This window comes from Chenopodium quinoa, unplaced genomic scaffold, assembly GCF_001683475.1.
Source record: "Chenopodium quinoa cultivar QQ74 unplaced genomic scaffold, ASM168347v1, whole genome shotgun sequence".
NCBI lineage: Eukaryota > Viridiplantae > Streptophyta > Magnoliopsida > Caryophyllales > Amaranthaceae > Chenopodium > Chenopodium quinoa.
The window spans coordinates 1,827,178-1,883,701 of record NW_018745080.1 but is presented as its reverse complement, the minus strand read 5'-3'; the positions used below and the strand labels follow the sequence as shown (position 1 = coordinate 1,883,701).

The window sequence follows — 56,524 nt, the reverse complement described above, 5'->3', positions numbered from 1 at the left end:
AGTTTCGACCTCATAGTTGTCGGCTGTATCTTGGTCCGAGTGGACCACAGCCTCACCAGCAGATTGGCTACCTTTACCCGGCAGTACAGGTTTTGAAGTCATCTAGAAAGTACTTTCCCCACAGACAGCGCCAGATGTTTAGGGGTTTTTTATGTGTCCTACGGGAGAGTTACAATTTCCTAGTATGCTCCTTCCTTTGCCTGTACCTGCACAAATAACGGAGACTCCGGCTGGGGGGTGGGAGTTCCGCCTCCGAAGATTAAGTTAGAATCTTTCTGAAAAGGAAATAAGAACAATAAACGCTTCTCGATTGGAGAGCGTTTGCACTGGGTTTTGTGTTTTGTTGGATGTTGGAATTTTTTTGTCGATCCCATAAATGAGGTCTGCCCTTACTATTTATAGTAAGGGGAACTGTACCTCAATTAGGGTACAAAGACACGTGTCACAGAGGGATTGGGCCTCTGTTTGCCCAATAAGGGGTGGACACGTGTCATAGGTTGATTAGCCTGTTTACTAACTGTTGATATGTTGACACGTGGAAAATTTTTACTGGGCCACGTGTCTAGGGTAATTTTTACCCTAAACAAGTACCTTGGTGGTTATGGATACTATGATTTGCATTTATACCATAGTTCTGTTGCTTCTATGCATATCTTTCCTCTAACCACTGAAATATTTAAGCTTCTTTGGAGCTACTTCAGCTAACACTTTCTTTAAACAATACTCTGCAATAGGGATTGGGAATAAATATAACTTTTATCCTGTTTCGGTGCAATGTTCATGGAAAATTTTGTCATTTAAATTGGTAAAAAACCGCATTTTTGACCTTATGTAGCTAGCTTTTGGCTATATCTCATCGCACAATTTTCTGTCATAATGTTTGTTCGATTGTTTTATGACGAACTTTCTTAGCTTGTTACTGAGAAATATTAACTATTGTAATTAGGCAAGAGAAAATTTATAATGATTACATTGTTAGAGGATGGTGGTTTTACATTGTACAAAGGAAACTGGAAAATCATGTGATATTTAAGTTTGGTATTTTAGAAGAAAATAGAAAATAGATTAAAGCAAAAGCAAAACTATGGGTGAAGGTGGTGCCTGTGGAAAACTTCTTGCTCTTGGAGTTGTAAAGACCATTTCGTTCAAAACAGGAATAAAGATTGTGAACCAGTTGTCAGTAAGAAGTGCAAAGCATTTAGATTGTTTAGTTTGCATTGTTCAGTTTTTGCTCCGAACTTTCTTTGACTAGTATTAGTCTAACTCTGGTCTTATCCAGTTATCTAAGCTGTATTACAGTTGAGACGAGCCATTGGTGCTCTATCAAGTCACATTTTCTGTTATCAACTGGGAGTTTGGGAAGTAAATTTGTTTAATGCTTTCTATAAAGTATGTTTGTACGCATATGAAATGATGGTAGAAAGACCAAGGATTGCACTTTATAGGCAGCAAGTCAGGAAGCAGTTTTCGAGCAGTTTGTGCAGCTACATTTTACAACTTTCAATAGATTGCAAATAGATTTGCTTCATACTAATGCTGTGTTTCAGGATGATGCAAAGGAAAAAGGGAAAATGACTCATTATGTTAAGCCCATATGGTCTCCACCAAGCCCGATGCCTGTTGGATTGAAGCCTGTAAAGCAAGCGCAGGAGCGGTTCTAAGGAATGAGAATGGAACGTGTCACAGGAGCTTCTTCAATGTAGAAAATAACCAAATTAAATTTTGGTAGTTGTTAATTTATGACTTTAGGTAGTTGTTAATTTATTGTACAAAAACTCCCTCTATAAGTATTGTTGTAAACCTGTTAATAAAACATACTGAAAAAACCCCAAAAATCGGTTTTATACTTTAATTTGGTATTAGAGCCAGGTTCACTTTCCGGCGACCGGGAAAACCTCGGCAACATCATATACCATGGAAAACCAACCCATTGTCCAAAAACCAGTCACTATGGAGGAGGTATTGCAACTGATTACACAGTTAAACTCCAATAAACCCTCCATTGAAAACACAAACCAACCTCTGTTTATCTCAGAAAAATTGAACCATGGAAACTTTACGAAGTGGTCCAAATTGATGCAACTCGATCTGGGAGGGCGAGGAAGGCTCAACCATATCACTGCCTCCTCACCATCACCAGATGATCCCGAGTACACCAAATGGGCTTAACGAGATTCCATAGTTATTTCATGGATAATCGAAAACATTGACCCAGATTTACAAAACCAGTTTTTGGACTACCCAACTGCTGAAGATCTCTGGAAAGGGATTGAGACGATGTACAACAGCGGGAGAGATGGCTTACAGATTTTTGACCTAACGGTTAAGGCGAACAAATTAATGCAAGGTTCAGATCAAATTGAGGTCTATTACAGCAAATTGACCTCGATCTGGAAGGAGATTGACAGAAGGTCTCCAAACCCCATGATTACCCCGAAGATAAAATGATTTATAATCATTTGATACAGCAAAACCGACTGTATTATTTTATAGCGGGACTCGATGATTCTCTGGACAAAGATCGTAGAGATCTTTTAAACATGGACCCTCTGCCCACCGTCGAAGAAGCATATGCAACAATCCGGCTAGAGCTATCAAGACGTGGAATCATGAAATCCTGTGATAAGCCCTTATCAGAAGATTCGTCGAGCATCGGAAGTGGTTTCGCCACCAAAGGGAGAACTGAAAACCCCCAATTCCGGTGAGAGGACGATAGAGCCCACCTAAAATGCACTCATTGCGGCGGAACTCGTCACACAAGAGAAGGGTGTTTTAAATTGATCGGATACCCTGGCTGGTGGTCCGAGAGGAAAAAGAAGGGGGACACGAAAAACAGAGGCATAGCCTCTCTCACTACAGGCGGTGGAAATCAGACACAGGATGAGAAGAGAGAAGGACAGAGCAGTGCCCTAGCCGCAACAACAACTTCAGGTTCGAATGAAAATTCTGAAGTGGGAAGTAATAAAACTCTAGCCCATAACTTTCATTCTCACCATTCTTGTTTGTACAACACCGAGCCACATGAGCAGCCCAACAACATTGTTAGATATTTAGAATGTTGATGGTTGCATTCGCGACCATGAAGAAGCGCTCGCGCTTTGGAGGCGCGACCGCGTAGTAGGCGCGCCTAAACCGCGTACCCTACTTGAAAATTCTGACAGTTCAAGGTGGAGCGCCCGCTTTTTTAGATGGCGCGCCCGCACCATCGTTAGGCGCGCCCGCGCTCCAATCCGCGCTAAAACCGCGACCCTTGCTGGAAAAATTTGGAATTTTGGAAGTACGAGGAGGAGCGCCTGCACGAGCAAGTGGCGCGCCCGCGCCCCATGGAGGCGCGCCCGCGCATCTGTGGTGGCGCGCCCACGCCTCTTCGCTCGCGCCCGCGCCTCCTCGCTCGTCTTCGGTTTTTACGGTTATTCCCTTTATATTGTATTTGGGGTCTTTGTTTTTAAAAAATACAGAAAAGTTCTTCCTCTCTGAAAATTTTCTTTCTCTACACCATTATTGAAGAACTTTGCAACCTCTTCATTAATTCTCTATCATCTAAGTTTATTGGTTGAGAATTTAACCATCTTATCACACATCTTTGTGCTAAGTGTGTGGTGTTGTCTATTGTATCTCAAAGTGAGTTTCCGGTCACAACCCAAGCACCGTGGTGGGGGAAATTATCACTTTAGGAAAGTGTATACACGCCTTAGACAAGTATCCGGTAAAGAAGACTCACGTGGTCATTGAATTTCTCATGTTCTTGGTGGTGTTCGGCTTGGAGTGAGGCAAGTTTAAGAAACTTTCACATTAGTGTTATTCTGTTGTAATTTCTGGATTACTTTGTTAATTTAGTGCTTGGTTTGTAATACTACTTGAAGTATTTGGTGTTGTATATTTCACTGAAATTTATACACATTCTAGGGTTTGTTCCACCAATTTTATTTGATTCTTGTTGTGTAGAATCATTGTAAACCCTAACAAACATAACACCCCTTGCTACAAAATATGACCCAAAACCCTCAACCACTTTAAATCAGTCTGTTGGACTGAAATGTAACTCAACAAAAGAAACAAAATGGGTTTTCGACTGTGGGGAGACGGATACGATGACATTTGATAAATGCGACTTTGGGAAAATAGATGAACCCACAAAAAGCCACATTCAAACCGCTAATGGGGAACAGATTAAAATTGAAGTTTCCGGGTCAATTAATATCTCAAATGAAATTAAATTACCCAACTGTCTTTTTATTCCCCAATTATCTCATAAGCTCCTCTCTATTAGCCAACTAACCAAAGAATTAAATTGTACCGTACTGATGGATTCTAATGGTTGTGTTGTACAGGATTCTCAAATAGGGAAGATCATTGGGCATGGTACTGAAGAAGATGGGTTGTACTATGTTAACCAGATGTCCCAACACGGCTGCGCAGCGCTTGTTCATGGATCGGTTGAGCAACAACTCTGGACATGGCACCGACGTTTAGGTCATCCGTAATTAGGGTATTTGAAAAAACTTTTTCCTTCTTTAGCAAGTTCAAAAATAAAGTTTGATTGTGAGGCTTGTATTTTAGAAAAAAGTCATAAACATTTTTATCCCCGAAGTAATAACCCAACTAAAGCTCCCTTTATCCTTATTCATTCTGATGTCTAGGGTCCTGCCCCTGAATTTGATTATCATGGCTTTCAATATTATGTTACTTTTATTGATGATTGCCCTAGAATGAGTTGGATATATTTTTTGAAAAAACAAATCTAATGTGCGTGATACCTTTATTTCGTTCTACAAAATGGCCCAAACACAGTTCCAGACCCAAGTCCGAATACTTCGATCTGATAATGGGGGGGAGTACATAAACCTTGACCTCAAATCCTTCACCAACTCCAATGGCCTTATCCACCAAACCACCTGTTCCAACACTCCACAACAAAAAGGCGTTGCCGAAAGAAAAAATCGAACCTTACTTGAAATGACTAGGGCTATGATGATTGAATCAAATGTTCCGGCCCACTTCTAGCCCGAAGCTATTACGACGGCCAATTACCTTACCAACCATCTCCCAACTAAAAGCCTTGACTTTGCCACACCCCTAGACACCCTTAAAACCCATACTACTGTCCCTATTGCACATTCCTTAGCCCCCCGAGTCTTCGGACGTATTGTATATGTGCATCTCCCTAAACGCAGTAGGAATAAATTAGCCCCCAAAGCTGTTAAATGTGTCTTTGTAGGGTATGGGGTCAACAAAAAGGGGTATCGGTGTTTTGACCTTGTCACAACCCGACTTTACACTACTATGGACTATGACTTTGTCGAAACCCAATACTACTACCACCACCTTAGATCTCAGGGGGAGAGTTCGGTAGAGGATCTAAGTTGGTTGACTTATCCCGAGGTGGATGTTCCTGATCAAATAGAACAAGTAGACAAAGCCACGGGGACGACTGACAACGTAGTACAATCTAACACTCAAAGTACTCAGCCTGATGAATCTACTACCACCTTGTTTGAGGATCCACCAAGTTATGAGGTATATGTACCCCTAGGTTATGCCATTTTCCTGAAATAGAGCCTACTAATGTGCCTTCTGAGGAAAAATCTGCAGAAACAGGTACCCCTCCACCTTCAGTGTCAGTCCCTTAAACTGACAAATATGAGCTACCACCGAGAAGCACAAGAGGGGTCCCTCCAAAGAGATATGATCCAGATTTTGAATCAAAGAGGTCAAAATATCCTGTTAGCAAACCAGGTGAAGGGAACTTAACCCAAGAGGCCAAGGCATATAATACTGCAATAGACTCCGAACAAATCCCTACTACAACAGAAGAAGCCCTCAGAAGCAAGCACTGGAAACAAGCCATGGAAGATGAAATTAGTGCTCTTGTTCGAAATAACACATGGGAAAAATGTGTTTTATCTAGTGGAAAAAGACCAGTAGGATGCAAATGGGTGTTCACTATGAAGTACAAAGCTGATGGGAGTATTGAGCGGTACAAAGCCCGCCTTGTAGCTAAGGGTTACACACAAACATATGGCATTGACTATGATGAAACATTCTCGCCAGTGGCAAAGTTTAACACGATCAGAGTACTGTTTTCTATAGCAGCAAACAAAGACTGGCCCCTTCACCAATTTGATGTAAAAAATGCCTTCCTTCACGGAGATCTCACTGAGGAAGTTTACATGGAAGCTCCTCCCAAATTCTCTCAAAACTTTGCGCCCGGAGAAGGATGCAGGTTAAAGAAGGCTTTATATGGCCTAAAACAGTCCCCAAGAGCATGGTTTGGGAGATTTACCTCAGCAATGAAAAAGTTTGGGTACAAGCAGAGTAATTCAGATCATACTTTCTAAAAAAAAGGGGAGCTAACTACCTGTCTCATCATATACGTCGATGATATGATTATCACGGGAGATGATACAAAAGAGATAGACCAACTAAGAAGGAAGCTATTCTAAGAATTTGAAATGAAGGATCTTGGAAATCTCAAATACTTTCTAGGAATAGAGGTACTCAGGTCTAAAAAGGGTATCTTTATTTCACAAAGGAAGTATGTTCTTGACCTTCTGACCGAAACTGGAATGCTAAACTACAAGCCCGCAGACACTCCAATGGTAATGAACCATGGGCTTCAAATAATTGAAGGGAAAAAAATGGTGGATCAAACACGGTACCAGAGACTTGTTGGAAAAATATTGTATCTGTCTCACACCAGGCCAGATTTAGCCTATGCAGCAGGAGTTGTAAGCCGATTCATGCATAAACCTCAAGAGCAACATCTTGAAGTTGTATACAAAATTCTGAGATATTTGAAAGGGTCTCCTAGAAAAGGAGTTATATTCAGAAACCATGGCCACCTGAATCTTCATGCCTTCACTGATGCTGATTGGGGAGGAGATCGAGATAGTAGAAAATCCACATCTGGATATTTCACCCTGGTTGGAGGGAACTTGGTTACCTGGAAAAACAAAAGGCAGAAGGTTGTCTCGATGTCAAGTGCCGAAGCAGAATTCAGGGGCATAGCTAAAGGGGTTACTGAAGTTCTTTGGCTAAGAAAATTACTCTCTGAACTTGGGTACACACCCAAGAAGAGCTGCAAACTCTATTGCGATAATATGGCATCAATTTGGATTTCTGAAAACCCAGTCCAGCATGATCGAACAAAGCATGTTGAAATTGATAGACATTTCATCAAGGATAATCTGGAAGAAAAGGTGATAAGTCTTCCGTTTGTAAGATCCGAAGACCAACTGGCAGATATATTGACCAAAGCTGTTACAACACATGCCTTTGAAGGAGCATTGTCCAAGTTGGGTGTTGGAGATCCTACGACCCAACTTGATGGGGAGTGTAGAAAATAACCAAATTAAATTTTGGTAGTTGTTAATTTATGACTTTAGGTAGTTGTTAATTTATTGTACAAAAACTCCCTCTATAAGTATTGTTGTAAACCTGTTAATAAAACATACTGAAAAAAACCCCAAAAATCGATTTTATACTTTAATTTTCAAAACTAACAGCAAGAACCTCTGCTGAAGCAGAGGTTTTGGCGATCAGGGAGGGTCTTCTCCTTGCTCTGAAATACACTCCCCCCAAACTTGAAATAGAAACTGAGGCCGATGCAGTGCGGGAATTACTGATGAATGTTGAAGATAACTTGTCTCATGAATTCGGAGTGGTCATTGTCGATGTAGCCAACCTCATTGACTGCCCCTGGATTTGTGAATTGAAGCATGCTGGTAGAAAGGCCAACAAAGTTGCTCATGGGCAAAATTGGGTATGCAAATGACTGATAATCTGCAATTTATTCCAACAAGACCCAGAAGGACTTGGCTGCGATTGCAATGCAGGCTTAGTGTAGCTCGTCTGTACTTTTCGTATGATCTAAGTAGTATTTACATCCTAGAAATGTCCTTCCACTGTTTTGCCTTTTAAAATACAATATAGGAAATTCTAAGATATTATATTACTGCTAGGGGTGAGCATGGGTCGGGTATCCATTCTGTTAACACTATCAGTTCGGGTACTCGATAACCAATAACACTAAATATGATATTCATTAACCGAACCGATAAGTTCGGGTACCCGAATTTTCGGATTGGTTATCGGGTACCCATTATGCTATCCAATAATGAAAATTTAGACTTTATAATCTAGTTATTATGATATCATTTAACACTAATTAACAATAATACCACATGATCATGACCAAATTACTAATAATATTACTAACCATTTAAATTATGAAGTGATTCTGAAGTAAAGTAAGAGTTTAGATTTTGGATAAATAGATTTAAGTAGGAAAAAAAATGAAAAAATTGCTTATCGGATCGGATCGGGTAACCATTACTTTTAAAATGATACCCAATAATCGAATCGTACCCGATAACAAATCATTGGATCGGGTACCCGAACCGTTATGGTTATCGTAACGTGTACCCTAATGTTTGGTTCGGTTACGGTTCGGGTTTTCGATTTTTCGAATAATTTTACTCAGCCTAATTATTGCTACCGTGATAACGGCTAAGGCATTTATCAAAGACACACAGCGGAAGACTCTTCTCAAAAACTATTTAAAATAAATCTAAGTTTAATAGTCAAACCAAACGAAAGTCAACCAATAACTTGGAACCATTGTATGCCTTTTCAAAAACCCAAACATACTTCAAACCAATATTTAAAACAATGCGTTAGTTCCAACAAGTAAATAAATAATGTTCAAAACAATTAAAGCAAATCATATTCTTAATTATAAGGACTAAATAAGATTCGCTTTTCGCTCAATTCCCCACACATGGATATGTTGCATAACCTGGATATGCTGCATCACTTGAAATGCTTCTCTTTATTTTGTCCCTACTACTCGCCATAAGAAATGGGTCATCGTAGGGCCAAGACAGAGATAAGGCCAAACAAACACACAAACACAACAATTAGGAATGCTGAGTACATAAGCGTAAACAAAACACACAAACATGCTTATAACCTAGCATCACACATCATATCTTTTCGCCCTGTATTCAAGCACACAACAAATAACTCATACAATAGACAACTCAATTGTTTATTTATTTGATTACGCGTCGAACGGATTTCCAACAAAATCCCTGCCCCAAAGAAATGGGGTAAACTACTCCGGGAGCTAATTGGGTAGGCATCAATGTCACTTATGAGTGACGCACGTCCCTGCGCATAACAAGAATAACAATAATAAGAATAACAATAACAAGAATAAAAACAATAACAATAATAACTATAATAATAACAATAATAATAACAAAATAAAAATAATAATAATAACAATAATAATAACAATAATAATAATAATAATAATAATAATAATAATAATAATAATAATAACAACAACAACAACAATAACAATAACAATAACAATAACAATAACAATTAGAATAACAATAATAATAATAATAATAATAATAATAATAATAATAATGATAAGAATAAGAATAAGAATAAGAATAAGAATAAGAATAAGAATAAGAATAAGAATAAGAATAAGAATAAGAATAAGAATAAGAATAAGAATAAGAATAAGAATAATAATAATAATAATAATAATAATAATAATAATTAATAATGATAATAATAACAACAACAACAACAACAACAACAACAACAACAACAACAACAATAATAATAATAATAATAACAATAACAATAACAAGAATAATAATAAGAATAATAACAATAACAATAACAAGAATAACAATAATAATAATAATAATAATAATAATAATAATAATAATAAAGTACATCGTCCTATACCCCTAGTAGAAGATATGATTAAATATAAAACCCCATAACTCCCCCCATATGCTCATACTCGAGGTATATACATTCCAAGAGTTTTGATGCGTAATCTCTTTCACTTTACGTTGTTTACACATTTTAGACTTGGTGACGACTCTCAATCAATACAACAATCAATCAACATGAATCATTCTAGCAATCAAACATTCCAATTCAATTCTTGAATAATTAGTACACTACTAGAATACAGTCAATCAACGACGGAAAAAATCCCTCGAAAAACCCTGAAATTCCGTCGGAAATGCCCATTTCCGACAGAATTCCGTCGGAAGGCACCGTCGCATTACACTTTGTAGGGATTTCGCGATATTCCGAGGGAAATTCCGTCAGAAAGGTCCATTCCGACGGAATTTCCGACGGAATTTCCGACGGATTTTGTTCTGTCGGAGTCAAGTTTGACTTAATTGGGAAGTCCGTCGCAACATTCCGACGGACTGAATTCCGTCGCAACATTCTGACGGACTGAATTCCGTCGCAACATTCCGACGAACTGAATTCCGTCGTTGTTATACTCTTCCGACAGAATATTCCGTCGAAAACAACTAATTTTCCGACGGAATTTCCGTCGGAAAATTTAATAAATAAAAAATAAAACGCCTCCACCAGCCCCCCTACCACCTTAACCCATCTTCCTACCTTAACCCACCTCACCAGACCCACCCACCTGACCGAAACCCACCTCCCCACCTCACCAGACCCACCCACCCACCTCACCGAAACCCACCTCCTTACCTACCACCTTAATCCACCTCCCCACCTCCTCACCTCACCGAAACCACCCAAAACAACACCGAAACCCACCTCACCGAAACCTACCTCACCGCAACCCACCTCACCACCGAAACCCACCTCACCACCCAAAACAACCACCGAAACCACCCAAAAAAACATAAAAAAAAATCCATAATTCACCAACACCATATATTTCAAAAAAATCAGAAAAATCAACAAGTTAATTAAATCAAAATTAAGAACAAAAAAAAGAGACACATACCTTAATTTGAAAAAAAAAACGTCGAAATTGGGATTATATGGTTAAATTCGAACATAAAAACTCCAGATCTGGAATTTTTATGGTCGAATTTAACCATAAACACCATAATTATTTGTTTGTTGACGACCACCAGCCCACACATAATCCATTCTTGTCGAAAATTCAAGGAAAAAAAATGAAAAAGAAAAGGAGAACGAAGGAGAAACCGGAAACAGAGAAGGAAAAGAGGAAAGAGTAAAAGGGAAGGAAAAGAGGAACGAAGGAAAAGAAAAATGAAAGAGGAACAGGAAAGAGAGGGAGAACGAAAGAGAAAGAACAGGAAAGAGAAGGAGAAAAGAGGAAGAGGAGAGAGAAAGAGAAGGAGAAGAGGAGAGACAAAGAGAAGAAGAATAAGAAAAAAGAAAGAGGCGGAAAAGGTTTGGGTAAGGGGGTATCCGTTTTATGGGCTAGGGTTTGGTGAAAAAAAATATTATTTTTTAATTAATTTCCGACGGAAATTCCGTAAGAAGTTTAATGTTCCGACGGAAAATTCCGTCAGAAGCTTCCAACGGATTTTATTTCCGTTGGAAGATTAATGTTCCGACGGAATATTCCGTCGAAAAGCTTATATTTTCCTACGGATTTATTTTTCGTCGGAATTTCTGTTTTTTCCGACGGAAATACATGTCCGTCGGAAGATGTCCGTCGGAATTCGGCCTATTTCTAGTAGTGGTAACCACGTTTAATTAAATGTTAAACCATTTTTTAAAACTACGTCGGTGTAGAAACACCTTAAGCGCATAAAGCACCGCAAATCTTATCCCTTGCTGTATAAACACCTTAAGTCTACGTAGGCATTGCAATATAATATATCCCTATGTACTAAGACACTTAAATAGCTCATTTCCCATGCTTTAAGCATCAATAAAAATTATATGACCATAATGAAATTCTCTTTAATATTCCAACCTCAATTAAACATTTAGTTTACTTAAACATGCTCTTAATCATGCTGATAATAAAGTGTAGTCCATATTCAACATTCCACATCATAAATTTCAACAATAATTCATTTCAAATAAATCATGCCTCATAAACCAATCATCAATTTCAATCTAATTTCATACAACCAATCCAATTCAACAATTCCAACCAATTCCTAGCATGATACTAACTTGGAATCAACCAAAATAAATTATAGCATGATTCTACACGCATTATAAATATCAAGTACGCCTACGTACCTCTATCACAAAATCGCCACAGCTACACAAAATCACTCACTTGGAAGTCTCCTACAACCCACAAATACCAAGAGACATTAATACTTGTTCTAAATAAATTCCAACAATATAAACACACTTTAAAACACTTTTAAACCTCTTAAAACATGCTGAAAATTATTTATAATCACTTGGTTTTATTCCCAATCAGTGGGTAATTAAATTCCTTAAAGAAACGCATACTTTAGCCTCTACATTAAAATTACAACAATATAAAACTATTAAAACTTTGCTGTAAATTGCTTTTAAAACATTGATTTCAATCATATAAACCAATAACTATCAATTCCCATCAATAATCATCAATTTAAAATCTATGGTTTCATTAATTTAGGGCTTTTTCATATGAAACATAATCTGAAAATTACTTGTATAAAACACCATTAGAATCATCATAATTTCATCACACAATACTCAAAATCAATAATTAATCAAGGCCTAATTAAAATCAAAGCAAAATTTTTTTTTTTTTACAAAATCTCACACTACTACTGCTACTGCCGGCGGTTGGTTGTGGTGGTGGTGGGCAATTGGCCACCGGTGCATAGGTGGTGCATGTGGTATGAGTGGGGAGGGGGGAAAATAAAGAAAGGAAAATAAGAGAGGAGAGTGTGTGTGTGTGTGTTTACCTTTTAGGTATTTTTTACCTTGGGCAAAATCTGATTTTTGCTCTTGGGTGAATATTTATACCTCTCTCTAGAACCCTCCTTTCTATTGACTTTCCTTATTTACCCTTAATGAATCCTACTCCCACTCAAAATGGCTATTAACTTTATTTTAAATCCTTTTGACTTTAAATTCCTATATAATTTACATAATGCCCAAAAGTTTTAAATATAGAAATAAAATATTTTCAAAACCATATTAATAAATTAATTGATGGGTTTTTTTATTTAAATAAACCTTTAAAATATTCAAAATGAAATACATAATTCATTTCAAATCAATAAAATACGTTTATAAAATAATAATTTAATTTATAAACCGTATAAAAATATGGCATATTACAGATGTACCTGGCCATTAACACTAGGTCAGACATTGAATTCTTGGTGAACTTGTTAGCAAGGTATAGCTCTGAATCTACAAGCGGACACTAGAATGGAGTGAAACACCTACTCCGCTATATACATAGACAATCAATTTAGGGCTCTTCTATCTGAGAAATGGAAATCCTACTCTCGTGTGATATGCTGATGCAGGCTACCTATCAGATCTAGTAAAATCAAAATCACAAACAGGTTATCTTTTCAGTTATGGCAATACAACGATCTCTTGGAAGTCAACCAAGCAGACACTAACATACATCGACTTCATCAAACCAAGCTGAATTGATTGCTCTTGATGAGCTGGTAAGGAATGCATATGGTTGCGATCGTCAACCCAACATATACTCAAAGAGAGCGGGATCAAAAACAACCAAAGAAAGCCCAACTACAATTTTTTAAGACAACATTACTTGCAATATACAAATTAAAGGAGGCTATATCAAAAGGTGATAGAACGAAACACATTGACCCCAAGTTCTTTTGTACTCATGATTTGGAAAAGCAAGGAAAGACCGATGTCAAGCAGATCTAGTCATGTAACAACTTAGCTGATGTGTTCACAAAGGCTTTACCACCTAGCTTTATTTCAAGAACTCGTGCATATGAATGGCATGCGTCGCCTTTGTGATATGTGTTAAATTGAGGGGGAGCCCTATATATATACTGTACTCTTTTTCCTTCGTCCAAGTTTTTATCCAACATGGTTTTTCTTGGTAAGGTTTTAATGAGGCAGATAAACATATAGGTGCAATAGCGGTAAGATTTGATTTTATCTAATGTAATTTTTTTTTTACAATTCGGCATATTCTCGATTCGTTGTATCATACAACTTTTGGGTGATCCGACACTTCGAGGAAGAAATTTCTTGTGATGATTTTGTAATCTGCATGAATTCGAGAAATAATCAATCGTAGCCTCGTAAAACTGGAGACCCTATCAAATGCAAATAACACCTTGTCTTTCAAAGGAGTTCGAAAAATCTTTTCTTTCGAAGGAGATTGAAAAAACCTTGTCTTTCGAAGGAGATAAACCCTTTCTTTCGAGAGAGATATTATTATAACCTAAGAATTTTAAAAGCTTAAAAGAAACAAAGATTGGAGCTTTCCACCGGTGAAATCCGACGGAAGCCCCTTCAAAATTTACGATGGAAGCTAAAGTTTAGGAGAGATGAGAGAGAAAGGAGGCTAGGGTTTTTTTTACCATCCCTCTATTCTAAAATACTCCATATTAGAGATTTTTTTAGGGTAATCACATCTAACGTAAAGTTATGAGTCATCCTATAGAAATTCGTTAAAGGGGGAGTGTTGTAATACGCATCGTGTGCGTAATATGAACGGATTAAAAACACCGTCAAATATCACCGCTAAGTTTCCATGCAAGAATAAATATTGTCGTTCAGAAACCTCATGCTCGATTAGACATTTCACTGCATCTTTAACATATCGAGCAAATACTATTCATATAGCCATATAGGGATACTATAAATCCCCGCATAATCTATACGCAACAATTATACTTCCTCCGTTTTTTTAATATTGAACCACTTGCCTTTTAAGAAAGTATCACAAATATTGCATCATATCTATTTTAGGAAAAGAAATATTGTGTTCACACTACAAATACCTAATATACTCTTGCTTTTCAACACTTACTTTTTATTTTGCGTATACAATCACATGGACAATTTGTATTTCTACCTTTCTCTCTCCTCCTTTTTTCCACTGCCAAAAAATTTGTTCCAAACCCCAGTAATGCAATAATAAAAGAACGGATGAAGTAGTATTTAAAAGCTTTCTTTTGATCTATTTGAAATTCTTTATTGTAAAACAAAAATACGGAGTAACAAATTGGATTACAAGGATATTGAGCTTCTCACGTGCGTCTCTTTCCTCCGTTGAAGTGGCTACTCTGAATTCTCCATTAAAGCATTGAAGCGTAGGTAATGTATTTTTCTTAATAAACCTAATATTAGTTTCACAATCTACCTGTTAATTGTTGATTCAACTCAATTCAGGGTTCTTCTAAGGTGGATTTATTATTGAACTATTATCGCTTATAATTATATTAATGAATTGAGAAGAATTTTGTTTGATAATTGAGTCAAATTTGGTTGTTATTATGTAGCAAAACCCTTGATTGTTATCCTGTTAGCTATAAATAATTAGCATGGCTTGTATAGTTAGCAGTATTTATGGTATTCAGCATATCAATAGAGAATTTCAAATTAATTACCTAAAGTTTTGATTTTGAATGTAATTTCCTTGTTAATTTGGTTAAATTATATAGTGTGTATTGATAATTATGTGATTATCTTTGTTGTACAGGTTTAAATACTCAATCTAACAGGTACCCTTCTTTTTTCTCTCACTAATTTCTATTCTTCTCACAAATCCCATGGATATATTTGATTCTTGTATCGATCCCCCACAAACTGAACCTCCAAAACCCGAAATTCGGAGCAATGAAAACCTAAATGATGATGATATTTTTGGTTCCTCTATAAACTTGGAAGAATCTCACATTGAAGAAGGCTACAAAGATGGGTATAGGGATGGTCTTACCTTGGGAAAACAAGAGGGCTATGAAGTGGGTCTAAAACATGGGTTTGAGTCTGGTGAAGAGCTCGGGTTTTACCGTGGTCTTGTCGATGTTTGGACTTCTGTGATTCGAGTTGAACCCAACTTCTTCTCTGCTCGGGTACAGAAGAGTATCCATCAAATTCAGGAGTTGCTTGAGAAGTACCCATTTATGGATCATGAAGATGAGAGCAAAGATGACATTTTAAGAGAGCTTAGGTTGAAGTTTAAGGCTACTTGTGCTTCTTTAGGAGTTAAATTGGAATACGAGGGGTACCCTAAAATGTCTGACTCTCATGACTATTGAGTTTTGGGCATGAGCAAGGTATTCTTGGTTAACAGTTATAGTAGATGCAGTATGATGTTAGGATTTGCTTCTCAATATTGTTTATAATGTCTGTCTTACTGTTACCCTGGTAGTGTTAGGGCCATGACTATGTTATTTTAAGGAAATTAATTATTTTTTTGCATTGCTTTGCAATTGTATAAGGTGCTTATCTTAAGTTGATTCTTATTTAGAAGCACGTGGAGCAGTATACTTTGTGTGGTTTAATACTAATAAAAGTGTAAGAAAGTTCAATACAATGAAGGACTATACATAATAACTTTTGTATTCAAAATTCATCTCTCATTATATTCACCATCCTCTATTGGTATTTAGATTGGGAAATTCAAAGCTTGTCATGTTAGTTGTTTTTTTAATTTTTGAATTTTCTTATAATTTTTTTTTTTTAATTGAATTTTAACTGCTAGTGGTGAAGATGAGCTCAAATCCTTCCCGGGATTTGAAATTTAACCTCTGGGTGGTCAATTGAATAAGATAGTTACAGCAGGGCAATCAGCAATGTCATTTCTATGAGTCATAGGATGCGGAGTCACTTTTTTCTTGCTTATGCTTGATCATTTAGCTTGATGCAGGATATGTATGTTTGCACTGGACATATCTTTAAACAACATTTTATCATCTTGGCTCATCTATTCACAACTATTTTTGGTCATTGACTGCACATGTTGTTATCTTATTGCCTTTCTTTTGCTTGGGATAGCAGAGGTGTCCTGAATATTTGATACCTCATACTACTATGCTAGAGTTGCAATGCTAGTGTAAAAATTGTGTGGATATCATCTATTTGATCGATTTATAACATTTCAAAGACTTGCTACTTTGATTTAGCAGAGAAACTTAGTTGTCGATGCTGTTATTTTTAAGCCAGAGGCTGCATGAAATGAAATATGTTGATGAAGACATTATGTATCCTGAGTTTGTGGTCCTTTCTAGAATTTGATCAGGATCTTTATATAGTAGTTACAAAGCTAACATTGGTATATATATTTGTATCTTTCCTGTAGATTGGGAAGATTAGTGGGAAAGAAGTAAATGAAAAATATGATACTGGCTTGTTGCAAACTATACATATCTGAAAGCCGCAACAAAGCTGCCCTCGAGTCTATTGAACGAGTAGCCAAGCTTGTGCATGATACTAAAGTTGTCAATAAATTTGAAGATGAAGCTTATAACAGAGTTGGCTACACTCTTGTCTCTAAGCTACCTCCAAAGTTGTCATCGGATCTTTGCGCTCTAAAAGATACTGCTTTTGCAATGGTTAGCACTGCTTTGAAAGCAATTGACTTTAATATGCACAGTGGAAGCCATCCTCGTCTGGGAGTTGTTGATCACATCTGTTTTCACCCGTTGGCCAATACTTCTTCGGAGCAGACAGCTAATATTGCAAGGTCATTGGCCAAAGATGTTGGTACCAAGCTTGAAGGTTTGTTTACTTCATCTAGCTTTATAACCTAGAAGTAAAATTTGGAGGATTCACTTTAATGATTTGAGTAGGAAACAGAACCAATTGTGAGTTTTGATGTTAAGAATGTCATAATTTTCATGTTATCATATCGTATAGGCGGTATAGCAGTTGTTTTTGTTGTCATCCTACTGATAAGCAGCTTAAAGAGATTTCATGATGGGGCCTCACTATTGTTAAGTTATGCCTTTTTGTTTCTAGAAAGTTGGGGGTCTAAGGTACCTTTCAGATATTTGTTCTATTTTCATGCCTCATAAGCTGTGTATGCTATCATCATCCTTGCTCCTAATTTTTTGTCCAGCACTGAAGTACTATGAATTTCTCAAAGAAACATTTGGGAAGGGATGATGGTGTTGGTGGGAAAAGTGGACAATTTAGGGCATCTCAAAGTGGAAATTGAAGCTATGGATAGGTGACAGAGAAAGTATTATTGTTTTAAGCGAGATTCATCTGTCAGTGAAAGTAACTGTATCTTTCTAGAGAACATAATCATGGATCATATATTTTTTGGGTGATCTCTTAAGAGATGGGTGCCACTTCTTTTAGTATAGTCGTGATGATTTTCAAGCACCTTGTACATGCCGATTCATCCTAGATGTAAATCATCCTGAATGGAAGTGGACTGAATTTAAGCATGTTCTCTGCATATAAAAAGAGATTCCTATGACTTTAGTGTTGCTCTGTTATTTGTGCGACTGACACTGACTAATAACTATCAAACTAATGCTTAAGGCTGTCTTTTGTGTCAAAACTGGCAATTGCCAAGATTTTGCAATCGTCAGTTTTAGCTATTAGATTGAACACACAGCTAGCAGTTTCTTCCCACAACAAGTAGAGGACTATTATTTGGTTAAAGCTTATCTGGGCAATTATATCTTTCTCATGCAATTTATATGTGAAAGCTGCAGTTCCTACCTTTTTATATGGAGCAGCACATGAAAAAGGACGAACTCTTGATTCAGTAAGAAGAGAGCTTGGCTACTTTAGGCCTAACACTAATGGAAATATCTGGGCGGGAGGGCTGAGCTCAGAGACTTTACCTTTGCATCCAGATGAAGGACCAAATCAAGCTGACCTATCTAAGGGCGTTGTTGTAATAGGGAGTACAAGATGGGTTGATAACTACAACGTCCCAATCTTTTCCACCAATCTTTCAGCTGTTCGTAGAATTGCCAAACTCGTTAGTGAAAGAGGAGGTGGACTTCCATCAGTTCAAGCTATGGCACTTTCTCATGGAGAGGAAGTTATTGAGGTTGCTTGCAATTTACTGGAACCGAATAAGGTTGGAGGAGATCAAGTTCAAATTGAAGTTGAGCGCCTTGCACAGGAAGAAGGTATGGTTGCCAGAAAGGGTTACTTTACTGACTTTTCACAAGAACAAATCATCAATGCTTTCTTGGATTCTGGAGATACATCTGATTGACCATTACTAACTTGTAAGTAGAATTATCTCTATAAAGGTGCCAGATTTATTTGATGCATCATACTCTCGAGATAAATAACTTCCAATTATAATACAACATATTACAGTAGCAGTCAAATCTCTCCTTCATTTTTGTTGTGATTTGAGTTCGCTACTTGTGTTACATGTGCTACGTAACTAACTTGGGTGAAAATTGCTGTTAATCAATGGAGTATTTATTTGTTAGTTAATGATGGCTATGACATTTCGTCTCCTGCTAAATGCCTGACTAGCTATGTAAATAGACATTTTCTTGTGGTTTGGACTCAATTTTGGTGTCCTTAATCTTCAGACTGTTCCGGGTGGTTGTATATCATAATTAGTGTTCCGAGTTTTTACATCCTTGTGTCTTTGGCGTGCAAAACACATGCTCTTTGGATTGCATTATATCATGAGTTTTTCACATCCTCTTTTTCCTTGGGCATTTAAATCAAAGGTGTCAAGGATCATTTCTCTTTTAACTAGTAGAAAAGTTGCTCAAGGGCAGTGGACTGAGTGGAGGAAATGCACCTGTTTTACAAAATTCAAAGCCAAAAATAGGTTTTTGTTTTTACTACCTTAAAAAAAATCATTTTATTTTATTTTAAGACCATCTCCAATGGTGAGACTTGAGGGAGTTTTTTTTAGGACGGAGTGTTTTTTTTACAAAATATACCAATAAGTTGGTATCTTTTTTTACAAAGAATACCAATAAGTTGGTATTTAAACTTTAGCAATTCCAAAAGAAAGTTGTTAAGTTTAGATACTCAACTTTGAGTCTCATTTGACAAAAAGTGTGGGCCCTTTATTAATATTATAATATATTTTGTAATTTATTTAAGTTTTATTTTATTATTTTTTTGAAAAACTTACAATATGGATTTGATGGGCCATAAATTGAAATTGATATTAGTATACTTTAGAGAGTCTCACCATTGAGAAATTACATTTCACATAAGTTGCTAAATTGAGAAATGGGTTAGATATCACCATTGCAGAACAACTCATTGTGTATTTTAATACTCAAAGTTGAGTCTCACTAATGGAGATGGTGTAATACTTTAACAAACATTTGATTTTACTACCCACACATGATTTTTTTCTCTTTATTTTTTATTTTTTTTTATTTGATTTGCATGCTGAAAAAAATTATTTGGCTAAGGTTGGGGTCGTTTTGGTCCTTAAGACATTAGTTTGCGGTCATAATTATAAATTTTTTTAGGCTTGATTCAAGTGTCATTTAAAAAAAGAAAAAAGAAAAGAAAAGAAGAAAGTGTCATTACTTTCAAGTCGAAAATATTGCATGGTTAATTAAGGTTTATGAGGTCATATAGGCTCTTAACGGTAGTTTAAATTAGTGAAAGTATTACGAGAAATGTCTTTTTTTTTTTTGAAAAAAGAGAAATGTCTTGTTTTGCGTTTTATGAAATGACTTATTTTTGCTAAATTGAACTTAACTTATTTTTATTGAATTATTTCTTTTACCAAAATGTTGCCTTAGGGTTAGTTTTTTTTACCAAAATGTCGTAGGAGGTTTTTAATTTTTTTTTGTAAAATTTAATTTTTTTTTACCAAAATTGTCATTAAAAGTCAGATTTTAAATTTTTATTTTTATTTATTAATTTTTTTTTACCAATCTATTTAATTGGCCGTTACTCTCTCTGTTTCAAAAAAAAAACACCCCAAATTGATTGGTATATTTGCCAACATGTAATTTTGACCAATAATATTAGATTATCATAATATAAATTATAAAAAGTTAATAATTGAAAATTATACGTCGAAGAGATTCTAACAATTATACATACATGTGACAAAATTTTATTTAATACCTCGAATATGAGTATAAAGATCTAATAGAGGTCAAAATGGTGTATGCAATTATGCAAATAGTGCAAAAGTTTAAAAAAATACGGAGTATTTATTTTGAAACGGAGGAAGTAAGATGAGAACAAAATATCTCTATTATATAAAAGAAAGGGATAGGCTATGGTGTCCACCTAAAATGACCACAAAACCCCCTCTTCTTTTGGAAAAGATAATTAAAAAAAAAAAGGAAACATAAAAAGAGGAAAGATGAATCAGTAGGGGTGTAAATGAGCCGAACTAAGTCGAGTACTACCTTGTTAATGCTTAAGTTCATTTAACATAGGCGACTCTAACCACGATCTTGAGCTTACAAGCGAGTTCAAAAATTTGTTCAAGCTCGTCTCATTTAGTACACTGTATGTTTCGCGAATGCTTCGTGTGCGGCTCATTTATTGAACGAGTTTATAAACGAGCATTTCTTGAACGAGCTTCTCTAATAAACAAGCTTTGTACTTTTGACATTTAAAAATCTCAAATCGTAATTGTTTCGGGGTTTTTTTGTGTGTCCTGCGGGAGAGTTACAACACCAAGACTGACCTCCGGCTGCTTGTACCTGCAAAACAACGGAGACTCCCGGGATGGGAGTTCCGCCTCCGACGATCAAGTTAGAACGTGTATGAGGAGTAAAGTGCGGAATGTAAATGTGATCAGGCTCCTCTTAGGAGAGGAGTAATCTTCCGGCTGTCTGAGACAGCCTCAATATCTGAGTGTTTTACTCTCTGATTTGTGTGGATTGAATGTGTATTCAATATATATCCCCTGTTTAACTAATGTAAATGATCAGTATTTATAGAGTCTTGGGGGTAAGTGCCTCTTAGGTTATTTTACCTAAGTTGATGGGCCTCTTCCCGCTTTGCGGTTTCTAGGGCTGTGGACTTAAAGCCCGCTTTTCCCTTTGGATGACACGTGTCATGCCCTAATTGGCTCATTGAGCGCTGAGCGTAAGGACACGTGTCGCATCAGCATAGGTCCATTTGCCAGGGGTATTTTTACCCCAAACATTAGCCCCTCAGAAGGAGTAATCTCTCGTTTAAGGGAGATTGTTCCTTTCGAAAGTAAGACACTTTTTCACTATTCACACACCTCTTTTGAATTTCTTTTGTGATTTATTCGTTAGAATATCATATTTTTAAATATCATATTTTTAAATAGTTATATGTAATAATTTATTGCATTTGCCCCATAATTTCGTGATTAATCAATTTATTACATGGTTATGACACACACAAAATGTGCATAATTACACTTCTACATTGGAATCCTTCTTTAACTCGACTCATTCTATGAAAGAGTATTAAATATTTAAATTTACTTACTTGTCCCTATCTATAAATATGAGTGAGAAATCAATAATAATCATGTTTCATAAATAATAAATGTAGCTTTTTCTTATAAAATAGAATTAAGGTTACATTAATTTTTTCTTGTTACTTATGATTATATAATTATAATTATATGATTCAGTTCACTTTTAATAATTGTATCATCTCATAATTAAATTATCACTTCTTATCATGCTTGTAAACAAGTCATTAAATAGAATTTATCAAACAATCCAAGAATCATAATCTTCTTATAATGATGTCACTTCAATTTTCAAAGTATTTAAAATATCTAATAAGATACTATGTGAATATTAAAAAATTCATACATGCATACATACCAAATAAAATTATGGTGAACAGCCACAACCACTAAAAATCATCTCACTCGATTCTCCTATATCGTAAAAATAATTATTGTCAAATGCATAATTAAAATATTTTAAGCCTAAAACAAGAAAAAACATTTTCATGTGAGAAATAAAAACTTGTAGGAAAACTTCTGAAACGACTACTATCATTAGTAACACATACACATCTAAATCCCTTCCAATTCAAAGTGGAATCTCGATTTTGATAACTTTGATATAAATTATTACTATAAAAAAATAACATTCATTAAGATATCTTTATTTAACTACAACTATAATAAATCATTTTATAATAAATTGAGACATTTAATGCAAGAAAAATAATCCCTCCATTTTTTAAAGTACGCATCACTTTAATCGGCATAATTTTTTAGGAGACTGACTTGAATTCTATAAATAATATGCACAAAAAAAATAATACATTGTATAAAATTTCATAGTATCAACTAATTATAATAAATATACGATCAAAATTATTAAAGGTAAAATAATGTTATGTATCAACAAAATGTATATTAAAGTATTTCAATTACTTTAGGATATATATATATTTTTTTTTTTACAAAAACTTTAGGATGATAAATTTTGGAGGGTATCCCTCCGTTTCTTTTTATTGGTTATTATCAGATTTTAAATATTATTCCTAATACTTCATCTGTTTTTTTAATGGGTTATGTATAGATTTTAAACACTATTCATAATACTCCCTCCGTCCCAAAATATATGAGACGTTGGACTTTTTTCACTATTCATGTATTAGTTTTGATCATAATTTTTTACTAACATAATTAAAAACATATTTTATCATAAAATATGTTTTTAAATAGGTATATATATAAAGTTTCAAAATATAATTTTAAAATAATTTTCATAATATTTAATTATATACAAATAAATTCAAAGTAGTGCATTGACATGTGTGCAATGTTGATTGTGTCATGTATTCTGGGATAGAGGGAGTATTAGATAATCTTCAAATTTACTCACAAAAATAAAAGAGTTGTGTGAGATCATGTTTGATTCGTCTCAACGAATGCTCTATTAATATTCAATCGTTATAATTTTAAAAGTATGTAATGAATAATAATCAAATAGGTGTATTGACAAACGTGTAAAAGTCAAAACTTATCCAATAAAAAGTGAAGAATGGAGTATTATACTTTAGATATAGGGTAATTTTGTGAAAATTTAAGAAAATTTTACTAACAATCACCATTATAATGACTACTTTGAGAACAACTAACTACCATTTATTTATTTTATTTTTTTGTGTAAAAAAACTCTATGAAAATCTACCACAAAAACCTTGAGTAACACAATTACATTTAATTTCTTGGCAATGACCTCCAATTGAGGAAGCTAAAAAATCGGTCGTTTCAACGACAAGGGAAGGGTGGAGGGGCGGTTTTATTGACCTGAGAAGGGATGGGCTATTTGGGGGATGGGGGTGGTTTCGATAGTATAGGTGGGTCGCCGAGTGTTTTTAGGGGTAGGGAAGGGCCGACCGACTGTTATCGGTTGCTAGGGGAGGCAGGCGGTCAAATTTCGGTCAGGCTGGGGGTTGGGGCTGAGGGGAGGAAGGATGGTAGCTGGCTGGGAAGGGTTTTTAATTTTTTTTTTCTTTTTTTTTACAAAAAAAATTTGGACCAATTATGTTGTGACACATCACACATGGCTTTTACAAAATAAAAGTCACCCTTTCTTTAAGTCAATGGTAAATCGACCCAGTGGAAGAAAATCAACCCAAAAGTTCATAGTGCTCCCTAATTAATGTAAGTTGGGATTATTGAGAGTAAATTGCTGAAAGTTCGGATTAATAAATTAAAGTGATTTTTTCTAAAAATTAAAACTTAAATTTTGGAAGCACCCAATATAATAGATCGAAAAGCGAAGAAAAGTCGAATTCAGGGTAAATTGGAGGATGAAATGGAGTCGTTTGACTCTTGGAATTACCCTTTTTAATCTCTTTAGTTTTAATAAAAATGTATTCATTTAATGGAAGTGGTGTTACTTATATTTGTTAGGAGATGTAGCAAAATTTCAATTTCAGATTTACATAAACCCGTAGTAGGTGTTGTTAAACCCATTTGTATGTGATATCGGTAAAAGTCATTACAACATCATGACCTTGTATGAGAATATATACTCCTTCTGTCTCACAATATAGATTTTGTTTTCCTATTTTAGAGACCCAAATGTTGTTCTTGTTTCTATTTTTGAATAGTATGTAAAGACCATTATACCCTTATTTTTTACTTTATTCATTGAACTTCTTAATTTACCCTTAACTTATTCACTTGCATTGTACTTTTTCACTTTCTCTCTCTAACTATTGTCTATAATTGAACTTTTCACTTTTTTCCCCTTAAATTATCCACTTGCCTTATACTTTTGTCTAGTTCTTTTCCACTTCTCCTCCCATTTCTTAAATACTGTGAAAAAAACACAATAGGAACTATATTATGGGACGGAGGGAGTATAAGATATGATTTTGTCAGATCACAAAGAAATGTGATTGACATGTATGAAGCATAGATCTCAAGAGGATTTTATCCATTTGAATTACTGGGGTCCCTTAGGGTAAGACATACTGATTTTGGGTTGTCTCCGTCATTTCAGCAATATTCATAGACTTTTAATTGTATGTTAGAAAATACCTTGCACAATACGAAACATCATCACCAATTTCCCTCGTTCTATCAATAGTCTCATCGCATGTTTAAATGTATATTGGTAAGCCTTATATGCGTTGTCCTCAATCGTTGTAATAGCTAAAAGGTAAATATCGTTAATGACCTTAATTGATATTGTGTAAGGACTTCTTATGCCAATAGTAACTTATGGTACTTACTATCCTTTTGTTTGTTGTAAACTCAGTTCAATTAATGTAATTTCAACTTGTTTTTAAAAAAAAATCTTTAAAACTTACAAAGAATTGATACAAGTTTTGGTGTATGAAAATATTTAAAAAATGTTTACATAAAACCTTTATAAAGCCCACCTGTCTCATAATTAGACAATCATATAAAGACCCGTCCCATTTATTTATTAGACGGATCTAACCCACATTATAACTATGGCGGGTCATGGCTTTTAAAGGCCTCCATTCCTATTTCCTACCTCTCTGAGTTATTTCATTGAAGCGCACTCAACGTTCTCCATTGAAGCGTTCTCCGTTGAATCTAATTCTTGTATCCCCCATTGAAGCAGCTTCTAAGGTAAGTTGTTTGTTGTTGTTATCATCACATCAATTTCACAATCTAGGGTTTATATTTGATCTAATTTAATTTAATTATCAGTGCTTTAAGTTTAGGGTTCGCAAATTCTTAGATTATGAAACATCATAGCCAAAAGAAAAGAAAATTATGAACGTAATTTGATTATTGAATCAAGTATCCCTAAAATTATGTATTTTTCGAGATAATTCAATATGAAATCAAATCTCTTTTCCCCGGGCCTGGGGCGGCCGCCCCTCCTGCCCTGCCTCAGGGACGGGCCTGCTGGCCTGGGCCAATGGCGGCTGCCTCTCGTGCCCCGGCTCAGGGATGGGCCTGTATCGCTTGATTAAACTCAGTTAGTCACTCAGGAAAATAATCAAACACTTGGTGGGTCTCATTTGCCAGGTAATTTTCGATTGTCGGAGACTCTGGCAATGGCTCAACCGCAGAGTGCTCAAGCTGCACAAGTTCCAGGGAAGTCTAATGCCCGTGTTGTGAACCTAGGGACTAATAGTAGTAATGCTGGTGTCTCTTCGTCTGTGGGTGTTGCTGCTACTGGTTCTGCGAATACCAAGAAGAGTCATAATAAAAATTCTAGTAAGCCTCAAAGTTCTTCTGGGACTGGTGGTGGTACTCCGTTTAAGACAATGGAGCTTGCTCCGGCTGCTCGTAGGAAGAAAAGGAAGGTTCCGGAGAATAAATTACCTGAGAAAGTGGCAGCCCTTTTGCCAGAAAGTGCTATTTACACCCAATTATTGGAAATGGAAGCCAAGGTTGATGCTGCCCTTGCTAGAAAGAAAACAGATATTCAGGAAACTGTAAAAAGGCCTCCCTGTGTTCAGAAAACACTTCGTATATATGTGTTCAACACTTATGCCAATCAGCCACTTGAAAATGGTGAAAATAAGAGTTCCGAAACTCCTACTTGGACGCTTAAGATAATTGGGAATATATTGGAAAATGGGGGTGATTCCAGCTCCGGGACTATGGATAATAGGTCCACTCCTTTCCCAAAATTTTCTTCTTTCTTCAAAAAAATAACCATATGCTTAGATCAGACCCTTTATCCTGACAACCATGTAATAGTATGGGAGAATTCTCGTTCTCGTTTGCTTCATGAAGGATTTGAGGTTAAAAGGAAGGGAGATAAGGAATTTACCGCAATTATAAGGCTTGAAATGATTTATGATCCAGAGAAGTTTAAACTATCAGCTGCTCTTACTCAAGCTCTTGGACTTGAGGCAGAAACTCGCCCAAGAATCATGGCTGCATTGTGGCACTATGTGAAGATTAAGAAGTTGCAAGACTCGAATGATCCAGCATTCTTTATTTGCGACCCACCTCTACGAGAAGTGTTTGGTGAAGAGATGGTTAAGTTTGCTGTGGCTTCACAGATTCTCACTCAACATTTAACTCCTCTACAACCCATACATTTGGAGCATAAGATTAAGCTTTCTGGAAACAATCCCAGCGGAAGTATGTGTTATGATGTGCTTGTTGATGTTCCTTTTCCTTTAGAGAAGGATATGTCTGCAGTCCTGGAAAAGATGGAGAAATGCAAAGAAATAGATGATTATGACAAATCCATTGCTGCTGCTATAAAGAAGATCAATGAGCATCGGCAAAGACAAGCTTTTTTCCTTGGCTTTAGTCATTCACCTGCAGAGTTTGTTAACACATTAATTGCTTCTCAGGATAAAGATTTGAAGGTTGTTGCTGGTGACGCAGTTCAGAATGCTGAGAAAGAGCATCGAAGTGACTTTTTCAACCAACCTTGGTAAGGAACATTACTATTTCTCACTGGTCATTAAATATATTAGGCACCATTATAGCATAATATATGCTTGGCGTTACCTTAATTAATTTTCTGTAATATATAATCAGAGATTGAGCATATAACGGGTAAAGAATGCACTTCCATTAAACTCCCCTCTCAATTTATAAGGTATTATAAGATATATTTTTAGTCCAATTCTTAAGGGGCTTAGGTATATTAACTGTGAATCTCACACACCTCTCATGGAGATTCAATGAAGACGGAATAAATTTTCCTTGTAAATGTAGTTGGATTTTGATCTTATAGTGAAACTTGAGAATTTTTTCTTGTTGTTTATTTGTCCATATGGAATGCAATTTTGGACATTGATTACTTGATTATTTATTGTGAAGTGAGATGGATTAACTAAACATATTATGTAGCCTGTGTAGGATGGACAGTTGCCTAAATAAAATACTTTGCTTCTAATGCAGTGCTATTGCCATCATTATTTGTTTTCTTGGAGATTAGAGAGTATTATACGGAGAGAAAATTAAAAACTTTTTATGATATGAAAAAATGAATTTGATTATATATTTCAGTATATTGGCTATTCCTAGATTTTCATGCCTCAGTTTAGATTTCAGGTTGCTTCTTCTTAAAGTACATTCCTAAACTGTATATTGTATGTTCTTGTACATGTGTTAAAAAGTCTCATTTCTCAACACACCAAATTTGTTGTAACCTGTAATTTGAGCTTTAAAACTTAATCTTGTCGATAGCTCCCACATTTTAAACATGTCCTAATCAATTTAATCCAGTACCTCTAAACCTAAGAGGTTAAAGATGGTAATAAAAGTATGGGTAAAGAGAGAAAAATAAAGGACAGCATAAGTATTGTGATAGAGGGAGGAAAGAAGTTTGGTGTATGGGAAAGAGAAGAATTGTATTAAATTACGAATATCTCTTTGGGAATGCCTTATTAGGATGGTGTGGAAAGCAAAAGTATTACTCTACATGCTGATCCCCTTTATTCAATAATTTTCAATTTTGCCATGTCTACTTGTTGGGGGTTCTTGTTTCCCAAACAAGTATTGTTATAGTTTGGTAAAAAGACATAGCAGCCTTTGATCGACACAACTGGGGTGTCTGTCAGATTATGTGAAGTTTAATCACCCTTTGGTATACAAAGGAAGTTAGTATCTATCTACAATAACTATAATATATAATAAATGCAAAATCTAAATATTTTTGGCAATCCTCTTAGAAATTTTTTTCTTACAATTTAATATTTTCCTTTCCATCTGGCTATCAATCCTATCATATTTCTTCCATGTACAACTAATTAAAATAATATTTTATATCTTCAATATATTATATTCGGGTCCTCTACGGCAAAAATAGTGGTAACGGGTAGTTTTTAGATGTCGAATAGGAGTAGCTAGTAGTTTTATTAGTAGTTTTATTAGCTAGTAGTTTTGTTAGATATCAATGTAGCGGTTGATATTAGAGTGTTTGGCAAAAATAGCGGTTGAGATATTAGACTACAAGCAAAGCCATACATATTATATAAAAAGTAACCAAAAATTTTAAATGCTAACATTTTTTATGTTTAAGAAAAGTTACCAAAACGCTACCTCGACCACTATTACATGAAGCGCTACCTTACCAAACACTTATTTTTTTCTTACTAGAGTTTTGACTTGTCCAAATGCTAACCACTACCTAAAATGCTTCCGTCAAACATTTTCAAAAACTCAAAAAAATGATGAACTTAGATGAAGCAATGCGTTAAAATAAAATTTTATTAAAGCAAAAATTCATTTTATTATGTTAATTCAAAACCGATGTAAATTTCTCTTTTAATTATGTAGAAAATTATTGCTTTATCATGTCACAAGAATTACTTTATACAACAACAAAGCCTTAGTCCCAAAATGATTTGGGGTCGGCTAACATGAATTGTCATAAGGAATCGTACGATATACAGAAACAGACATAACAAAACCATTATTTAAAAGATTTTGAAAAAAGGTGAGTAAAGTGAGTAAATGAAAGAGCATTCAAGAAAAAATAAGGGAGTTTTAAAAGAGAATCAAGAATAAAATTCAAGAAAGTTTTAAAAGAGTGGTTAAAACATTCAAGTTGAACGCATAAGGTTTGAGAAAACTTTAGCAAAGGAAAACAATACTTTATACGTAGTACTCAAAGAGTAAAGACACCATGAAGTTTGTCCTACAACTTTTTATATAATTCTTTTTGTTAGATATCGTAGAAGGCTAGAATATTTCCTTTTTTTTATTTTTATTTTTAAATAGAGCGTATATTAATTTAAGGATGATACTCTCTCACTCACTTTCCGTTTTCATCCATTTTCTCAAGTTCTATTCACTTTTACTTTATTCCTTTTATAATTATCTTTTATTTATTTTTTTTATCAACTACAACCTCACTTTGTGGAGCCAACTATGTTAAATACATCCCTTACTCACCACCCCTCTCTTTTCTTTAAAGCAAAAGTAGTCGCATGCATGGTTTTGAAAACGGAAGGAGTATAATATATATGAGCATAAATTTTTAGAGTTAATTTTTTTTTTAAATTTTAAAATACATATCAACTATGACATGGGTCAAAATGTGCAAAGTTTTCCCACCATATTCTTTTCAATTTAAAAAATAAAAAATTTAGAAGTATTTCTTTCTATTTTTAACTACTATATACAACTCTATATGAGTTATTGGATCTTGCCTCTCTGATATACATAATATACTTTTATACTGAATCCATTAATAACATATCAATAAATAAGGAGTTGTAAATATATACAAGTAAATTTACAACTACCCAGGTTGATAATCACTTTGCATATTTTGAAAAGTAGTATGTAGTGTGTATAGTATATAGTAAGTAATCTTAACAATAAAATAAAATAAAATGTAATATACTCCTGTTCTTTTTTTATTTTTCTACTTTCCGTTTTGATATGTTTTATTTTTTATTTTTTTATCTTTATTCCTTTTTTGTTAAGGAAAATTTCCACTTTTATCACTTTTTACCCAACTACATGATCCACATAAAACAATATAATAATAGCAATGTTTTTAAACAATTTTCTTTCTTCTACTTAAAAAGTAATAAAAAAAAGGACCTACTTTCCACTTACTATGAACCGTAAGTAGGAAGATAAAAAAAAGAACGGAGGGAGTGTATATATAAGGAAAAAACTACTACATATAATTTATAATATTGTTAGAAACAAATTTCATAATTTTTATTATTAAGTTCATATATCGCACAAACACACGAGTTCTAACCTAAATTTTTGATTTTAAAATAAAATTTTGAAATGATATGGGCACCTTATCATACATTTCATAAAGGTAATGAATATTTTTAGATATTTTTACATTGACTAATAGACTGGAAGGTGACTTTGTTCTTGTTAAATTAAAAAGATTTTCCCATATTCCCTACAATTTTGTTTTCATATTTTCAAAATAATATCTAAAAGTATCAATAGCCTTAATGTCTCTTATACAACCCTAATATTTTTCTATAGGTGTAGGTTGAAAACGATATTATATGACAAAAATTCTAGTTATGAGTATTTATTTGATGTAAAGATATACAATGGTATTTTGGTATAGTTATTGTTAAACTAAAAAATCATTGCATTTCATTATCTCTTGTGCATGGTACTAAATCTAGGCCGCACAACTGTCAACCACATTGTAAAGGAATTTAAGCTTACTGATATATTAGGCCGTCATAGCCGCATTCCACCCGCATTGCCCGCAAAAGTGTTTATATGGCCATCATCGCGATCAAGATCACATCCAAGATTTAAAATCATGTCCCTTGATTTTTTTATTTTTTCAAAAAAATAAATAAATTATCTTCGTACTTTTTGTTTAGATATGTTCTTTTTTATACTTTTGCTTTATTTCTATTTTTGTAAAGGAAATTTTCACTTTTACCCTACCTTGCCCCAATTCAGATTGACATTATACTATTAAATAATACCAATGTTTCAACACAACTTTCCTTTTCCTACCCAAAAAGTTTTATGTGAAATACTTGAAGGCTTATACTCGAAGACACTAGGTTGTAGGGCCTCCCTTTAAGAATTCCTAGAAACATTGGAAAAATTACAATGAATCCTTTTCTAGCATACAGTAGACAATTTCATTAAAATCTCGTGAGTATCATAAAGCATTTAACCTTACTAGTTGAGGTGAATAAGTGATAATCAAGACGTATGAGGTACTTGCATTTATAACTTACTAGGCTTTTAGATCAATATTAGAGCTAATTCTCTATTTTAGTGTTGTTCCATGCATTTCTTAGATAACCCTTAGCCAGCGAATCAAAAATTACCTTCACATAGCTAGAGTTTCTTTTTCATTCTTTATTTTTTGAAATCATTTTACATTGGAACAGACTATGCATTAAAATAGCTTTATCATCTTACCATTTTCCTCCATGCATTCTAGTTCTTATTTTGTGCATCTATTTTTTCATAATTCTTATGGTTAATAATTATGGAATAATATAGTTTCTTATGCTTGAAGTATTTCTAGGTTGCGTATTATTTTGTATTAGTTTGATAATAGTATTGTCCCTTCATTTTTTTTTACTGTCACCGACAGTCACAAGTACTAATAATGTCACCAGTTTAGGTATGCGTTCGATCTTGTACATGGGACGTATGCTGGCTTGTGAAACATAACTTACACAAATCATTTAGAAGACAATTTTAATTGCTCTATGAGATAATAATGTTGACTTTTCCTGGTTTTTTGAATAGGGTTGGTTAGGTCGGAAAGTAAAATAATTTCAGTTTTGGACTTGGTGATTTTTTAGGCGGGCTGTTTTTGGTTTCAGACTGCAAAGTTATGATCATAACTAACTCTAATTTTTTCTGGTGGTGTTGAATTCAGTAGTTGGATTTGGCTATCGGGTTGACTTTTAGTCCTGTCTTAATTTCTTCATGCCTGTTAAATACTTTTTCCTGGCTTTTGGAATTTTGCTACTCTAATGTTGTAATTTTCTATTTATTTGATAGGGTCCTAGATCAACTTTCGTTTTGAAATCATGTCATCAACTCTTATCCTGAACTTTGATAACGTATGTTGTAGGTGTTTATTTCTATTCACCCAGACTGTTATGCCATTTGTTGGTAGAATGAGGGGACACTAGCTGTATCTGGACAGTGGATGTGGTTGAATTTTGTGATTGAGAGTGAAGTTTTGTACAAGGAGTATCAATCTAAAGATTACTAGAACATAAAGATGGTGAGATACATGGGCCCTAGGAGCTTTTGAGAACTGGAAGAAAGTATAAATTTAATTTCAATTTCAAAAGCTTGGACTCTAAAACACTATATTTATATTTTGTTAAGCTTTTGTGTGTTCAATAGCTAAAGTCTTTTCTCCCAGTAAATCAATAGAGTTAATCAACTAAGAGATTCATTTTTTCTTATGAAAAATCAAATTTTCAAATACACAACTCTCAGGTTAGTACACAAAGCATTAGCACACCCATACTAAGCTACCCATTAAGTACACATATGCAAGGTGTCCAAGAGGGGATTGAGGGATACATCACCAAGACTTTGTTAGAGGAGTGTGACAGCATTTGTCTTGAAGAGGAAGATGAAGGGTGTATCATCAAATGACCTTAGAGTTGGTTAGCTTTGGGAATGGAGTCAATGATGAGAGTAGTATACTAGATAAGTACCCTAGCATTGGTGAAGTGATGACTCTTCTATCGTAGGGTACTAGGGTACCCTAGCATTGGTGAAGTGATGACTCTTCTATCGTGAGCTCAATACTAGGTAGGGCTTCTTGGTGGCCAATGAAGAAAGAGGGGAGATAAAAGAGTATTGCTAGCAAAACTTGGAAGCAGAAGAAGACAGAAAGATGACTGTTGGCTCGAGAGAGAGAGAGAAGAAAGAGAGGCAGTTGGTTTGGGACCCTTGTTCAGTTTTTCAGGCAGCCACTTAAGTAGCAAGGTTTTGATTATTGATTAATCACCTTTGGCTGGGAGATTGCCTGGCTGATGATCAGTTCTCAGCCATATAGCTGACTACTTAGAAGAAAAAAAAAACCCATATAACTCTGTTGGTATTGAAATCTTTGTCTCATTTGGACTCTTTGGGTCTGAGCAATGTGCTTTTTGCTATGATTTCAGCTGATTAATCAAAAAGCGAATTGCCCTAATTTTGGGTAAGATATGTGCTAGTAGCAAAGAGTATCTGATTAAGCTTTAAAGGTGCTAAGAGCTGGAGGGATTACTATGTAGTTGCGGTTGCAAAGAAAGATTTATCTACTCTCAGGTTATTGTAAGATTTTGCTTTGGGTTGACTTCATTGTGAAACAATTTCGGTAGGCTGGTTGTTGTGGAAAAGAACATGTTTGGGGTCAAGGAAGTTGCAATGCTTGTTTCTTCGTTCTTCTAATGGTCTGGTTGCTTGATTATTGTTCTAATAATTTTTGTTTGTTCATTCTAGGGTTGAAGATGCTGTTATGCGTTACGTGAATCGCAAAACTGCCAGTGGAGGTGATGCTGCAGGAGCTACATGATTTGTGATATCTAATTAGGTACAAGGTTATTGCATGTTGAATACTGATGATTGGACCTCTATTTTTGGCGTCACAAAACATAATGTGAGATGCTTTTTTGTTCAAAAGATACTAGCACCCTAGAGTAGATAGCATGTCAATATTATCACAGAGATGAAGTGAGGACTTCAACTGCCTTGTATCTCATAAGGAAATATTAGTATTTCTAGCAGTATTCTGAGCATGCGTATTCTTATTCTCTTGTTACTAGCTCTAGTTTGGAATGAGATTAAAATGTCAGCTAGTAACCTCCTTTTAATGTCCTATTTCTTCGTTAAATAACTAGTTCATTTTTTGTAGTTTCACATCATGAGTAATGTAATAGCTAGGATTGTAGAAATTGTGATAATTTTTAGCCATCAACAGAAGAGGTGTGACCATGTGAGTGCTTTGTTTCACATTCGCATTTGTTGAATTGATTCTTGTACGTATCTCTTCAATTGAAAAGTAATCTTTATCATGGTTGCTACCGTGTAACTCCATAAAGATGTAAAATGCTATGGTTGGTTTGGTCTGAGGTTCAACCTGTTCCGTGTACAGAAGAAGGAAAAATGAAGTTCGGTTCAAAAACTTCAGGAAGGTTTATACAGGGTAAATGAATAAGGTTAGGTTTCTAGTATTTGCCACGACTGGGATCTAGTAGATCTAGGAGCGAAATCAACACAAGATCAGGTTGAATCTGCTTGATCATCTTTTAGATATCGGAGCGAAAGCATAACAAAAACAGGTTGAATTTCTCCAGTCTTCTAGTAGATGTGGGAGCAAAAGCAACACAAGAACAGGTTGAATCTTCTCCGATCTTAGAATGTTAAATATACAAAATAGAATAGGAAAATACATTAATTGAGTAGATAAGATTTGTTTTCTTGCTTTAGCTTTTACATAATATTCTACAAAGAATGTAGAATATTGAATATGTATGTATATTTGTTAAAAATAATAGTCCGACAAACAAGCAAAATCATGTATAAATGGTTTAACCGTATAGAATTTGCAGTTTCAGATTATATTGATAAGTAATAGTTACTCCGTACTAAACTAGATTAAGGCTCTGTTTGTTTCAAGGGAAAAGCCTTTCCCTGAAAATAGTTTTCCTATTTTCTATTGTTTGTTTTGGACCGGCCTATAAAATGAAAAATAAGTCTAGAAAATACTTTTCCATTGAGGCCCAAATATTTTCCCTAAAAAATCAAGGTATTCCTGTCTTCCATCGTTTCTCCTGCTCGCTGCTCTCTCTCTCTCATCCTCAAGCTCGCTGCTTCAAGATCTGCTCTCACAAGGTAATTTCCTACTTATTCTGTTTCCTTTCTTTGATTGTTTGCTTCTTTATTGGATTCAACTGGTTTATTTGATTCAACTGCTCTCGAAATTCTAGGTTAGGTTTGTGATTAATTAGGGTTTGTTAATATTCTTCTGTATTAAAGAACAAGTGAAGTAATAATGAAGAATTCTGGAATTTGGTTGAATTTTTGCTATTGATTTGGGAATTAGGGTTTGCACGTAAAATCAATTGCTGGACTTCTGTACTTTGGCTGCTTCCAGTGTAATGTGATGAAGCTTCTGTGTATGAATGTGACTGATATCGATAATATGCTTATTTATGATGTTGGCTGTAAATTTCCATTAGCGGCAAAAATTCAGCTCTAGTTATACAAGAATTGGAGCTGTGATCATCTATGTTAGTTGATAACTGTCGATATATATAGTATGTAGTAGAATAATAAGGCTAGCTGATGTTCAGAAGTGTCTGCTATAGTATAATCTTAGGCTATCCTAGTTGATAACTTTCTATAGTAATATTTGTAGTAGAATAAACCTGCTTAGCATTCTTACTGTTGTTGCTGGATTATTGATGTTTAATCAATATCTTGAATTCATGTTATAAAAGTATGTAGTATTATTAGTATATAGTTTCTGTTATTAACTGGTTTTTTGCTGAAGTATAATGTTGCATTGCATTGCTTTGCTGTACCTAATATAATGAATGGTATACCACTTTGCTTTCTTCTAGTGTAGTTTGAGCAAAATTGCTTTGCTGTTTGTAGTCTAGTGTTTTCAGCACCTCCTCTGCCCACACTATCCCTGTCTCTGATAGGGATACATGTTCTAAAATAACTAACCTTTGTCTTATGGGGAAACTTTTTGGTGAAAATCTCTATAAGCATGTTATTGAGGGTAAGCTTAGAGTTGTTTTGTTAATTGTTGTTGTAAGTGTGTTGTTGCCGTTGAGTTAGATTGATCACTTTGATAATACCATCAATCATCATAATTTTCTTTTTTCTGATTAGTATTAGTTATGGAACCGGAGCGTGGATTGTCTACCCAAAAATCATCTAAGGTATAACTTTGCCCAAAAACCACTATCGAATTAATATACATATAAGTATGCTTAACCTTTTGTTTTTTTGATGGAATTGATGTAGATGACTAATGATACTAAAGGCATTGTTATTGGTGTTGTGGCTGCTGTTATTGCTTGTTCTCTTGCTTTTCTTAACGAGCGTAGGTCTAAAACAAGAAGGCTAAAAATAATTAGGCAACCTTATATTAATAGAGATAGTCTGAGGTCGGAGATTGTTAATAGTGTTTTGTATTGTGGTGATACTCATTGTTTGGGTCAGATTCGTATAAGGCCTCAAGCATTTTTCAATTTGTGTAATATTCTAGTTGAAAGAGGACTTTTGAAAGAAAATATTCGAATAGGTGTTAAAGAACAAGTAATGATATTTTTATACATTTTAGGGCATAATGTAAGATTTAGGGCAGCAGGGGGAAGATTTTTCCGATCAATTTGGACCATACATCATTACTTTCATGTTGTTCTTAAAGCCATCCTTAAATTGTACCCAGATTTTGTCAAATCACAAGCCTCTCCTCTTCCATCTGAAATTCAAAACAACCCTAGGTTTTTTCCTTGGTTTGAGGATTTCATAGGAGCTATAGATGGGACACATATACGTGCATCTGTCCCAATTGAAATGCAAGGTCGATTTCGTGGTAGAAAGGGTGGGACAACCCAAAATATGCTAGGTGCTGTTGATTTTGATATGAAATTTACATATGTGCAAGCAGCACATATGTAAATTTCATAGGTGCTGGTAGAAAGGTCTTGCAAGATGCGCTCAAAAAGGGATTTAAGGTTCGTAAAGGTACTTTAAGATTATTTTTTTGTCCGGTTTCTTTTATGTATTGGTTATAAGTTAGTAACTATGACAAATTTCTTTAAATTGTAGGATAGTATTACCTTGCTGATGTGGGGTATGGTGACCGTAAAGGATTCATGCCTCCATATAGGCGTACTCGCTACCACTTGAAAGAGACAATCCACCAATTATTTAATCTTCGGCACTCCTCACTAAGAATGGTTGTAGAAAGGGCATTTGGAGTATTAAAGAAGCGATTTCGTGTCTTGGATGCTAAGCCATTTTGGGCGTATGAAACCCAAGTAGATGTAGTTCTAGCATGTTGTGTGTTACATAACTACCTTAGAGGTGTTGACCCAAATGACCCAATTACAAGAAAAGTTGAAGTAGAGATGACATCACAAGATTTACAACACATGGGCGAAGCACGTACTCGAGGGAAACAATGAGAAGAAAACCAACAAATTGAAAGGAAGAGAATGGCCATTGCAACGGCGATGTGGACTGTATACAAGAAGGCTCGAATTTGATGGGCTTGGCATATGCATCTTTAGATAATTAGTTCATTAATTATGTATTTTATATTCTATAACAGTTTATCTTTTTAAAGATAACATTTTCAGTGATTATGTATTTTCAGTGATCAGTAGTGATGCTGTAATATTATGTTTTTTTTTCTTTCAGATTCTAATGCTACAGTGATTGTTCCAGGTTATAAAAGAAGAGAAAAAGGTCAACTTTCGTTGGTCAAAGGACATGTCAAAGGAATTTCTCGATTTTTTAGCTGAAGAACTTAAAAAGGGAAACCGGCCTAATAATACTTTTCGAACAAGTTCTTTTGTGGCTGCTGCGAAGATTATCTCTGAGAAGTTTCAAACCAATTGCACCTCAGAACATGTGGAGAATCATATGAAAACTGTGAGGAATGCATGGGTGGCTATATCAACAGTCCGAAACAACTCCGGGTTTGGATGGTACGATAACTTGAAGATGGTGACAGCATCTCCCACAGCATATGCTACTTATGTTAAGGTAGTGTTGTTTTATACACCTTTTCTAAACATGTTAATTTGTTTAATAGAGATTAATGGGATAATGTTTGTGATGGTGGTGCGCTGCTTCTTGCTTGTGTGTGTGTGCTGTGGTGAGTGCAGTGTGGTGTTCTGGTGAGTGCAGTGTAGGTGTTCTGGTGAGTGCATTGTGGGTGTTCTGGTGAGTGCAGTGTAGGTGTTCTGGTGCACTTGGAACAATAAAGCCACCTGTCTTTGATAGTCTCCAATACTGTGATACTAGCTTCCCCTCCGTATATGGGTAGGACCGTAGTAGTTCACTGGTTCCCTTTTGAGACTAGTACAACCATGGAGATAAATCCCTAGAGTTTTTTGTTTCTGAGATTTCTGCACTATTATCTGAGTTGTCTTAATCCTGAATTAAACTCATCAGTCTGAAGATAGAATGCATTTGGTTATTGAGAACTTGATGTTTGTGTATTGCTTGGCTAGATTTTGTCTTGTATTTGCCTCTCTGGCTCTTTAGTTTGGTTTTAAGCACTTTATAGTAGAGATCTTCCTGAAACTAAGTGAATTATGAATGTAACGACATTGTACAAATCTGGAACTAGTTTACTCAGCCAACTAGCATCATCCTAAATGGTAAATATTCCAACCCCCCCCCCCCCCTTCCCCCAAACAAAATATAACAAAAAATAAAAAATATTGCATAGTTTACTGTGAATAATGTATAGATCTGAGAACTGGTATACTCAGCCAATGCTCCTCTAATTCAATGACCTATAACAAGAGATTACATTCACTGAACCACCAGCATATATTGATTTTAGCCTTCAGTTTGCGTGCATATGACACACTAACATGAGTACTTCTGGCCAGTAGCTTAAGCTTTGCTAGTGTGGATTAGACGACCCTAATAACGTTTTATTTTTGCAGGAATATCCAAAATATGAAAAGTTTTTGAATCGAAAAATTGATATGTATGAGGAGATGGCTACAGTAGTGGGTAAAGATTTAGCACGGGGGAACTTCTCCAAGACATTTGCCGACATCGATGTTGATGCTTCAATGGAAAGTGGACAACCAAGTATGACTATTGATAGCGTGCCTTCCAAGGCTGAGAGTAAGGCTGAGAGTGGTACCTCGTCGGGCTCAAGGCCACATCGAAAGAGGTCTCGAATTGACGAAGGATCGGAAATGGAACACATTTCAGCACAACTTCAAGAAGTGGTTAGTGCTCTCAAAATTTTTTCAAACAATCAACTTGATGTGGAGAAGCTTTATGACGAAATTATAAAGATGGAGGACATTGAAGAAGGGGTGCATGTTGCGGCTTTTGATCACTTGGTGGAGCGCGAAATGCTTGCAAAAGCATTTTTGACAAAAAGCTTGCCACTACGCAAACTTTGGATCGAAAAGTTTGTCAAAGACCATAAACATTAAAGTCTGCTTGCTGGTAGTTTGCTCTTGCTGTCTTCTGCTTTGCCTTTTGTTTCCTGCTTCCTGTTGCTGTTTTGCTATAACTGCTATGCTGCAGCTTAAGGCTGCTGGAAGCTGCTTCTCCTGCTTCCTGGTTTGCTGTTGGCTGCTATATACAGCCGTTTTTCTTTTCTTATTTTTTTGCTGTTTGTTTGGCTTGGGTATTTGTATTCTTGGGTATTAGCAGAAATTTTTTATTATTAGTTTGAAGTGGTTAACATTTGTAGATCAAATATGAAGAACTATAGAATTTTAGCTCGTAAATCATTTACAAGGATGTTTTTGATGTTTTCTTATTACTAGTTTGGGTTTTGGAAAATAAATTTCCAAACAAACAAATAAAAATGGGATTCATAGAAAATGAATTTCCAAACAAACAAAGGAAAATGGGATACTTGGAAAATGAATTTCCTTACAAACAAAGGAAAACTAAACCAAATTTGAGTTTTCCTCCGGAAAATGGATTTTCATGGAAATTCATTTTCCATTAGATTTGTTTTCCGTCAAAACAAACGAAGCCTAATTAGCAAGATAGATATCTTACGTCTTCCTACATACATAAACTGATAGGATAAAATTCATATGATGTCGTAAAATTACCACTATTAAACATTTTAAAATGAAAATATTGATATAATGTGCACATCTTGGCGGATTCGTATGCCGTCTCATTTTAATGTGCCATATCTTGTTCGTCCCAATTTGCGATTACAAGATTTGTGATTTTAAAGAAATATTACAAGGTTCATTTGCCCTATAGGTCATAATTTCTTTTATCATTGTATTGGTTTACAATTAACGTACTCTCTTGATCTCTTCATTCACAATTTATTTATATATATATATATATATATATATATATATATATATATATATATATATATATTTATTTATTTTTTTTGGCAGCGTGTGATTAAGGGGTTTATTTTTAGGCTTAATTAAGCAGCTAAGCTATTAGAGACTTTTTTATATCCCTCTTGTTTGTTAAACCGAAGAAAAACTCTTTAATCACTCTTTGTGCACTTTGATTATCTTCTATATTATTTTTTTATCCACTATAGTTCAACGCAAATCAAATACAACACTTCACACTTTATAACAGACAAAATACTTTCATGAAATCAAAGGTGTATTAGAGCATTCACAATGAATAGATGCTTCCCTTGTAGCTTTGGGTTGCCACATCATTACTCCCAAACTACATTAATTAATAGTTAGAACCTCCACAATGACAAACTATTATTTCCATTGCTACTGTTTTGGTCGATTAAAAGTCCGAGTTTCCAGCCGTCGACTTTTGCTCCATTTTCATTGTTAATTTTGCTTCTATTTCTTCACTTTGTTTTACCGTCTGACAAATTCAAAGAAAACCCTATGAAAAATATAGGAATTAAGGGAATGGTTAATCCTAGAGGGCTAGATGTTTGTCGTGGAGAAAGAGAGAAAAATAGAAACGTGATGAACGACTTCAAATGGAAGGGTTTACTCCATTACTAAACTGATAGGTCATTTACAATCTAAAATTTTCTTTGTGGAGGTGTGGTACATCCGGGTTTTTGATAAAAGGCGGAATGAACATATAGTTGTTTTGTAAAGAACATATAGTTGTTTTTAAAAAAAAACATATAGCTGTTTTACAAATAACATCCAACTTTATGTTCTTTTTGTATATCTAATGAACATTCATAATATTATGTAATGAATATTATTTATATTCACCCACCATAATCTAAAGTCAAAATTTAAAGAACATTTCACAGTAAACAATGAATATTATGTCACAAATAAAAATACATTACACTGACAATCAAATAACACGAAGATAAAGAATATTATTTAACATTGTGTTCTTTATAAAATAGTGTCATGTTCATTGTTATTAATAGCTTTATGTTCTTTTTTTATATCTTATGTTTTTTTATCACGTTCATTACATTTTAAAAATATGTTCTTCTCACTTTATATATGTTCTTTACAACTCTATACCATGTTCTTTTCACTTTAACTAAATGTTCTTTACATTTCTATACAATGTTCTTTCCGCTTTTTTATTTTTTTTTTGAACGGATGTACCATGCGCATGGTATATCCACCTCTATGAACCACTGATTATTTACAATCAAGGTTATAAACTTGTATTTTCTCAATAAATTGCCCTTTTGGATGACCTTGCTTTTTATCTATGAAATTCATAATCATTTGAACTTAATTTTTTTTCTGTACTTAAAAGATACATAGTGCATGTAGTATTTATATTTGAGTGTATAGATGATCTCCATTGGTGAAACTTAACTTTGACTATTGAAATACAAAATGAGTTGTTTTTTTACCTCTAATGGTGATACCCAACCAACTTCTCAATTTAGCAACTCATGCGAAGTCTAATTTTCCAATGGTGAGACTCTCTAAAGCATACTATGTCACTTTAATTTATGCCCCACCAAATCCATGTAATTTTTTTTTAAAAAAAAAAAAAAAAAAAAAAAAAAACTAAAATAATTTACAAAAAAAATATTATAATATTGATAAAGGGACCCACATTTTTTTTCAAATGAGACTCAAAGTTGAGTATCTAAACTTAGCAACTCCAAAAGAAAATTGCTATTTACGTAAAAAATAACCTCTCTTCTAAAAAAAACTCCCTCAAGTCTCACCTTGGAGATGATCTAAGTGCATATGTACATAACCACAAATGCTAGCTTCAGTTTAAATGATTTGATAGAAAAAAGTAACATTTCATTCATTAATATGAACAGAAGTTTACTAAATTCAGAATGCGATTAACTGAAGTAATTGACATCTTTATTCAAACATAAAATCACACCCACTAAATACTTTTCTGTTTAAAAGACTGAAATTAGAAGATTGCTAGTGTTAGTACTAGTACTACTTATATTAAGCAGCTTCAAAACAGTTGAAAGAAAAACTCAACCCACCCTTAGAGCTGTCCACCCTCATACTTGAAACCCTGAGGCATTACACCCGGATTGGTTAGAGCTCCTTTCGGATCCTCCATCATTGGCGCTTGATAATACTGATTCATCACGGTGAAGTTAAAAACCCCCATCCTCTGAGACAGATTAGAAAAATGGGCAACATCTCGACCACTTTCCAAATCAACTTCATTCATCATATGAACCTCATTCATGAACCTGAACTTGTAGCTCTGGGAAACATCCACATTCGCAACCTTATCATCCCCTGATATGAGATGGCTGCTATCGCTCATCATACCTAGCACAGGATTTTCAAAATCGCGAACATTGTCCCAGAAATCCGTGTTCCCAATGGTACTAGAGCCCGAAGAATTGCAACCTACATCATTGCTCAAATTTTGATTAGTGTCTAACTGATCAATAACAACATTACCTGCTTGACAGGACGAATACATCAAAGAGTTCTCTGTTAGCTCCTCAGCTTTCTCAGCAACATTCTTCCTAAGTTCCATAAGACACGCCTTGAACTGTTCGAGTTCATACAATCCCATTTCATTTACCGCAGCTACCTCCCACCAATTTCCACACCCTTCATTTGTACCACTCGACTGACAGTTCTTCTCATCATCCACAGGCTCACCCACCTTTTTTTTCTCCACAACATTACGATTCGTAGCCCTTTTTTTCTCATCAGTCTTTCTCTTGATCTCATCGCGCTGTCTGTTCTGTTCTTCCACCATCAAACCAATCCCAGCAGGCTCATCATAGAAGGACCCAAGATTCAGGTAACGACGAATGATATTGTCAGAGTTTGGATGACCAAAGCAGAATAGCTTGCCCCTCTCAGAGAAAGTCAAGACTGCCATTTCCACCCCACATAGTGCACATAACTCGCTTGCTTTCTTGAACAACCCTAGACGTCGTTTCGAGAACGTAACATGTTTTCTAGTTTGGTCTGCTATTCTCTCAATAGGGATCTTCCTCCTTCCATTGCTTCTCGTCCTGAATACTTCCTTCTTACCATCCTCTGTCTCCTTATTGTTGGCCATTAATAATGATGAAAATTTGTTATTATTACTTAGGACTAGCTTAATTATTAATCTTACAATGTCATTTTATATTAACACTTTAGAAGATCTTTTCAAAGAGAATAAGGAGCTTCAGTAATGACTAATGAGATCCTGTTATTAATTACATAATATTTTCCATATAATTCATTCAAGATTTTATAGGATTTTTATTTTTTGAAAAAGATTTGATTACTGCATAATTTTTTACAGTATCTTGTTTAAAAATAAAGTTGCTAAAAATGTTATGATTTGAATCATTTGGTGAATAGATAAATGGATGGTTATTATACTCATATATTGGGTGATTATATATGTTTCCTTTTTGTCTTCAAATTTCCGCTGAATAATCCTATTTTCCCTGTGAAGATCAGCAATAAAAGATGTATGTGGACTTTTCATTTAAATGTGTAAGAGCCACTAGTGAGATTAATTTTACAGTATGGTTTTTAAACGCCCAAATATGGATGGTATCATGGTAGTTTAATCTAAACGACAGTAAAAGTCAAACCATGGAAAAACAAAAGTGATAAAAGTCAATAGGAGTGTTTGCCAAGGTAGCATTTAATAGTAGATGTAGAATTGACAAATATTTAGTATTTACTTCTTATCACATATAAATTATAACGTTTGTTCAGTGAATTTTTTGTAAAGTATGGTAACATAATTAAGTACTCTGTACTTTTTTGCTGTTAAAATATTGATGAACAGGTATATATCTTAATGAAGATTACACAGTCAATGGGGTATAATTAAGAGCTACGTATTGAGCATTTTAAGTGGACATAGTTCGTTTTACTACTTTCAATCGATTACTGAAGTTCAAACTTTGACCTGAAATGCTTCAAAATAGTAATAAAAACATACTTCGTCCCAAAGTGTCTCAATATTTATTTTCAAAATATTAATTAACTTTTTATAATTATTAAGATATAAAACTTAAAATATTCTTAGTCTTCATCCCAAAAATAAATAAATAAATATTCATTTTTAAAAAATAATTGCAATTATTTAGTGACAGAGAAAGTATTGAGTTGGTGTTGTAAATTTAAAATTCAAAATAAAAGGAAAGGATATATATATCAAGTAAAGGGTATACAAGGCAAGATTAATGAAGTAAAATAAAGGGCAAGATTGTTAAAATAAAAATAAAATAAAATAAAATAAATAAAACCTCAGATTTTTAAACAAACGGTTGACAAAATCTTCCAATAAAATTTCCTCAAATAAAAAAATAAAAATAAAAATAAAAAAAATCTTCCAATAAAATCATTTTAATTTCCATCAAATCACATAGAGGACAAGGTTTAATTTGATCTTACTCCCAAGGTTTGCTCTTGCATTGCATTAGTGTTGCCGGATAGGGTGGCAGTATTTCACCTATGCTGCAAGAACACATTAGTAGCACTCCAACAACTCTCACTTCCTAATCAAGAAAATACAGGGAAATTAAATCTACTTCGAGCGCTACTTTGTATCTTCATTTTTCGAGTTGATCTACAATCTGCGCTTCACCTAACAAATTTCATATGTTATGTTCCAAGTGTGGTTGGATGATCAGAACTTCAGAAGTTAAGAACAGAGGAGGATAATAATGAAAGATAATAGACACAACCATCAACTGATATGGTACGCTAGACAGTCTTTAATCTCATATTCGAGCACTGGAAGAAGTCATATTTGTAAGTTAAGCACCCTGGATTTAAGCCATAGCAGTAAATAGCTGTTTCAAGCCATCCAGCTGCGCGTACTTTCCAGTACAGGTGCATGAACTTTATTATCACTACTTCACAGTTTACAGTAACCAGTTTGGCTCTCTAGACTTTTGACACGCTTTCAGTGCCTCTCAGTCTCTCCACCACCGCCAGCGACACTGTCACTATTGAATGGATTAAGGCACCTGAGGCATATGTTTAAGACAGACCTCCTAACCCCCCCCCCCCCACCACACACACACATACACGCACAAAGTTGGAAAGTTCTCACGAGGAGGGCTTAGGCTACCAGAGAATGCCGAGGAGGGATAGTAGAGTACTCACAGTGACAGTGCATGAGAATGAAGAGAATATGCCTGAGGATAAATCCATTGACATCACTCTCAAAACACTTTTATTGGAAATCATTGAATTACGGACTACTGATGCTACTCGTGTAGGGGTGATAATAAAATCAAGAAAAAGTAGTTCCGTAAAGTTTTTTTTAAAAAAAAAAAAAAAAAAAAAAAAAAAAACAAAACTATATTTTGATTTAAGCCACGCTTGATTTGTATCTCATCTCAACATATGAAGCAGATCAACCAGCAACTATATGGACCTGTCTCTTGGTATGCCTCTTCAAAGCACAACTTTTATAAAAACCAGATAAAAGCAGAAAATGCATTATGAGGGTCCAAATGAAACATAGTTTCATGTGCGATACTTGAATCCATGTAACAAGTTGACGGCAGTATCTTCAAACAAGAAACGAAACAATTAACACAACCTATTAACCACATTCACCAGCGCTTTACATCCTCTATGATTCGTCCAATTGGTCCTGCATATATATGAAACATGGTTAGACAAACTAGGATATCCAATTCTATTAGTCGCAGATTATTTAGCAATATACACGATTGCCGAAGATAAATATTCACTAATATACTTCGTATACTCGTAACCAATAATGAAGCATGTGAATGTAGAGTTTAGCATAGCTGTACAGACCTGGTCTGATGTCCAGAGGGTGAGGTTGTCCCTCAGAAGTTGCATGATAAGAGTGCTGTCCTTGTAAGATTCTTCACCCAAAGTATCCAGCTCTGCTATGGCTTCTTCAAATGCCTGTCAATATTTATAAAATGTAGCGAATTATTATTAGATACCCTACCACATGGAAATGTCAAATTGAAAGTATCAATATATAATCAATGTAAGGCAACATTTAGGAATAAAACTGATTAATATAAACAGGCATCCACAAGCTAAGCTAATATACTGAAAATACATTCAAGGTTCTCAATACAAATATCAAATCATTACATATGCAATTGGCTCCCATTTGGTGACCGCAACTCACAACAAAATTAATTTCATAGAGATATTTACATTCAAAGATCTCAATTCATCAAGTCGAAAACCCTGCAAATGCATTCCACATAACCATTCGTAGACATATAAACCAAACTTAAGCCATTTTTCAGGTCATGAAAGCTATGGCATGTTCCTCCATGGCTCCATAGTATCAAATGCAATATGCATCTATACAACTTTCATACAAATAGACAAAAACCAGCTAACAGAGAGCACGATACCATCTTAACATCAGAAAATCAGAAACTACACCCAATGATGCAATTAACAGTTAGAAAGGTAGGAGTGGGAGAGAAGCATCTTCGTCATATAATGTTCTGTTTATCAGGCACTTCAGGACGATTGACGAAATAATTCTAGCAACCAGATAATTCTCCCAAAAACAACAAATATTTGAGTTAGATACATAGGGAATAGCTGAATTACCTGTTTGGCCATGCTACAAGCTTTATCAGCAGAATTGAGTATCTCATAGTAAAACACTGAGAAGTTGAGAGCAAGACCCAATCTGATGGGATGAGTTGGTGGCAAATCTGTAAGAGCAATTTCCTGGAAGACGAAAAAAAAAAAAAAAAAAAACTATGTCAGATAATAAGCCCAATACCATACTTGCTGCTTAAAATATATGTCTAAGCCAAAACCACAATGGTGAAGAAATATCTTCCGAATTTCAGACAACGATCAGATTGATATAGAGAATAGCCAAAGGAAAGCTAGAATGGATAGTTCATATTTTTATCTTAAGCAATCCCTACAATTAGACAACATACAATCTCTCAGATCCAAACAGCATAAACCCATCACCAAATATAAACCACACATCACATCTCCACAAATCCCTTTATTTTATACCACCACAGAGGTTAATTAGACATGTGCAAGACAGATCTGTCAAGCTTTGCCAGAGAAAAGTAAGTATCTCATATTGGTTATCTTTTCTTGTCACAGTTTTCAAGTTAATATGCAAAGACATTGATGACCCAATACACACTCCTAGACAAATCTTATTTGTAAAGAGTCAATGACTAAAAGCTATAATCCTGGTAGCAAGGATCAACGGTAACATCACAAACCCACCATATCTGCTTTCTGCTGATCCTAACATTCCTAAGACGCCAATTCAGCTAAGGTTACAGAAATTTCAAACTGAAAGAAGCCTTCAAGATAGACTCTAATAAAATTATGCCAAGCATTCCAGAAAAGCAATCATCGAATCCATTCCTCAATACTGCCTCACTCTATCCTTGCACTCTACTTCCAAGACGAAACGAGCGTGAGCTAGTGTACTACCAGTATGTTGGTAACTAGTACTGAAACAAGTCCTTAAAATAAACTTCATACAATTCCAGAGAATCAACAATCCAGTTAAAATAATACCTCGCTTCAATCTAGCATTCAAGCCATTAAATCAAAATATTCTTCTCACCAACACTCTCATCCTTATTCTTCATTCAACTACAAAATTCCGCAGACACATATCGTATCCTATCCACAACACATCAATATTCCTATTAAACTGCAGGAATGTTCTCAAATATCCAAAATAAATCCAAATATCCCTATTAAAACTGCAGAAATTTTCTCAAATATCCAAAATACATCCAAACGACCAAAACCCTATTAAACTGCAAGAATTTTCTCAAATATCCTAAATACATCCTATAAAACTGCAGGAATTTTCGCAATTACTTAAAATACATCCAATATATGCATATTCATGTATCAAATCTCAGTCATTCGACCAAGATACTATGTTCAGTAGCTATACAGACAGCATTAATCACTCATTCAGTCATTGTTAGCTCGAATCTCAGTTATTCTTCCATACCTCAGCATATAAAGCAGCAAAATCGAAGCATAAATTCAAAGATTCTATCAAAGAATAATGTAGTATTACACATAAAATAACAAATACAAATCGAGTTAAAACTTTTAGGTCAAATCAATTCAGACAGATCTCCGCAAAATCGAACATCTAAACCCTAAAAAAACGGCACAAAATCAAAAAACTAAAAGAAAACACACAAACCTGAGCAGCTTTGTAAGCATTCATAGTATCTTCAGCAGCAGTTTTCCTTTCATCACCAGATTTAAACTCAGCCATATAACGATGATAATCTCCCTTCATCTTCAAGTAGAAGACTCTAGATTCACTAACAGAAGCAGTAGGAGTGAGATGAGAATCAAGAAGCTTGAGAATACAAGCACAGATATCAGAAAGCTCAGATTCAACTTTCCCACGGTAATCTCTAACAAGAGCGACATGGTCGTCGTTCTTGCGACCTTCTTCTTTCTGCTCAATGGAGGAGACGATGCGCCAAGCAGCACGAAGAGAACCGATGACGTTTTTGTAGGCGACGGAGAGGAGGTTGCGCTCTTCGACGGTGAGTTCGCTTCCGGAAGAGGTGGTGGTGACGACGAGTTTGTCCATGTATTTCGCCATTTCTTCGTAGCGTTCAGCTTGTTCGGCGAGTTTCGCCATGTAAACGTACTGTTCTCTGGTTAGGTTGTCAGGAATCGCCATTGTTGAGAGGTTGAAGAAGGAGAGAGAAAATGGTGGTTTTTAGGGGGGAAAAGGGGGGCGAGGAAGAAGAGGAGGTTTTGGTTTTAAGAGAAGGGTGAGAAGAAGAATCTTGGAATGTGGGCCGTTTTTTAGTATGAGGTGGAAATTGAAATATTAAAGGGGAAATAAAATATTGTCAAAATTGATGAAATTGTTAAGCAAGTTGTGTTGCATATAGAAATTAAATATCACAAAGGGGTGGTGAAATTGATGATTGAGGGATGTGAAAATGTGTAGGTGGATAATATAAACAATTTTTTATGATTTTTTATTGTTGTTTTTGAATAGGTGTATGGACTATATGGGTTAGTTGGTGTAGTTATACGGGTTAACGTTTGAAAATCGGAGAAAAGATTAGAGGATTTCCACTCCAAAGCAAAAGGAGTATGATGTTCGAAGACCATTTTTTAGATGCTAACCATTTGAGTTGATCAAGACTTGCTTGGCCGACTGGCTTGACCCAGAAAATTCTCAAGTTAGGGTAGAATTTTTGGGCCAGCCTAGCCCTATCTTTTCCAGTTTTTTAATTAAGTGATCACAGATTATCATTAGATGTTGTAATGGTACTCTGTGTAGTATATACTTTCTCGGTTTTTTTAGTTAATAAACTTTGACCTTTGGGCTATTCACGATTTATATGATTTAGTCAATTTCTATAGGTTTGTGTTGGCAAAACAATGACTTTGATACCCTTAACCGTATTTAACTCCTTTAAATTTACCAAATTAAAAACCACAATCAATCAATTATCAATTATGAAACATTAAAACCCATTCCTTCTTCCTTCCACCCATATATGCCGACAAGATTTGGTCATGTAGATTGTAGAAGGCCTTACATAAACAGAGAGGATGATTTATGACTAGTTTACTACCCTAGTAACTCTACCAAATCTTTATTACAGCTCTTTAGGATTAACATGAATCTGACGGATATTAAGCATATATTATAAGTTAGTGTATAGAACCCTTTTTTTTTTAAAAAAAAAAAAAACCAGCTAAACTTCTCATTAAATTAAGTCCATTTCCGCAAGTCTTGTGATACTTTCTGGAAACGGATCAAAACATACATGTTCCATAGAGTCAGACAAGCTTGACCGAGCGAGTAAGTGGGTTACAGTATTTCCCCCACGTTTAACATGACTACAAATAAAAAATGAAAACGAAGAACTCAATTGATTAATACAGTCTGTAATCATGTGAAGATAGTTAAAGCCTCGTCTCTTCTCCTTCACCCGTTGCACAATCCCAAGAGCATCACTCTCTAACCACACTTTCTCATATCCCAGTCGGATAGCAAGCTCAACACCATATTGCATTGCGGTGATTTTTTTTTTAAAATGGAGGACCTTTATGATGCATGAATTATTATTATTTTTTTTTTTAAAGACACATTTAAAAATTAACTTGTTAAGAAAAAATTAAAACAATCCTAATCCATTATTAATGAGTCATGTTAACATAACAAAAATATATCCTATCCTAACAAGTCAAGAATCGGCTTAAGCTTATGTCAAAAAAAAAAAAAGAAAATAAAAGAAAATAAAAAAACAAGTCAAGAATCACAATCAATCAAGTTTATAAAAATGCCTCATTTTATGAGGATAGGTTAAGGTGTTTATTCGTTCGCAAAAATAAAAAAAATAAAGGTTAAGGTGTTTATTCGGATTCGGAATACAACAATTTTTTTTGTCCTATTACAAAGGATATACACCAATAAATTAATTTTTTATTTTTATTTTTAATCAAACCAATGAATTAAAATCTAAGGCTATCCTTATATTAGGAATACCAAGTGCAATAAAAAAAACAAACAACAACTTTTTGGTGCAACAGGGGTTATCCGAGTTTTTTTGTCAGGGATTATCCGAGTTTTTTAGTCAGGGTTTACTCGAGTTACTCGGTCAGAGTTTACTTGAGGGGTTTGGACAGGGGTTACTCGAGGGGTTCACTCGTCAAAGGTTATTCGAAGGGGAACTCGGTCAGGATTACTCGAGTTATTCAATCAAGGGTTACTCGAGTTACTTGGTTAGGGGTTACTCGGTCATGGGTTACTCGACTTACTCGGTCATGGGTTACTCGAGTTACTCGGTCAGGGGTTATTTAAGGAATTCAGTCAGGGGTTACTCGAGTAATTCGGTCAGGTGTTACTTAAGGAGTTCGGTCAGGGGTTACTTGAGGGTTCAATCAGGGGTTACTTGATCAGGGTTACTCGAGGGGTTTGGTCATGGATTACTCGAGGGGTTACTCGGTCAGGATTAACTCAAGTAACCCCTGACCGAGTAACTTGAGCAACCCCGACAACTCGAGTAACCTCTAACCGAGAAACTCGAGTAACCCCTAACCAAGAAACTTGAGTCCTGATCGAGAAACTCGAGTATGTAACTCCTGACCGAGAAACTTGAGTAATCCCGACAACTCGAACCAAAAAACTCGAGTAACCCCTGCCGCACGGTTCAGCAGGCTGCATACAAAAAATTGTGAAAAACAAAAACTTCTAAAAATCCTAATTACAAGAGTTTCCTAATATATATGAATACCACACAGTGACACAATACAGAATCGGCCAACATCAAACTAATTAGGAGAAATCCCCTTTATATTGCAAAATTAGCAACTGTACAATTAGTAGAGCAAGAAACTAAATGTAGACTCTGTAGAAATATTTAGGTGTAGTTGGCAGGTTAATTAACATTTAGATGTAACTATGTATGTAATAACTAATAATCAAGATAAGCACCAATCTTTTAACTTGTAATATAAGTAAATCGTGTTGTTGATCATATTCATACAGGAAGCCTTAGGACCTGTTCTGCTCAGCTTAATTTCAGTTCACTTCAGTTCTTTTGCTAATTTTTTTTTGTTTTATATGATTTAGCTAATGATATTATAAATGACAATTTATTTTAGGTGGGCCGATCTATTTAAGTTCATTTTTATGTCTAATGATATTGCTAATGATAATTAAAGCCAAATTTCATACTTTTTAGTATATATTACAACAACAACGACAATAATAGTAATAGTAATAGTAATAGTAATAGTAATAGTAATAGTAATAGTAATAGTAATAGTAATAGTAATAGTAATAGTAATAGTAATAATAATAATAATAATAATAATATTCATTGTTCAAATGGTTATAATTTTTTTATACGCATTTTTACAGTTGAACTCATTGATGAAATGAGAGTACTACAGAATAGTTACTAGTTTTCATAATCGGTTAGTTCTTCGTCTTCTTCTTGTCCATCAAGAAGCTCCATTACCTCGACATTTCTCTGAATTGACTGTCATATCTGATCAGTTATTTGCTCTCGTACACTATCCATAACTGCTTTTATTTATTATAATATATATAAGTGTAAAAGAATAAAAAATACAGTATATATAATATTATAGTATTAATTTTTTTTTAATTCCTAATTGCATTAATTAACATGAAAATAAAAAATTTAAACAAAAAAAAAAAACTATTAGTGGATTAATTTTGAACTTCATTTTATTTTTCATAAATATAAGTGGATTAATATCATTACTAATCCATACTTAAAAATCATTAATCTATAGTCAAATATTTCAGTTCAATTTAGTCCAGTTCAGCTCTAATCAGCTCCAATCAGTTCAGTTCAACCCCAATCAGTTCAATTAAGTTATTTTCAGTAAATCAGGCTCTTAATCATATATTAAAATCACAATGTAAATTACATGCATGTAGTAACATGTTTTTTAAACACAAGTCCAAGTATACAGGAAAATCATCATCAAATTCAAAATCATGCTTCGTTAAAAAAAACAAAAAATAAATAAAATATAACCTCAATTATGAAATTACCAAAATAATCAAATTAAATGCCCTATATTGCACCACAATTCTTGTAAATCTAGATCAAACATAAATCATACATTAACCGGATTCCGGCAAAAAGGACAAACATTATTTTTATAGAGCCATCTAAGTATACAAGGCTCGTGAAATACATGCTCGCAAGGCAACTTCCCAAGAGACTTTGACCTCTTCGTTATAAAACTAACAGCCTTAAGATTTTTGCCTTCTTTATTCTCCGTGGTTTTCAATTTTTGTAGACATATACCACACATATCCTCTCTTTTCAAAAACGCACCAACATCATCATCGTCAATACTAAGGCTTTCCAACCCCTTGATAACTAGTATTTTCTCCTCAAAGACACGGTCATTGGCAGCAACACACGCCTCGAACTCCTCTTCATTGCAAACTCGATCAGAAACAATACGGTCAAGCCTTAAATCAGGAATTTCTATCTGCTTTAGAAAATTACTTTCATGTTCGACACTTTGTCCTCCTTGTTTCTTAAGAGATTCAACTTCTTCCCATATTTCGTCGCTTAAAGTGTTCAACTTTGTCATCAACCAATCACCAACAAAAATGTTTTTCTTGGAGGCTACAAGATCTTTAACGACATCTACCCTACACAATATGCAAAACGGGTTAATCAAAAGACCTTTCTTTGGAGGTAATTTTCGTTTGATCACCATTCGTCGACCATTAGTATGATGATAAACTAAGTTTTGGTAGTAATTGTAGTTTAAACTAACTTCGAATCTTGTAGAGGAAGTACACGAGTCATCACCTGGTGTGGGATTAATTGTATAATCGTCATGGCTACAAGGAATTACGATGCCCAGATTATGAAGCTCTTCGTACCTATTGATTAGACCTCGTTTTCCTTCCATACCGATCAAACTCTTCGTTCAACGAGCCCTAGAGAATTTTTAAGGAGAAATAGAGTATGTAGTATCTTGTTTAGTTTTTTTTTTTTTTTATTTTTTTATTATCAAATTATTATGTGTAGAGAACAACAATTGACCCGTGTATATATACACAATCTAGATAGCACATGTCCTAAGCTTGGTTGTATTCCTAGGTAAATTGATATAACTGATGAAAAACTTTATGCATATGCAAAAAAATAAATAAATAAATTATGCATATGCTATTCTGTCAAAAAAAAAAAAAATAATAATTAAATAATACAAACCGCCCTACAAAAGTACGCAAAGTATGGGCCGGGATTTATACATATTCTGAATTTCTGATACTCCTTAATTGTACCTTAATTAATTAAGCTAATTACAAGGTTTATCCAACTTCTTTAATCTTAAGCCTAAACCATTATGTATAAGTTTCTAGTTTTGTAAGGTGTAAGAAAATTAAATACGGAGTATCTAATCAGTTTACTAAACTATACAATCTCCTCTGTGAAATTTTATCCACGTTTGGTTTAAAGTTGGGTGAAATTATATCCTTTAAGTTTTAATTTATTTTTAATTTTTAATTTTTAATTTTATATTAAAGATAGGGGTTCAACGAGAGTCTGTATGTATTTGACAATGTACTAGTAACAATAATTGTTTTCCCTATGGAATGTCTTATATATATATACATATATATATATATATATATATATATATATATATATATATATATATATATATATATATATATATATATATATATATATATATATATATATATATATACTCAAATTAAACTTTGATCATTGTTCGTAATTCTTAAGTATGGATATGGCGTCATGGCGATATATACTACGGACTACGTAGGAAAATAAGGTCTTCAAAAATTGTCATAATATGTATTTTTCTAACTTCAACTTGTAACGAAATTTTACCATCACGAAAATAAAGATATTTACATTTTATTTCTGAATTGACAATTGCCAAAAAAAAAATGATATTATGTAATGAGAAAATACAAGTTTATCTCTCAAAATATGTTCATCAAATGACGAAATTGTAAATAAATCGATAACTTTTTATTGGACCTCATAACAGTTCATTTATTTCTTAATTAATATGCCCTGATAATTAGGCAAAATTAAATTATATTTATCAAGGTGATTAACTGGGCTTTCTCTTATGTAATATTTAATAATAAATTGCCCCAAACAAACTTGTTCTATAATATTCACTAATTATTTCACTTTCTCAAACCCCCTTTATTTTTATTTTTTTGAAATAGTATCAACTAAATTATAGGTGATCAACAATGATTTGTGTAGCCTAAAAATTGCAAGTTTGGACAAGTCGAAAGAAAATGAATTTTTAATTCAAAACTCGAGCGCAACCAAAAAAAGCCTTAAAGGCTCGCTTTTGGCCCAACAAGCCCAAAAATGCACATAGTTGGGCAGAAGATTCTAGACTTAAATCCGTCCCGCCCCAACCCGATTTTTATCACCTCTACTAGAGTACTAGCGGCTGATAGTTGTGAATATATATTCTTAATTAAAGGTAAAAGACTAGCCAAGAATTTATTTACGTTCCCCAAAGTTGGGGGATTGAATTATTGAACCCTTAACTAATTTAGTTAGTTACTTAAGAAACAAAGTGAACAACCACTAAATGGCCATATTTTTTTTTTTTCATATGGTAAGGTTAACTATTTGGGCCCAACCGAAGGCTACTATCACTAAATAAAACATTACAATAATTAATTTAATTTGATAATAGCTTTGTCTAAAAAAAAAATGATATTAAACTGAAGCATTACAAAATTTACAATAATCAATAACAATTATGTTCTCAATGAACTATTAAGGATCAGACTCCCTCTCTCATCTAAACTGTTGAAGAGGATTGATGGGATAAGAAGCAATATGTGTGTCCGTAAAAAAAGAAAAAGAGAAGCAATATGTGTGGGCTACCACATTTTCATTAGAGGTGATCATTGGGCGGGGCGGGTTCGACCCGTGCCAAGGTAAGAAAAATCAACCCATTTTCGGACCGGGTCAAATTTCAGGCCGAAAAGTTTGTGCCCAAACCCATCGAAAATGGTCGGTTCGTGCGGCTTTTTTGGGCCATTTTCGAACCTGGAAAGAAAAAATCAACTAAATATGCATAAAACCGTCTTCCCAAGCCCCCCTAAACTTTTTGAAAAATTAGACGGTGCTGGAAAATTCTGCCCAAAACCCGCCCAAATTTGAGTCGGGCCAGTGGGCCGGTCCACCTTTGATCAACTCTAATTTTCATCCCTACTGAGGTACGATCCTATAGAACAGAATATGTTCAAGTAAGGTTGTACATCATCTATACTAATATAAATCATCTAACCAATAATCAACTATGTTACAATCAACTATGATAATCAATTATG

At 34.5% G+C, this 56,524-nt stretch overlaps 4 protein-coding genes across 5 annotated transcripts; 2 read left to right on the top strand and 2 right to left on the bottom strand.

Annotated features, from left to right (window-relative positions):
* The first annotated feature begins 14,945 nt into the window (after nucleotides 1–14,945).
* On the top strand, nucleotides 14,946–19,797 carry LOC110709578 (formimidoyltransferase-cyclodeaminase-like). The gene is made up of 4 exons (XM_021887793.1): nucleotides 14,946–15,060; nucleotides 15,446–16,001; nucleotides 17,076–17,466; nucleotides 18,414–19,797. Exons 2-4 carry the CDS (start codon nucleotides 15,516–15,518, stop codon nucleotides 18,926–18,928), a joined length of 1,392 nt encoding a protein of 463 aa, XP_021743485.1. The 5' UTR covers nucleotides 14,946–15,060; nucleotides 15,446–15,515; the 3' UTR covers nucleotides 18,929–19,797.
* A 5,794-nt stretch (nucleotides 19,798–25,591) lies between these two features.
* LOC110709727 (SWI/SNF complex component SNF12 homolog) lies at nucleotides 25,592–40,051 on the top strand. 2 transcript variants are annotated; one of them, XR_002509028.1, is made up of 5 exons: nucleotides 25,592–25,726; nucleotides 26,132–27,503; nucleotides 33,995–34,085; nucleotides 34,647–38,281; nucleotides 39,196–40,051. XR_002509028.1 is itself a non-coding variant. In XM_021887955.1 (3 exons), exons 2-3 carry the CDS (start codon nucleotides 26,161–26,163, stop codon nucleotides 34,065–34,067), a joined length of 1,416 nt encoding a protein of 471 aa, XP_021743647.1. In that variant the 5' UTR covers nucleotides 25,593–25,726; nucleotides 26,132–26,160; the 3' UTR covers nucleotides 34,068–38,282. The 2 variants fall into 2 exon arrangements, 1 of the variants encoding a protein (XP_021743647.1); XM_021887955.1 differs by lacking the exon at nucleotides 39,196–40,051 and having other exon boundaries at nucleotides 25,593–25,726; nucleotides 33,995–38,282.
* A 2,625-nt stretch (nucleotides 40,052–42,676) lies between these two features.
* Nucleotides 42,677–43,723, bottom strand: LOC110709577 (agamous-like MADS-box protein AGL23). The gene has a single exon (XM_021887792.1). The coding sequence runs from the start codon at nucleotides 43,721–43,723 to the stop codon at nucleotides 42,677–42,679; it is 1,047 nt and encodes a 348-aa protein (XP_021743484.1).
* Nucleotides 43,724–46,061: 2,338 nt separating this feature from the next.
* LOC110709726 (14-3-3 protein 10-like) lies at nucleotides 46,062–49,333 on the bottom strand. Its single transcript, XM_021887954.1, has 4 exons — nucleotides 48,839–49,333; nucleotides 47,236–47,358; nucleotides 46,447–46,560; nucleotides 46,062–46,276 (listed from the first exon to the last, which is right to left on the bottom strand). Exons 1-4 carry the CDS (start codon nucleotides 49,331–49,333, stop codon nucleotides 46,256–46,258), a joined length of 753 nt encoding a protein of 250 aa, XP_021743646.1. The 3' UTR covers nucleotides 46,062–46,255.
* Nucleotides 49,334–56,524: the final 7,191 nt, after the last annotated feature.

Coding starts and splice junctions, on each gene's coding strand:
- LOC110709577 (XM_021887792.1), bottom strand. CDS start 43,723: ATGGCCAACAATAAGGAGACAGAGGATGGTAAGAAGGAAGTATTCAGG.
- LOC110709726 (XM_021887954.1), bottom strand. CDS start 49,333: ATGGCGATTCCTGACAACCTAACCAGAGAACAGTACGTTTACATGGCG. Junction 47,359..48,838: donor ATGCTTACAAAGCTGCTCAG/GTTTGTGTGTTT, acceptor TTCGTCTTCCAG/GAAATTGCTCTTACAGATTT. Junction 46,561..47,235: donor CTTGTAGCATGGCCAAACAG/GTAATTCAGCTA, acceptor AAATATTGACAG/GCATTTGAAGAAGCCATAGC.
- LOC110709727 (XM_021887955.1), top strand. CDS start 26,161: ATGGCTCAACCGCAGAGTGCTCAAGCTGCACAAGTTCCAGGGAAGTCT. Junction 27,504..33,994: donor GACTTTTTCAACCAACCTTG/GTAAGGAACATT, acceptor TGTTCATTCTAG/GGTTGAAGATGCTGTTATGC.
- LOC110709578 (XM_021887793.1), top strand. CDS start 15,516: ATGGATATATTTGATTCTTGTATCGATCCCCCACAAACTGAACCTCCA. Junction 16,002..17,075: donor TGTCTGACTCTCATGACTAT/TGAGTTTTGGGC, acceptor GGAAAGAAGTAA/ATGAAAAATATGATACTGGC. Junction 17,467..18,413: donor TGTTGGTACCAAGCTTGAAG/GTTTGTTTACTT, acceptor TGAAAGCTGCAG/TTCCTACCTTTTTATATGGA.